Consider the following 71800-nt stretch of genomic DNA (forward strand, 5'->3'; position numbering starts at 1 on the left):
AGTACATGTCTGTAATGGCCACGGGTAACAATATAGGAATGAATTCTTGACCCTTATTGTCCATGTATTCCACCATCACAGACCACAGCCAGCATTCTGCTGCAGCACACAATAATCCAGCATGCGAATTGCCTGTGCTTTCATCGGGAGACGCAGGCCTGAAAAACTCGCAGAGCAATTAATATGCAATCTTACCAATTAGACAGCTAATGCAATAGTTAAGTCGCAATAGTTTGAAGAGAGAGAAAGAAAAATTAAGGGGAAATTATATATAATTGTTATATATAACATAATATTTAGATAATATATATTCTATGTATATGTATTTATTACATACAGTTCCTATTTTCCCATTTAACAAGACACAAATTCCAGATTTCCCAGGTTTAATGCTCAGCCTTATTTCTCATGAATTATAGCATTAATTCAGAGAAATGTTCCTTTTTAAGGAATGTACATGCATACTTCGCACAGATCATTAATATCATAAACCTAAATGAACCCATGAAGAGATTTGACAGACTACCCCTAGATACCATTAAAAAGAATCACCTGGATTATTATTATGCTGTTCGGAAAGCTGGCTACTTCACTAGAGCACTTCAGGACAGGTACCCCTCAGGGGTCAGGGGTATTAGGAATGTGAATCCTAATGAGCTTAACCTTACACACCTTGAAATCTGCTTCCCTGTGTGATAAAAATATGTAGGATAAACAAAATATTTCCAGTATTTATAATCAAACTGGATTCTGCAGGAATAGCTACAGTAATTAGATGTTGTTGGTTCACACACTTTCTTTTGCCTATTTGTTTACCACATGGACCCACATGCTGGTAGACTGACCTGATACTTATAACAAAATCTGGGGGGTGCAACTGTAACCAAAAACCAAGTCATAAAAAGTCTGCTTGGTCACATATATGATTTTTTGGGAAGCTGTTTCATACAGACACCTGATTGCATAAAACTTATATTCAAAGAATTTGATCTGAGAACTGGAACACCAAGAACCTGGCCTGCCGTGGTGTGACAGTGCACCTTTGTGCATCGGCAACAGACGACATAGAGGTGCTTTTAAATCAGTTCGATTCATTTTTTTACTTTGTGATTAATTAGACCTATTAGAAGCCTCTATCAGCCAGTAGAGGGAGGCATTGCATCTACTGCTGCGAAATTTGCAAACCAACAGTATGATACGTGACGATTCTGTTGACTAGAGGAACAAAAGTCATCTACTACAGGCCTAACTATGGAAATACTTTGGAATTCATAGTTCATATTTGTAAAGTATGGCTGGTCATTACCCATCACCTACTGGCACACACACCCAGTGTTCATACATCTTAATGTACAAGCAACACCAAAACAAGACCATCTTCTGGTTGTTTTACTGCTTGACATTTTTCGCACTTTTAACCAATACTTGAGTAATAATTTCTTGTGCTTTTGGCTTCATAAACACAACTCAGCCAAATCAGGCTATATTACATTACTGAAGCACAAGCAGACATATCCTTATTAGCTAGGTGTCAGAAGCACTACTTATTTTCTGCAAAACAATTACAAATTTCCCATCATATGATTCTTTTCCTTGGAAGCTCATAACCCAAAGGTCAGCCTGTAGGAATTCTGCTCCCAAGGACACAATGATTGGATCATTTTATTTTTGGATTATGTTTGACCCACAAAGTACAGTATTAACGTGGTCACTGGATTAAGCTTTCCAACATGACGACGGTATGAAGTTTAAATTTATTTATTTATTTATTAAAAAAAAAAACACTACCAACCACAGCACACTGATAGATTCTTCAGCCAACCGGGAATGTCAGCCTACAGCAACCAGGCAAACGTGAATCTGCCCTCCTTGCCCCATGAGAGTGAAAGGAAAAAGGGCTATAAAGCTGGAAACTGGGCTTCTGCTCTACATAGGAGGCTCCGTAGAAGACCGAGCTCTCAGCTGAACTTGGCCTTGGAGAAGTCCATTTCTGGGTGCTGCGCCATGAACCTGCAGACAGGAGGATGGCGACGTGAGCAAACGGGCTGTATCAGCACAAAGCAGGTCAGCCAATGAAACATGAAGATGGCTGAGTGAAGGTCGGCATGACACCTTCACTAGCATCACAACAAGGCAGGTCATGGAGAAACCAACCTTCATGGTATATACACCACATTTAACAAAAACGAGACAACTTTTGAACAAAGGTCACAAACAGTCATACGCATGTGCACAAACAAGCTCTTAACCCTGACAGAGAAACGTACTTTTTGAGAATATCTTGCTTCTTCTGCTCGTCTGAGGTGGGTAGGCCCATGGACTTCTGGCGCTGATCATACATCATCTTCTCCACCATACTGCGGGTTTCGCCATCCAGGTCCGACAGCTGTCCACAAGGTGACAATACTAAACTTAAACAAGGAATGCTATACTTGGACACTTATTCACTCAGCGCTACAGCCGCTAGCGTGGTTGCTGCAGCTCAGCCTTCACTGCCTGTCTGCTGATCACCTTGGAGTTCTCTGGGCATATCTTCTTTGTATTCAGCTCAGGGTCCGTAGTGATCAGCTTGCTCCACCATTCCATTTTATTGATCTAAAATTGAAAGGGGCCGGATAATAGGAACTTGTTAAACATATATTCAATCATGAAGTATCTGAATGAGTTAGCAGCCAGCTGAAAAGATACTAAATAATTAATTGAATGTTCGTGTCACATACAAGTTTGGCCTGCGTGTCCACGTCATCACAAAATGAATGAGTGTTTAGCCAAGCTGCACGCCACAGGCATCTCCTCTTCCCCTCCTCACCTTCTCCAAATGGATGGTGACCACCTTGCTATCCTCGATGAGCCAGGAGCTCTCTTCTACCTTGATTTCATTGTAGAGCTGCCCATCGATCACCAGCTCCCGCCCCTTCAATCCCACCCGGAGGCTCCGCCGCTGCACATCCACCACCAAGTCCTTCCCCTTCAGCCGGAATGGCACATCAAAGGGCACCAGCACCTGCGGGAACCAGGTTTTTGGTGCCATGGCCACTGTATACAGTCACAAGCTGCTTTACGCTGTCCTTGTTATTGGCTTCAGACAAGTTGAACATTACACATCACTGTCAATGAGAGCTCCTTGTCTTTTCGAAATCCCATTAAAGGGATAAAAATACATCGTTCCACTCTGTACCCCAAGACCAAAAAGCTTCATCAGGACAGCCATGTGCTATGCTAGAGTGCTCTGCGGGAGGGCAACAAGCGCAGGCCAGTGGAATTCAGAGGGTGAAGCAGCCATGTCCCTCTGTAACAAGGAGCAGAGTAGAGGAGCATACTCACGTCCACCTCAGACAGGGTCTGTGTCCACCTGTAGCTGGGCAAATCTGCTCCATTGCCTGCGTTGGGCTTCAGCTTCCCTTTATCTTTCTCATCCTCCTCTCCCTCAGAATCTGACTGGAGGAGCAGAAGACAAGTTTTAGGGTTAGAGGTAGTGAACAGAGCAACCTGCAATCATGGGTGTTAATCAAAATGCCAGAGACAAACAATAAAAGAAATGACCACATTAGCCCAATTCTATGCTCCCTCCACTGGCTTCTAGTTAAGTCTCGGACCAAATACCACTATTAACTTACATACACTGAATGGCCTTTCACCAGAAAACCTTAGAGATGTACACGGTCTCCAACAACCCTCTTCACTTGCTTCGATGTCAAGGAGCAGGATATCTGTTAGTACCCAGGGTAGAAAGAGCTACAGCAGGTTGCAGAGCTTTCTCTTATAGAGCTCCTCAGCTGTGGAATGGTCTTCCATGTGGATGTGCGGGATTCAGGCTCACTCTCAATATTCAGGTCTAGATTAAAACACACTTCTTCAGTCTAGCCTATAGGGACTCTAGTTCTAGCTCTAGCTAACTCCTCACTCCCAGTCAGACCTATAGTGTGAAGTGTAAAGCTGGGTGGGGATCGGTGCCATTGGCTTTGGATGAGCTGAACTGTCAGTGTTGTCACTCTAACTTCACACCTCCTCATGGAATTGCATTGCTGACATTTCAGGGACTCCCTATGCCTACGTTCCCACCTGCCTCTCCCTCCTACTTATGCTGCCATAGCCATATCTGCCGGAGCTTACATACTGCACTCACTTAAATGTTTACACTGCCTCTAGTCTCAGCTATTTTAGTTAATGCTATCCTGGGCTGTGCTGCATGGAGAACGAAAAAAAGCGAGATATCCTGCCTTCCCTGCTGCCTGCGACACCCCTACTACCTGTGATGTCCTACATGCCCTCATGCCAGTGAACAAAACTGGAGCGTGTAAATCAGGATTTTGCTAATTTGACTTCCTCTGCCAGTCCCTGGAGGATGGGCTCTCGCTTTGTGTCTGATTACTCCCAAGGGTTTTCCTTGTCGTTATCACCTCTAGCTTTGGGCATGGATAATGTAAAGACCTTTGAAACAATGTAATGTTGTGAAGATGCGCTACACAAATAAAACTGAAATGGAAAAAAATTCCTGTGACCACATTTAACCTAACAATTATATATCTTAGTTTTTAATTAAAGTCTTAATTAAATTGCTGCCCAACCACCAAAGTAAAAGGCATCACTCAGCTAAAAATGCGTTTGCTTCCCGTGGATCAGACTGTGGATCACGAAAGGCTGTATGAAACAAGGCCGCTTACCCCTTTGTTTTCTTCCTCTACTGGGCTCTCGTTTTGGCTCTTGGGTGTCTTTACCTCCTTTTCGTCCTCTTTTTTCTTCTGTTAAATCCAGAAATTGAATCAATCTTTCCTTATCCAGAAACACACAACTTTTCCAAGGATAAGTCACAAAACACATCCTGAGTTCAACGAGTTACAGGGTCAACAAAGGAGGGGCCTGCGTTTCACTTCTTTAACCAATCACAGTCTTCGTCGTATGATATCAACACATTAAGTAAAGCCAGTGTTTTCTGTTAAGCAGAACCTTAAGGACCTTGCTCAAGGGTCCAAGGACATGTGGTTATTCTCCCAAGACGAGGCTCAAACCAGCAACCTTCTGAATGTTGGCACATAGGCTCAGCCCACACTATTCCCAGGTCAACGAGTGGAAGCCTTGACTTTGAAAATGAGAAAAAATGGTCCAATGCAGTGATGCGATGCAGTGAAGACAGATCGGTTAAAGAATTACAACACAAGCCTCTCCCTTGTTTTCCCAGGGATGTGTTGAACTTGACAAAATCTGCGCATCCAAACCACAAAGCCAACCTGGTCAATCTCCAACTGAAGCCTCTCTGCTTCCTCCTCTGTCAACTCCATGATCTTGGGCTCCTCAGAACTATCTGCCTTCTTCCTCTTCTTCTCCTCTTCCTCTGCCAGTCTGGCAGCCCGCTCTGCCTTCTCAAGCCTCTCTTTTTCCTGCTTGTTGATCTTCTCCCTGTGGGCTTTCATTGCCAGCTGGTTGTGGTGGGCAAAGGCCTCCTTCACTAGCTACAAATATACACACATAAACACACATCATGTTCACAGCTTCTAAGAACATAAGTAAGCCTATTTCTTGTAAACTGTCAAGATTTTTTATTATATAATTTAATAATAAAAAAGCCTTACAGCCACCAATAGATACCTATAATAAACAAACATGCTATCACGAACTTCCTGTCATCACAATGACAGGAACAAGGACAAATGCTGCCGTGTGTTTCCAGTACCAACCTCCTCAGGTGCCCCGGGTTCTCCACCTGTAAAAAAGTCCGTCTTGCGGCGAAGGAAGCTGAAGAAAGTGTTCACCAGCTGCAAGGAGAGCAAAGCAGACTGTAAAGCAGGCTTTTCCCGTCACTGCACGGCCGTGAGCACTCACGATCATTAGCAACTAAGAGGGCTGGATGTTACCACAATACAGCCATGTCCCTGGTAATTCACAGACAAAGTATATTAAAATTATTATTAAAAATACAGACATATTAAGTGAAGATGTAGTACCTTCAATATAGAAAGTTTTGGACGATACGTTACATGATGAAAACATCATGCTCCGATCACGGATTAACTCACAACACCGGCACCGATCTAGAAACTGCAAATTGACCATTTGTGAGGAGGCAACGTAATAAGATGATGCGACGTTACCAGGTGAATAAAAACACCATTGAATTTTTCTTCACCTGTTCTATTATCGTTGACACGAGACATCTTGGCGACAGAGTACTGATTTGTTGCTACATTGCGTTACTGTTTCTGGACAGCCATATCGCACACGCCAAATCTCAACCCAAAACCATCTTCACCATCCCCCATAAACCATTGATTATAATTCACCTCTTGGACTCCGCCTTCGTGCTGCTGTGCCATAACTAACAGCATTCCATCGTACTTTTCTTCATCGTCACCCATAATTAATACTTGGTAATTACGCTTACAAAAACACAATAAAACTTGATAAACAACTGCATGCACGATAAGAAATTACGTGAGGAGTCACGCTCCCGCAGTGCTGCGACAAGTGCTTCCTGGAAACCAGCAACGCTTTCCTCCGAATTATTAACCAATAAGAGGGCACATCATTTAAATGACAAGACAAATTACCAATAGGCTCTCCAGATCGTCGCGGAGGGCTGACCGGAATTCGTTCGTCTGGTTAAAGATCTCGGTAGGAAACATAAGCGCTGAAAGAAAGAGAATATTCTAGAAATTTCGGTATAGAATATGCCCATCTACTTTCTGTAACAGATTGCCCTATACAGAATGGCAGTGGGGTGTAACGCAGAGAACAACCCAGGATGGGGCGCTAACCCATCGCGGGACAGGCAGACTCCCCCACACACACACCTACGGGTAATGTAGTAACTCCAGTTAACCTCAGCATGTTTTTGGAACGTAGGTGTCAGAGACGCAGTGGTTCCTGTGTGTGCATTTGGGTTATTTCTATTTTGACCATTGCACGCATTATTCTTTAATTATTATACTATTGAGTTAACTTGTATTACATGATTTTTTAAAAGTAACATTATCAGAAGGCGATTCAATGAACCAAAGAGAGCCGACCTTTGTCTTGTCTGCTATGAGATCCATTTTCTGTTAATATGCTGTTGTTGCCTATTCTAAAATATGTGGTCCATACACGCTTTTGTCTGCATGGTAAATATGCAGAATTGTGCAGAAGATTTAAGAAAGTGTCTTAAGCTATTTATCTGGGTAGCAAGTGTATATTTGCACAGAAAAAAATTAACATTAGCACATAATCAAGCGTAAACAATAAAAACTAAGAAGAATTTCTTCTGTTCTCCAAAAAGTTGCAGATCTTGTTGGATGGCTAGAAGAACCAATTTCAGTTCCTAAACCTCTCCTCAAGGGGCACCTCGGCCATTCCATTCAGCCATTCTTAATATAACTTAATCAGTATAATGACTTAATGGGGTATTAATTATTCAAATAAAGTGTACCAGTGGTCGAGTGAAAAAACTACATTGGTGTATTGGATGGTTACTACAAATTCTACGATGACATTAGAAGGTTTTGAAATGATTTAAGTTTTATACCAACATGAAGACCGTTTAAACATTTTCTTTGACTCCCTAATACTCTTTGCACAATACTGTATGTAATATAGTTTTGTTGCTAGTCATCCAAGATTACAGTTAGATTAATAAACTAACATTTTAAAGCTTCACTTTGGAGGAACAAGGAGGTAAACTCTTTCATTAATTGTAATATTTATTGATTCACTTCCTGCAACAATTTATCAAAATGAGAATTCAAATTCACGCAACCCACTAAATGCCATAGACCAGAAGACCTTGTAGAACTACCAGTCAAGGTTATGCTGGTTTAGAGAAAACAATTCTTTTGAGTACTTTGGCAACAATTTTATTAAGAATTTCCTGCTAGTATACATTTCCTGTTTTGTGATGGTTATCAAGCAATCATGGCCTTAAACTCAAAACAGAACTGTTAATTTTTATAAGTGCAATTTGTGTAGTCAGTGCAATTTAGTATATTTTGTAATATATTCTTTTATCACTCTTATGCCTCACATTGAGTCGCCTGTACTTCCTCAATTTCGTTGTCAAGTGACAATGACAATAAAGATTTGTATTCTTGTTATGTATACTAAATATATTATTTTATGTACATTCATATTGTATGTTAGCTAAGTGTGCAGTTTCTTCTCATATTTTCTAAACCCACTTTGAGGGAACTGTTAGTTGTTTCTTTAATCAAATGAATTCCTTTGTATTTCAGTATTTAGTTAATTGTGTGTGTATTTATTTTCCAGTTTATACTACAGGAAACAATGTGCCCAAACATAATTTTACTTGGTTATGGTATAAAATTATGTATATGGCACATTGTTTCCTGTAGTTACAACTTATTCCAATTGCGGTTATGCGTGGAATTTGTCTTTAGCTAGTCAGCAGTAAAATGCTGCTTGTCATTTTTTAGTGCCTGCACTGTCCGTTCTAGAGAAATATAATACCCTTTCCCTGCATGTAGTGTTTACACAAAACAATATGACCACCATAAGAAAAAAAAATACACTCTGTCATATATCTGACATGAAAAATTGGCAATGCATTCAAAAATGACAGTGTTAAAACTGTTGTAAAATAAATGAAAGGTTTAAACTTTTGTCTGGCTAAAAGGTTAAAAAAAATGCAGAGTAAGGTCAGAAATATAGATATGATTGTGCATTATAACCCCAGACAAAACATGTGAGGTTATTTCCGTGCAACTTCATCATTGTGCTACAAACTTGTCAAGCTCAAATCCCTCTTCCTGTGCATTTAAGAATCTGCCTGCTTTCTCTTTGGATTATGACCTGCAAAGAATTATTATGGTATTAGTCCCTCTTTTCTAAATGCTACAGAGATTTTGCACTGGGTGCTTGAGCCTCACACACAAGAAAACTAGATTTCACTTCCTTCAGCAGCTAGAACCTGTCCAACAGGTTCCTGCTTCGCTAGCCGGTGGGTGGAGACTCGCATGGTGTTTGCAGGGAGACAGCTAGGGTCAGACCCCCTACTGATTGATTAACAGGACTTCAGCTTAGAAAAAAGGATTTACAAAGGGACAGGCGGTGGTTCTCCCCAGGTACATGTTCGTAAAGTGCTTTTCATACAGAGAACCACAAAAAGGGAACAAACCTGAAAGAAACAGGAAGACACCTGGATGGGATCATATCCAGCCCAGTATAAAGAGCAGACTGTGGTAACTATGAGGTCCTGACTTAACACAAGCCAAGGATGCACCTCCTGTGGGAGAGAGTCTGTCTGGAGCATGCAGCAGTGGCCCCGGGTCCTGCTCATCCAGCACCAGCCAAGCACAGCAGAGCTCCAGTGACCTCATGCTCCCGACACCCCAATATGAGCTAATTGCCTCGATGCTATGCGATCAGGTAGGTGCACCACTGAGGCAAGGACACAAAATTTCATCAGTACAAGGAATGACATGAGTCCATCTTTCAGATTTCACATTTACTAGGGCAGAAGGCAGGACAATATTTTGGCAAATTTCCATCTATTATCGTAAAACACCAAACAGGCTTTAGCTCATATCCTTCTGTGTCTCCAAGTCTTCAGCATTTCCTAGGCCAAGCAGAATCACCCAGAGGACTAAAAGCAGGTGGTTTCTGACACACTTCCATCCCAGTCACTTCCTGCGCACTCCTCATGTAGGGCATGTCCTACTGTCTGTGTACAGATCTCACAGCTTAGCCTCAAGCTATACCATTCATTCTCAGCTTAGGAGTTACAAACGTGTCTGTATTTGTATGCAGGAGTATTACATTTATAACACACATAATTTATGGAAAGCAACTTAAATTTACAGTATATGCTGCATACACACACACACACACACACATATATATATATATATATATATATATATATATATATACACACACATATACATATATACACACACACACACACACACACACACAGAGAATTCGAAAGAAATTGAGGTTGAGCCACCAGGAACAAACTTCTCACATTGCTTGACCACCAAGTATCAGTCACCCTTTTGTGAGGGATAGGGGCAGAAGATCCCCACAAAAATAATACTTGTATCCATTACTAAAAAACTTAAAATTTACCATGAGAAACGTGAGAATCGAGAGACAGCTAACACGAGTGAGGCTGGCTGCTGTAACAAAGATGCACGGTGTACCCAAGCCTAGAAGTAGAGATCTCACAATTCTCTTTTTTTCAAAAATAACTTTTAATATTAAAGATATAATATGCACTTAAATATTAAATAACACTACCATTAATATATGCTATGACTATGTAATCCAAATCATTTTCAGTATTGTTTATATGTTTTTGGCTAGGGCTGGACGACATATCGATTATATATCATGATTATGACCATTCATATACTGTAGTTATTTTGAATATCGTGATCATCATTATATAGCCTAAACACTTCTTTTCTTGCTGACAGATGTAATGCATTATTTTTACACAAACTCCATCAAAATATGAGTCTGTTGTGAGTCTATCATTATACCTGTCACATGCTCCATAATATTTTGTAAAATAATTTAGCCATCGGGTTCAGCAGAACTGAAAATCACCTGTCATATTTTACCATTGCCAATATTTGAATTTTAGAATACAGTAAAACCTTGGATTGCAAGTAACTTGGTTTGCGAGTGTTTTGTATTTATTACTTTATATTTTGTATTAATCAGTTTCATATGAATATTTTTGGGTTGTGGAATGAATCATTTCCATTATTTCTAATGGGAAAATTTGCTTTGATATACGAGTGCTTTGGAATACAAGCACGTCTCCAGAATGAATTATGCTCGCGATCCGAGGTTTTACTGTACTGTGATAATGCTGTTGGCGTTTCCTAGTGTTACACCCTATGAAAAAAAGTTTACTTTTGTACAATTCATCTATTAAAATTAGAGTTAAGTTTGCAGTCCATTCAGTTGGTCACCTATTTCATGTTCCCAATCTGTTTAAGGGAATTTTAAGCGAAAACTGTACACTGAAGTAAAGACATAATGACTTGAATTATAACATGATAATTATCGATATCATTTGACATGAAAAAATTATCCTGAAAAAATATTGCACCAAAATCACCCAGCCCCATTTCTGGCTTACCCGTCGTCCAAAAACATTCCCATTTAATTGTTCATGGCCAACTCACGAATAACCAAAAGCATGAATGTGGACGGGTGACTGTACTTGATTTGTCCTGAAGTGGCATGATTCTCAGTGTCTGTAGTGTTTTTGGGAAAGCTGGTGGTGCACTGTGGCAAAAATCACTTCTGCTGAAAGCAATTCATGACCAAAATGACAACTTTGGATCTGCAAAATCCAATACTTCATTCGTCTCTTAATATCACTTTCTGTTGCAGATACTGAAGAAAATATTTAATTCCTTCCATAAATAGGTCTACAAATGGCACGTTCACGCAATTCTATTAAAGGGATAAACTATGTTATGAACAGAAGTCTATCACCAGACAGGATATGAACCATCTGCTACACCTCTTGGGATGAGCCTAGATGTGTTTCTGAACTTTGACCTTGGCTGGAGATGGGGCATGCCAGAGTGGGGAGGAGAGAAGTCACTAGTTCATACTGGGCAGAGGGGTGTAGCTTCTCTGAAGGCTGGGATTCAGAGGGCTGTCCGCGGCTCCCATTAGTCATAGACAAAGACCCTGAGGGATACCATCATCTCACTTCGATGTGAAAGGCTGCAACAGGGGTGTCCCCGAAGATGCCACCACCGAGTCATGGTGACTGGGGGAGTAGGAAGCGTATGAAGTGGAAGACTGGGCTGGAGAAAGAGAGAAAGGGTTATGGTCTAACTGGTCATACGAAAACCCCACTGCATCACTTCCATCCACAGTCAACCTCTGGTGGAAAGGAAAAAAGGTATTACACACATATATGCCTGATAACATTGCAAAAGATATAATTCTTATTGTGATGCCACGAGGCATCTAAGATTTTAATGTTTGCTCTTTAAGGACATCAACAATGTCTGGATAAATGTAGGCATCCCCAGAAACCTGCCCAGCACATTAGTTCTATTTAGAAGATCATGTTGTGCAGCTTTAAGTACTATTGCTAACAACCACCTGAAGGTCAGCGGTATTAGCCATTAGCTTGCTAAACAGTCTGTTGGACAATCTCCAAGAGGTGCTAGGCTAAGCTCTCAGAGCATCAGTATCTAACGTTGAAATAAGCAATTCTATGCTATGTTAGATGACGTCCTTCAGGCAGTTTCATTTCTGCCTCAATCCTAATTGAGCCATTTATTTTCAAACTCAGATGTTCTTCATCTGACGATAATTAGGTTTAACAAGAGAAATATCATCACATATTCCAGTAATATTTTTTTGGCAAATGTACTATTAATCACGGCTGATTTAATTAAAAGCTCAGTGGGACACCCCAGAATACAAAGCCTGGAACTACCCCCTCATGGTCTTACACCCTTTGAGTTAATAACCTGGACAACAAACACCTTTGACTCAAATCAGTTGTCTGTTAGCTAAAGGTGCAGCTTGTATGTAGAGAGTAACACAGCAGCGATCTGTGAAACTCACCTTTACGGCCACTCATCCTCATGTCTCTGGCAAGTCTGTCTGATGGTGTCTGCTCTGAAATTCTGACATCATGATACGCTACAAGATGCAGAAGAAAGCGTAAGGTCTGAGAATTTCACAAACTGATGGAAGAATTAAAAACCACAAAATTGTTTTTCTTAAAATAGGAGGGCAGCAACAAATATTCCTGCAACATTACATTCTCCGTGTTGACGTTTAGTGAATTGTACTGATGTTGCTTCATTGTGTATAATGTCCCTACTTTTGTACCTCACTAGCATTGGCAATAACTGACACACAAATTTACTGCAATGTTATTAGGGTTTTGTTCCTATGATGTACTCTGAAGAATGCATATAGAGTGTGAGATATCCATGTTGTGATGTAATCGCGATCATCTTCCACATGCACAATAATCACCCAGGTTTTGTATGATGGGTGTAAACATTTATTTGGATGCCAGCCTTTCAGTACTATAGAGACGTTTACTAAAGCCCACAATTTGGTAAGCAGATCAGTAGTACACCTAAACTAATCTGGAAAAGCATATTGTGACGCCCAAAAGCTAATTATCTGTATAAATTCGGGGTATTCTCATGTTTAATAAACACGTCGGACGCCAGACTAATGCTTACGGCCATCAAATAAAGCCCCGGTGATTACATCGCAATCACCATATGATCACGATTATATCACAACAGCCCAACCTATGAGGATTAAAGACAGCACACTCTCCTGTCTGAGGCTCCAGCTTTGTTCTCCTGGACATGGTCACAAAATTTGACAATCAACTGATATCTTCCAAATGCCCCCAGCTAACAGAAAAATCAAGAGACAACCTCAGTGTTATGCAGTTCCAGTGACTTGATCATTCATGTTCCCTCAGATCCTGTATAAACGTTTCTGGAGACCCTGTAGTCCCATTTGCTGATCTAGGCAATGCTCATCTGTTGCTTAGACTGCTACCTCCTAACTGAATTGTTGGTATCTGCCATCAGTTCTCTATCATTCACCTGGAACACTGCCTGGTTGTTTGTGTCTATATCTTAATTGTCCCACTCTACCCTGCCCTCCAAAAGACCACAAGAAACCTCAATATAATCACTTTGGACTTCTTTGGAATATCCAAAAACCATACTTCTTGATTTGGATTCTCTATACAAAAAAATCCTATCATCCTCAGCAGTTCAGAATGGCACACACTTTTATAAAAATTCAACAAATTCTAACTATACTATAGTTTAGACCTGACCGCTTCAGCACTTATACTTCACTTTGTTCTCTTTTGTTAAGTTTAAAATCAGACAATGGGTGGGATTTGGTGGCTTCACCCTCTGGGAAACACCAATGAAAAAAGCTTCAGTGGAACTAGTTCTGGGAGTGTAAGAGAATCATCAGTATTTATCCAGAAGTTGAACTCAAATCACCTTCAATCTACCAGTAAAATCTTATGCATTAAATGAGCAGAAGAAAAACTGCCCAAAACAAAGTATAGTAGACAACATTCAACAAAGGTCTATGTGCACCAAAAGGAACTTCTTACAGAACTTGTTTACACCAAATTGTAAGGAACATTTGATAAAAAAAGAAAAACCGTTTAAGAGCAGCGGTAAAACGTTTGGGGGCAGCTTACTGTCAAAGCTGTGGATGGTCTCCACCATGGTATCATTGCCGCTGTCAGGCAAAGTCTCACTTTGCCTCGCTCCCCGATGGCCGTTCTTGGGCCCCTTCCGCGTGCTTAGCCGGATGATGCCATGGACAATCCGGCACTCGGCATCTTGCTCTTCTAGGTCGTGCTCCTGCTGGATGTTGCTGATCAGCTGGCTGATCTGACTGGTGCGACTGAGGAAGACCGAGTCCGAAGTGCAGCGTGCCAGCTGCTCGATCTGGTGCTGAGTGTACAGCTCCAACAGTTTCTTGGCAATTAGTGAGTCAATGTCCATGCCGTCCTCGCTCCCACCATCAGACGGACTGTCCAGTGAGTAGTCGCTGAGCCGGCTTACAGAAAGATGCTCACCCCGTGTCGGGTTTGATGGCTGCCTCTGTGGAGGGCTGGAGCCACGCGGCTGGATCTCCACCTTCTTTCCACCCAGACGGACGTCAGGATAACGGAAGCTGCTGTTTATCACTGCCTTCGGCTCCTGCAGGACCGGCAGACCTGAGTCCAGATGGTCCTTCGTTGGTTCATTGGCACTGGCCTCAGGAGCCAGGCACGGTGCACGGGCACAGCGCCCGCAAATTTTGGACAGGCCACAGGTCAACAAGCAGCACAACACAGTCCAACACCTTGGCCGGCCTGGTCCAACGCAAGGCAGACACACCTCCCAGCCCGGCAGGGACTCCACAGAGCCCGGAATGAAGTCAATGCTTTCAGGCCTGTGACCATTAGCATTCCCGGGGAGGGACTTCATAGCTAAAAATGCTCCAGTCTCATGATCCCCCGGATCCACACTGCGCTCTTGGAATTGGTTCTGGCCCAATCTGCTGTCCCAATACTGCTTGGGACTATCGTTTCGCGTCCCCTGCCGCTGGCCTGCCTTATCACAGCCATGGGGCGGTTTGAGTGGGTGGAGTTCCTGGGAACCTCCTATGCTGGATCCAGGCATGACTCAGCGAATCTTGGGTCTGAAGAAGGATAAGGATAGGGTTAGGAAGCAGGCCGTGAAGACGAGAAAAGGAAGAGAAGAGAGAAGGATGGGGATGAAGGAGATGCAGCACCACGAAAGGCACGGCATCTGTTATATTTCATCTGTATTCATATTAATTAAGCTCTGAAAACAGGCGTGATAAGGTACATCCAATCTCTCCTGCTCAAAACTTTTTGTATCTGTATAATTGTAGCAAGCTGAAAACACTCTTGGACAGATTAAAAACAGAATGCATGTTTGCTGCATATGTAATTACGAACTAAAAAAGTCATCCTCATATAAACTTTTCCTCAGAGATATGCAAGTATTAATGAGAGCCTTACCAAATTAGATAAACGTCATTATTATTTAATCTTTAATATTTCTGATTTGTTTACGTAATATAATATTTTATTTAAAAAAACACTATTAGCTACACTTTAAAAAATCCGGCCGTTCCTTCTGGAAGATAGAAGATAATACGCAAGACAGCATGATGTATAAATTACATAATAAAGGACTCTCAGCATTTACGCCACTTGGGAAATAGTAGCCTACCTGTACCTGCATGAACCAAAAACACGAACAGCGGCCGCAGACATTAACCTGACTACCGGAAAGTTCAGCGACGCCATGAAGCGGCATATTCTCCCGAGCTGTGCCAATACACTAATCAAGAAATTACACAAAAGCCTTAATTTACTGTCCGTCATTCCTCAAAGGCAAACAGCTGGGTCGTGGCCTGTAGGACACCCGTGTCTGCATAAAAGCGTCAATAGGGAGTACCAAGCAAGTTCCGTACATCTGCTGGTATCGAAACCATAAGCGAAGATTCTTTATTTTAAGAGTGACCAATACTGCGAGAAAAACACTTTCATTAAAATTTCTCATTAATAGGGAAATTGAGAGTTTTTAATACACTCCAGTGAATTTGACTCTTTTACTTTCTGTTGTGTCTCTCGTGTCTGCTGTCTTTGGCATACTGTTTCTCTAAGTTTGAAAGGACAGTCCTACATTTAATGAAAAATCACAATGCAATGTTTTCTTCGAATCCTAAACATACCGAACTGACCGCACAGTATGTAGGACTTCAGTTCGCGGCGGATTTCTCTCCCTTTCCCTGCCGGAAGTTAAGCTCCTATTCCCGCTGCTATTCCTCCTTCGGCAGACTTTCTGCGGTCTCTTTCAGTTTCTGTCGGCGTTCCCGCTTCACCTTCGCCCGCGTCCCGCCGGGGCTTCAGCTCTCCTTCCGAGCGGAAGCCAAGTGGGCACGAAGAGAGCCCGTTTTCTCCGATGTGGCCGCCGACTTCCCCGCAGCCCTACACCTTACCTGCGGATACAGGTACAGGCAAACCTCGCCCGCCCACAGCCGCTCTGACGTCGCACTGCTGTTTACCGGCCGTTTCATCAGCCCTCTTCCCGGGAATCATACTTGCTTAGCAAAGACGCGGAACCACTTGCGCTATCATAAAGAAGCGATTTTGTAGTCGGAGAACATTTCAGAATACATATAGACTTTTAAAATGATGTATCTTTGGCATTAAACTATATGTATTCAAGACCTATTTCCACCGCAGTAATTCTTCTGCATGGCATGAAGTGACAGGTGGTCTGTAGTAGAACTTGTCAGTGAAATGGAGGGAAAGTCCTTGCCAATGTTAACTCAATTGAAACCAATTAAGTAACCAATTGAAGTTTGTTTAAATTTGTTTATACTGGCACGGCAGGACAGGTTCGTTTGGGATTTAAATGACTAATTTCTTCCAGTTGCAGGCTCAGTTGTCAGGAGTGCTTTCTATTTCTCTGTTTCATAATAATTAACACTGTACTTCTACGTAAATCACATAATTTGTTCATATAACGCAACAGATGTTTTGCATCCATTAGGCCCACTAAACAGATTTCACATTTTACAATTATCTTTTCATAGATACTATAGTGGGGGCGGCATGGTGGTTAAGTGGTTAGCACTGTTGCCAGGTTTGAGTCTCCACCTGGGTCACATGTGTGTGGACTTTGCATGTTCTCCCCATATCATCCTCCGGGTACTCCTGTTTCCTCCCACAGTCCAAAGACATGCTGAGGCTAATTGGAGTTGCTAAATTGCCCGTAGTAATGCATGTGTGAGTGAATGGTGTGTGAGTGTGCCCTGCGATGGGCTGGCCCCCCATCCTGGGTTGTTCCCTGCCTTGTGCCCATTGCTTCTGGGATAGGCTCCGGACCCCCTGCGACCCAGTAGGATAAGCGGTTTGGAAAATGGATCGATGGATGTTAATCTTAAATGACACATTTCAGAAATTATCTTAGATAGAATGTAGTGCAATGCAATGTTTTAAATATACATACAAATGCGGGTCAAGTAATGGGGGAGTGGGTTACTCTGATCACCTGTTACCTTTCTTAAAAATATCCCAGTATCACACGGAGAAGAAGTGGAATTTAATTCAGAGGACACAAACCCAGGCTGGTACTCACCTGCTGCTGAATTTCAAAGGGAGACCCTGCACCTGCTTTTGCACACTTCAAGCCCTGCACATACCCATTGACTAAATCCTTTGCTTAGTCATTTTCAGTATACAATCCCTCAAGGACACACCAACTTCTGCTATCCGTTAGTAGCTGGAAAACATGCTACTGAACATGATTTACAAATTCACCTGAGATCTTTAGCTCAATACATATCTCAGATAAGTATGTAATAAATGGTCCTACTAAATAATTTATAATCCTTTAGAAGAATGTGGGCAGCATATCACCTGGAGCAGTAGGAACTGGGCTTCCTCATATTTTCTTCTTTTGGAAAGGTGGGAACCAACACATGATGGGAATCTTTCTTAGATCTGGACACTTTAAGTAAAGATAATTGCAATCATCAGACTGTTGAAAATTCCACTTTCCTGTGATACTTAGATTGTTCTCTGTATAGAAAGAATAAAGAAATAGTCTCATGACAAGCAAAATGAGTGTCCAAGACACCAGGCTGATGATTGTACCTCATTGTACATAAAAAAAATTTCAGGTGGAAAAATGTAACCTATTTCTAGACATAGTTTTCAACTTTTATTTATAAGTGACTTCTATTAGCCATCACACATTAAGCCTTTATTCAATAAAACAATGGCTTGATTAGTTAAAATGCATGACTAGAATTGTGCTGCAAAGCATTACTTATTTTATAATAAATGTTTATTGGTTTTGCAAATGCAGATCACCTCCATACAGCCCATAGATCTCATAATACAGAACCCATAAGACCAAGGTCATAATTATGTTTTACACGTGTCTAATGCTTTTATCCAAAGTAATTTAAAGTTTATATGTGCTCCCTGGGATTTGAACCTACAACCTTCACACGAATAGCTCAGTGCTGTACTTAAGCTGTTTTGTTTTATAGTGTAGAAGAGTGGATCAGTACAGTATTACAGGATATGGATCGACACAGAGTGCACTCATACACAGGACAGTATGACACAGAATGCTTACATCCACAGAGAAACCATCAGCTGGATCATCCACTCTTTCCCTAAGCAACAGCCACACCACCTACATGCACAGTGGCAATGCATGAGTAACTGGAATATGGGCCCAGTGCACAGCCCACTTCCCTCAGCAGTATTACCTTAGACACCAGGACAGCAGAGGTAGATGGGCAAAGTTGCCCTTCTGATTAGACCCAGACCAGTACCGAAATATTCAGCTATGTGATGTTACTTGAAAGCAGAAAAAAGGCAGCAAACTGCACTTCCTGCCGTGAATACATGTAGAAACAGAGGTGATGTTTCATTGGCTTTGCTTCTACATCTGTATTATCTACTTCGAAAGCAAGCGTCCAGTGTTAATGTCAGGCAATGCACACTGACAACTGGAACAGAAATGATGAAGACAGACACCTTCATTAGTTATTAAGACCCAATTTACATCATGATATGTATGCTAAGTGAAAAAATGACTCATCTACTAAATATTCTAAATTGACCATCAGAGATAAACCTTACCTATACAGCTATACATATATTATTAAAAATTCAATGGAAAAAAATTGCATTATACGAGCAATAAAAGGCTTGTTTAGCAAATGTGGGTCATCTGTTTAGAGGTTATACGTGACCTCAGTACTTGCATGAACGTTCCTAGCAGTCTCACGCTTCAATCTCTTCTAAATGGAGAGGATAATATTTCTGAATCTCTCTGAAGCTACGGGGAGCCTCAGAAGCTGTTAGCTGTTTCCAACGAGATGATATGCAGCCTTTGCTGGTGACGCCACTGAGAATGGGCTTGACCCACAATAACATAGAGGAATTCTCTCACATGTAATAGTATAGCAATTGGTTAAACTCCAATGTCCTACAATACCTTGGAACCAAAGCAAATTCACCCAGAAAGCAGAACGTTTTTCTTGTTGGTTTGCAGTACATGCTAATGATGTGCTGTTATTTGTAAAACCCATTCAACCACCACACTAAAAACAAAACCAAACAACAAGGCAACATTTCCATCCATGAGGTTCATGACATGCCAGGCTGGTGTTCACCTTCAAGTCAATGACACACAAAATGAAGGAAGACTTTAGATTTAAATGCTAAGGGAAGATTTCAAACAAGTCATTACAAGACAAATTAATCTCACTCACACTGATAAATAGTGAACAATCAGTTCAGGCAATCAGTTAATGGAGAGCCAGAGAAGACTCATCTACCCTGTCAGCAGATCCTGTGAAGATACATAAGTGTGTGTTCAGAAACCCATCAGATACAAACAGTAAGAACCCAAAATGGAAGATCACATTAAAACAAAGAAAAACGTGCTGTATCCCATCATGCAGCCAATCACATGCGAGTGCTTATTCCATTCTAAAAGTTAATTTGCATTTTTTTGTGTATTAATCCCTGGGATTTTTTTTTGGGAGTGTCTTTGACAGGATGTCAGTTTCCTGTTTCATCCTTATTTGACATTCGGCTCTCTCTGGAACAAACAAGGTCCGATCCAGCCTTCAAAGTCCAACTGGAATCCCATGAATGTTCTGCTGCATGCGGAAGGTTCTAGGTCCACATTCTGTCATTACTGTGGTAAGAACAGGGCTGCCCAGAATAACGTCCTTTTGCATAAGGGAAGTTCTCTGTAGATGACACCTCAGAAAAGCAGGTGGCCACTTTTAGATCAAAGAAAAAATATATGCAATAAATTTGACATTTGCTCCCAAAAAATATTTCTGGTAATTTCTTCTATTGCAAACAAGGCATCATCTTGGATTAGTTTCCTTTCATTGTGGTGTGTGCATGCCCTACTCTATGTACTGTACAGTGAATTCCTCTGTGCCGCCAAAGATGGACCGAGTCCGATTAGTCAGTGAAGACCAACTTTTAGCATGAAGACCTCAGAAGCATGAGATGCAAAGCACTGTGTTGAAGGCCAAGGTGAAACACCCCATTTTTGTGGAGAACGTTCCTGTGCTGGCATGGGGTAGGGCAGTGAGACTAATGTCACATCTCTTCCTGCTACTCTAAGTACACCACATCAAACACTATTAAAATGCACCCTACAAAGAAAAAGAAAGACACTGGCTCCTTCCCTCCTCTTCCTTGTCATCTTCATCGCTGGAGGTTTGTGTTGTGTCTCTCTGACTCCCCCGTTCACCTTGTCCCACAGCTCCTGTGCCCCCCCAACCCCCACCTTCTGGCTGTCTTTCGGTCACCGTGTGTTAAGGGCTAACCCCACTGTGAGGAAGACCCCGGTCAGCAACAGGAACGGCAGCCAAGTCTTCAGAAAGCCCGCACAGCTGAGGAGAGGGATGCAGAGAGAGGGATGCATTATCTCACTGCACAGATTGGGGAAGAGTAACAATCGCTCATTGTACTGATGTGAAGAGCAAGAAACATTAGTTCATTGTGCAGATGCAGTGAGAGCAGCGCGCTAATGCTTTGCACTAATTTGCGCAAAAGACAAATTACCGCTGGCGAGCCCGAGAGCGGCCTGAAGTGCAGTGGGATCACCTGTGTGCCTCACCTGACATGTTTGCCGTGGATCAGGGCCAGCAGGCATAGGTTCACCATGTTCCAAGAGGTGCTGTTGTCATAGCGCATCAGGTTCAGTGCCATGGCAACGTGGGAATGGCAGTTGTCACAACAAATGTTGTGCTGAAAAACGTGCAATTAGAAAACATGAACATTATGTAGAAAAACGCATAAACCTACACAATCAAACAGCAGAAACACATGCTGAAACACAGTCACCAATCATTAACACCATGACTGATATGACGCATCCCGCACAATCAACTCAAATCAAGCATCATATGAAGCGCGTCCCAAGCCTCACCATTCTGTGCTTGTACTCCTCCGAGGCATCGTGCACAGCTGTGTCCCAGGCATTGGAGCCGCTGACATACACTTTGCTCACATCCAATTTCCAGTACCTTCATGATGGCAACATTACAATAATGTTACAACAACATTACAACCAGTACAGTGTCACATCAGTTATCTACATGAAACCCGAAACCAGTCCCCTGGCATGTTGGACAAGCGGTGGCCTTTAAAGCACTTACTTTGTTGGTCGGCCAAAAGCCATGTTATCCTCCTGAAAAAAAAGACAGTGGTCAAGATAAGACACAAGCTGCTCAGAGCTGGGCCCTTATTCAAAGGCAGTAAACACAACGAACTGACATCCAAATGATAAATTAGGATTTAACTCCCCCATGTTGGCACAGGATATGACAGTGGATTTTATATGGCAGTGGGAGGTACAGTGTCTTGGCTCGCTTGTCACAAACTGCATCACCCTCACTGCAATAGGATGCAGAGCATACGGCAGACTGGCTGCAGTAGGACCACAGACATGACCTCTGAGTCCCCCAGAGCTTGCAGCGCAACTTGCAGAAGATCCACTAGGATCTATTTTCTTCCTGGAAGTAGGAATACAGGGTGCAGGACTGTAACTATAACCAAGCCAAAACCGAAGCCTGAGGACCTGGAGGCCCTGGGTCACTCCTCTTTCCGCCCAGCCCAGCAGAAGCAACTGTGGCTGGCCACCAGCTGCCCTGCACGATGCCACGGTCCCCTGCACTGCGACAGGGACACTGTCATTTCCATAGCTACCATTCACGTTACTCCTGTGTGCAAAAAGCTGGGAGTCTGCACTGGCTGCATTGGCAACCTAATGCCACTCAGGGTGGGGGGGGATCTCGACCCAGGTCACCTCTATTGGTGCGCAGATTGCAGTTACATCCACAGGAAGCACTGTTACACCACAGATCGGGTGGGCAGAGCGATAAAAACTAACATAGGACAGTAGTCTGATTAAATGGCGTAGTCGAGCTATAAGTTAGTTGTGCATGTAAACGTAAGGGATTAAAAATACCAACCAGTGTTCAGGCTGGTGTGGAAATACCTGTTGACGGATCTTTTACTTTAAATAAATGTGCATTTATTTAAAACCAGCCTAATTCAGTGTAATATGTTACCAGATCTTCACGCTTACATGTATCCCACTGAGAAATACTGGTAATGTGTGATCAGGTGTCGGTGTCTGAATCAGAGAAAATAATTCTTTGGAGTTGGTGGTGGGTGAATGATTTGTGCGTACATTCAGTTTTAAATGACGTCAGAGGTGATCTGCGCATCACTAGCCACCGCCACCTTGTGTAAGAGCCAGGAATGCCAATGAGCTCTCAGACCGGCAGAGGACATTTGTGCTCTGTGTGCCATGACTACAGCATCAGTAATCGGAGTGACTGGTCACCAAATGCAGGAAGACTGCTGGAATCTTATTCTCATTCAACGGCAATGACAGTGAAACATTCAAAAGCAGAAGTAAATTAAGGTTTTGATGCTTGAGCATGGTGTACTCACAGAGACGAAATACGGGCCAGCAAAATCCCTGATCACACCGGAGGAAGTACAGATACCCATGTGACCGATGAATGGAAGAAACCACCTGGACGAGCGAGAGTGAGAACAAATGTGCCTTCATAATACAGAAGTGTAATCATGCTGTAACACACCGCAATCAAAGCTGAACTTAGCCAACAGGGAGGCTCAACACCTGAATATGCAGCATCATATTTCATTACATCCAGCAACCGTTACACCTTTACTGCTTTTCACACAAGAACAAAGTTAAATATACGTAGACATGCATCCAAAATGAACACAACCTGATGGCAGCCAAATGCAGTGTGATAGGCGATGGTGCAGATGCGGTTTATGTGGTCATTGAATAGTCTTATTCAGTTCTTCCGTAGCCCCTGCTCCAATACTACTAACACTGTTTGTACTGTGTTTTATCACTGTTTTATCACTTCTATGTCACTTTGGACAAAAGTCTCTGCTAAATATGTAAAATGTTAATGTAAGGGTGATGGTTTTAGAACTATTCACCCTCTAATTTTCTGTATCAAGGCATTTCTACTAAGTAGGACATTACTAATGACCTGATTTGTAATGTCCTGGATATAAAAGGTAGTGTTTTACCTGGTACAGAAATATTTAATGTTTGACAAATATAAAAATTTATAACTTTTTACAATGATGACAATGATGTTCAACCCTCTAAGCCAGAAGTTTTTGTGGCCACCCATCAGTTTTCTCGAAGTGGCCATGTCCCGCTGAGTCTTTGGCTGATTTTGTACTGACGAAGTTTTCACAGCATATCCATCCATCCATCCATCCATCCATCCATCCAATCACCGCTTCACAATGCCGTCGTGATGACGCGTGTGTCCACGTGATAGAGAATAATAATTAACATGACTAACACCGTCTATTTACTTTTTCCCAGCGGTATCATGCGGAAAAACGCCACCATTGGAAATGGTAATCCGCTTCAGGACCAAACATCTGTTGGAGTGATGGAAAACAAGCCCGCTAACGTTAAATGGAATCGGAAACAGTGCTGTCACACTATCGAACTGCCTTCTTCCTACGAAAAGCATTACTAGTGCTCCAAGACACCGAGCCACGATGGAATAAAACATCACATTTGAGACAAAACTAACTTACGATAACACTGGGATAGGAGTCCAAACGATGCAGTAGGGGTAACGACTCGTATCGGCATCGATCTTCTCGAACCCCCCGTGATAATTCTTCATAGTGTCTATCTCAGCCACATCCGCCATCACCAAAAGTGAAAAATTAATTTCATCGCTTCCGCGTTCTTCTTCTTCCACTTGTTCGGATCCACTTCAGCACCGTGTAGGCTGGACAGAGGTGCGTTACTGCCACCTAGCGTCTGGGAGCTGGCGACAGGTATAATCACTGAGGATACCCCCGGACAAGCCACTGGAAGATGGATGGATGGACTGATGGATGTATTTACAGCTGGGGCACGATTTCCCTTAAATACCTTAATGCATATTTGCTCTGGATAAATGGTTATGTTAGAATATAAGAACATAAAGTTACAAATGAGAGGAGGCACTTCAACTCATCGAGCTCACTTGGAGGGAATTAAACTAATAATTTAAAGTTGGCAGGATCTTGTCACGTTCAGATTTGAAGGAATCTAGGGTCTTAGCTTGCATTACCCCCTTGGGTAGACTATTCCATACTCCAATTACACGCTGTGAGAAGAAGTTCTTTCTCAGTCCCAAACTAAAGTGTCCCCACTAATTTTTGACTGGGGCCACGGGGTCTTGAATTAGAACTCACTTTGAAGTAACAATTTGGATGAGCAGCACCTAAACTTGTTAGACTGAAATACAACAGGCATTCATGATGTTTTAAGCCTGCCCCATGTGTCATGGTGGCATAAGTGAGGGAATGGCCAGTTCAGCTCAGTGTTAGATAGACAGGCATTGTTCTAGTGGCAGAAATCACCTAATCAGCAGGAAATGTCTGAGCAACGCTCCAGTTACGGTGATCAGGGGCTCATGCTGTGGTACTGAAACTGTCTGAGCTTTAACAGGTCACACTGAAAGGTCTGAGATTTAAATGTCATCAACATTTTTCAAAGTGAGACCATCTTCAGTGTTCTACATGCTTTATATCAAGGCTCTTCAAATCGGCCCCCTCAATTCCAAATCCAGGCCATGTTTTCAGTTCTCCCAGGTAGTTAGTTTAATAATTACTGATGCTGATTGGCTACAGAGGCTTCACACCTGGCGCACAGGTAAAGGGATGCTGGAAAACCAGCAGTGCTTGACTCTCGAGGACCGTGATTTGAATAGCTCCGCTCTATAACAAGACACTTATCATATATAAAAAGAAAAAGAATAAATAAATATTGCTAATTAATGTCTTATAAAAAAGGGTCTGAACAAAAACTCAGGCAGTGGGGGGGGGGGGGGGGGGGTCCTCACATGCTCATCGATCGCTGTCCCATTGTCGCTGAGGTCCACTGACTGTTCCATCTTACTGGAATTGTATTAAGAGACATTAAATACTGTCCTCACAGCCAGCAGCTAAATAGCTTCTGTTACCCTCAAAAGTTCTTATTGAGTGGCAAGTCTTCAACAGACTGCAAGTCCTGCAGGGTCAAGCCTCGGTGGTAAAGGGATGCATTTAAGAGGCATCCTGTCTAATAGGCCCATGTTTTGTCCCATGTCAAGTGTCGCCAAAAGATCACAGTTGTGTAGTGAATCGTAAGGTACCACAGACAAACTAAATCTTTCACACTTTTCATAGTATTATTATTTTTTTTAAGTCAACAAAGATTCTCTCCTTTTCTAAATTTCATGACTGAAAAATTCCAGAAAGTAAGGCGGCAGTAATTCACCGCGCAGAGACACTGACCTCTAGTGGCTATTTAAATTATTCCAGGAGCAGCCAGATAGAAAAGGGAATCTCACACACTTTACAATACTGCTTGAAGGCAGAGTATGTATGACGTCCACACTTATTTTTAAGTAAATTTAAAGACATATTTTATTAGATATATTGAACTTACATATGGTGAAAAAAAAACACTTTGATGGGAGAATTTGAGAAGGACGCAGGATAATCAGAATCAGCTTTATTGGCTGTTTACACATACAAAAAAAACTCGTTTTTTTGTCACTCTCAGTACACTTAAGAGGACAGATATACAACAAAAAAGGGCTACAAAAATACAGTTTGTACAGAAGGGATTTAAGCCAGAGGGCCATAGTGCAAAAGTGCATAGTGCAAAATGCTGGTTACTATGTATACATGAGGTAGAGTGGATGCTTGGTGATAGCAGATTATTGCACAAGTATGTCCTTGATACTTAAGTGTTCATCAGAGTGACGGCCTGTGGAAAGTAAAGGTCCATATGTCTGGCAGTTTTGGCATACAGTGCTCTGTAAGCGCCTGCCAGAGGGGATGAGTGTGACCAGGGTGTGATGGGTCTGCAGGGATTCTGCCCATTTCCTGTCTCTGGCCAAGTCCTGAATGGAGGGCAGGTCTGCACCAATAATTCATCCTGCAGTCCCGACTGTCCGTTATAGTCTCTTCCTGTCCTGTTTGGCGGCCGAACCAAACCAGACAGTGATGGACGTGCAGAGACCAGACTGGATTATTGTGGAGTGGAACTGAAACAGCAGCTCCTGAGGCAGGTTGAACTTCCCCAGCTGGTGCAGGAGATGGATTCTCTGCTGGGCCTCTTTGGCAGCTGTGTCTCCTCGGTTGTGAACGAGGGTTAATGTGTCCTTCAATGAGTTCTGTCGTCGTAGAACGACAATTAAAATCACGTTTAATTCTTTTATTGCCATTGTACGGAGTACAACAACAGTCCAGACAGTGCATTCACACATAACGAGTAATTAAAAATGTAAACTAAAGTGTGCTGAGTAGAAGAAAAATTTACATATGAACAACTTAAGACATAAGACATCATACAGGACATAATTACATAATAAAACACAGGCATAACTAGTGTGCAGTGTTGAAGAAAAATTGACATATGAACCATTTTGGACGTAAGACATCGCAAAGTACATAAGTTAATAACACGATATACCCTGTATGGGCATGAAAGACCATAAATAGCACAAGGTGCAGTAAATGCAACCACCAGTGCAGTTAATACGGATAAAATGAGGTCGGATGTGAACATCCCAGTGTTGTTTTAAAGTGACTGTAGTGGCAAAAATTGACAAATGAATACTATTGGACATAGGACGTCACACAAGACATGACATAATAACCCAACGTGTATGGGCATGAAGCACCATAGATAGTGAACTCTAAACGGTCATGGCAGCAGCCAATAAATATCTACATTTACATTTACGGTATTTGGCAGACGCCCTTAGTCAGAGCGACTTACATAAGTGCTTTGAAACTCTGCGATGAATTTCCGAAGCTAGCTCAATAAGGACCCAAGCTATGAATACCGTCTGTCTGAAAACTCCGTTGAGTAGTGCAGAATTTTTTTTTAAAAAAACACACACCAGAAAAAGAGCCGAGTAAGAATACAGAAGTACTACGTCAGGTATTTCTCAAAAAGGAATGTTTTGAGTCGTCGCTTGAAGACATTCAAGGATTCAGCTGTTCGGACATCTAGGGGGAGTTCATTCCACCAATTATGTGCCAGGACAGAGAAGAGCCGAGATGTGTGTCTTCCTTGTGCCTTGAGGGGAGGTGGGACCAGTCGAGCAGTGATGGAGGATCGGAGTGATCGTGGTGCAGTGCGGGGTGTGATGAGGTCCTTTAGGTAGGATGGTGCCAGACAATTTTTGGTTTTGTATGCGAGCATCAGTGTTTTTAATCTAATGCGGGCAGCTACAGGAAGCCAGTGGAGGGAGCGCAGCAAAGGAGTGGTGTGGGAGAACTTGGGAAGGTTGAAAACAAGACGAGCAGCTGCATTCTGAATCAGTTGGAGGGGACGGATGGCGCTCAGTGGTAAACCCGCTAGAAGCGAGTTGCAGTAGTCAAGGCGTGAGATGACGAGGGACTGGACGAGAATCTGGGTAGCCTGAGTGGAAAGAAATGGACGTATCCTCCTGATGTTAAAGAGGAGAAACCGACAAGAGCGAGAAAGACTGGCGATATGTGAGGAAAAAAGCATTCTATAGAAATGCTGTTGTATTACACAGGTATATAAAAGTATAGACATTTACTTAAAATACTTAAAATGATAAACTACACCTATAGATTTATATTATGCATTCGAGCTGAAAATACTATTTCTGATAATAAGAAAAAAAATCTATTAATAATACACCAACAGATGTAAGGCCCGAAATAACAAGATTTTTATCAACATGTAAGAGCTACAATTGGTTTGGGTTAAGAACTACAAAATTAGACAAAAGCAGAATACAGCAAACTTTCATGACACCACCGCCCGCTCGCCCGCCCCCGGTTTTTTCGCTTTCCGGGTTAGCGAAGTGTGGAGGAATAGGTCCCAGCATGACACAGGCAGACTTCGGTGCGACGCAGGCAAGCGCTAATCTGTTAAAAAGCGTTATCCGTTTCGTTTCCTTGTGCCCATTGCTCGTCTCATGCACGATTCAGAAGTGAGTTCACTGCAGCCTTGAGCAGCAGTTCATGCTGTTGAACGTCCTGCGCCCGCCCCGCTGGATAACAGTGCGGGTCCGCTACATTTCAGCTGTCACTCAGCGGCGGGGCGGGGTGCGAGCCTGGCCCCTGGGTATAGAACACAGAGTACTACCAGCGAAGTGCGACCGGAGAGGAGCGACTTCTTCTGAAGAATACAGCGATACTAAGGTATGGATCAAGTTATTCATAGTACTTCAAACTTAATGGGGCCAAAATATGAATCAACGCTTTACATATCGCATTTGTCATCTTTTGGGCGTGCGATTCTTGGATGGCAGTGACAGATGATAGATGAATGTACAAAAGTGGCTTGATTTCCCCAAGTAACATTTAGAATTTTAGCAAACAACATGACAGTAACCAGTTTTCCCCAGTTAACTCTAATATCGCACTGACCCAGTTTACATAGTTATTTTTATTTAGGCACGATACGACGTGAACTGGATGCACGGTTTAGTTAAATTTCATCGACATTAAATTATGTTTTGTCCTCATCCCCTGACAAGGCAGAATTCTCAAAATCCACATTTACAATAGAAGTACTCTGTTAACGAAGCTCGCATAGATTTTGATGTATATTAGTGTCATTTATGATGCACACTAAAGAAAATTATGTTAAATAATAACACTCTTTTTTTCAGATTTATACAGTACACGTAAAACTTATATTTGTGAAATTGTCAAGAATTTTGAAGCAAATGTTATCTGTAGGCAGAGAGGGAACCTTTACATCGAAGCCTATGTACTAATTATAAATGAGTAGAATATTCTGTGATAGACGTCTTTCCTTGCTCTCCTCTGATGTTGCACTTTGTCTGATGTTGTATCAATGCTCTGCTATCAGAAGCAATGACTCTTGAACTGGGAAACTGCACAGTCAAAGATTTTCCCTTGATAAGGGTGACAAATGCAGTGTCTTTCACTGCTTCAGCTTAAACATGGAAAGTATACCGGTCCGTACAGCTGGGATCCCTAGTTCTGGTCCTGAAGGGCCAGAATCCAGCACAGATTGCAGATTTCTTTGAAATCAGTGACAGGTTCTCAGGCTGGTTGAGTGAAAAATGTTCCTTTCACGCCTTTTCTTCAGGCTCCACCATGTCATACCTTTGAAGACACCCAATCCATAAAATAGTTAGAAAGGTTGCTCAAATTGTACTTCATTTTTTTCTTCACAATAAAGATTGCATCTATGAATTATATTCTATAGAATAGTGTGTATACATTGTGTACTTCTTATATACGACTACTGCATTTTTAATAGGCTGAGCCCACCTGATCGAGCAGTCATGGTGACTGTCGCCATGGAGAGGAGCGGCCGTTTGCCCGTGTCCCTGCAGCAGGTGACCCACAGGCTGGTGACGGTGATACCCTGCCTGCCAGCCACCCTGAGGGACAGTGAGGTGCCCCACTTCTTCAGAGAGCGCCACGTCCTCACAGGCTACCGGCCATTGCACCAGGACTGGCGCTACTATCTCCTGTCCCTCTTCCAACGCCACAACGAGACGGTCAACGTGTGGACACACCTGCTGGGGGCGCTGCTGGTCCTGGTGTGGTTCAGGGAGTTGGCAGAGGTGGTGGACTTTGCTGGCGATGCCCATTCCTGGCCTCTTCTCATCCTCCTCTTGTCCTCTTTCTGCTACATGAGCTTTAGCGCAGTCGCCCACCTCCTGGCTCCCCGCTCCGAGCTCACTCACTACGCCCTCTTCTTTCTAGACTATGTGGGCGTGGCCCTTTACCAGTACGGCAGTGCCGCGGTGCACTTCCACTATGCAGTGCCGGATGATTGGCCCCACTGGCTGCTTGGCCCGTTCATGCCAGTGGCGGCTCTGCTCTGCTGCTTCTCCTGCCTTGGCTGCTGCTTTGGAAAGTACTGCAGTCATAGCTCTCCAAGCTCCATACGCAAGCTGGGCCAGGTGCTGCCGTCCGCCTTGGCCTATGCCTGGGACACCAGTCCAGTGTTCTGGCGCCTGTCGGGTTGCCTACCGGTGTGTGAGCTGGACCCTGCTGCCCTCTTCCACGCCGGGCAGGTGGTCTTCTTCCTGGCCAGCGCCCTCTTCTTCACTCTGCTGCTGCCTGAGCGCTGGCTGGCCGGACGCTGTGACTTCCTGGGACAGGGCCACCAGCTCTTCCACACGCTACTGGTTCTCTGCACCCTGTGCCAGGTGCACGCCTCACACCTGGATTACCGGGGCCGCCGCATGGTGTACCTTCGTCTCCATGGAGATGGGGAGCCCACCTTTCTCGTCTGCCTGTTTGTGGCTGTGGTGCTCGTTTGCACATCCATCGCGATCGGCATGACCAACAAGGTGAGCCACTTGCTAAGGAGCAGAGACGGCAAGCATGAGTAGTGAGGGTGTGACTTGATTGAGCCCCCTAAGGCCCCATGAACTTTCACTGGACTTTTAAAACTTTTAGAACTTTAAAAACTTAGATAAGCACTAGGTATACTGAACACCTCTGAGTCCAAAGAGCACTGTCTCTCAGTGTAAAAAAACCTTCAGTGAAAGCTCTTTCCTGTAGGTGTGTTTATCCTCTGTTAGCTTGAATCAATCTGTATGAGCAGATGGGCTGCTTGAGTGTCTTGTGTCATGCCATGTAGATCATTATTTGATGTAGAAGCTCAGGTGCTTGCTGTAGAATGTCGAGATCGCATGAGGTTCCACTGGACAACACTGAGCTTGAATCAGCAAAACATAATGTTTTTAGAAGCCTACATCATCTGAGTAAAATCTGTGGGGGCTGAACACTCATTGAGCCTGGATGCGCCACTAGTCAGCTGAATGTAAACAACCACATCCTGTGATAACATCACTCAACTTTAACCACTTCTTCCCCAGGATGCATTTAATCAGCCATTTTGCTTTTCACAGACGCTGTCCTTTAATGCATCTGTTTACCCAGCAGCATCTGTTAAAAAGGGGTTTGTAAAAAGCCCCCTAATTGACAACTTTTACCATTTCCAAGCCCCCTTCCCATAGTAGGGGGGCCTCTGTCCCTGTTCATGTGCCTCTTCCTCCTAGGCACCGTTATCTATTGTTCATAAAGTTCATCTCACACACTGACATTGACCAAAAGCTGATGCCATTTTTGGATGGTGCAAGAGTGATAAACAAATATTGTGTGAACTCTCTGACTATTTCTTATCAAGGGAGAGTTGAGCTGTCTACCTCTATTCAACCTTTGCTGTGTGCTCAACTGGACTGGTAATAGAGGCTTTGACAATGATCTTCCAATCTCTTTGTTCAGTACGGCATTAAATTGTGGTCTCTAAACATTGCGTCTCCCTAATGGGTTTCTTATTGGACATTTATTTATTGAATGGATCTTTTATTCCGAGCCCGGCAGCAGTCACACAGAGGAGGAGAACTAGGCACAAAGTCTTAAAATTGTTTATCAGTGTTTTTTAAGACCATAACTTTTTCTGTATAAATCAGAGCTATATAATATGCTTTATCCTGGGAATTGTAATGTAAAGATTTTCTTCCAGTGTTTATATTGTCATGCTTTTAAAACATTTATATGGAGTTTTCCATCCTTAATACAGAAACATACAAAATTAACATAAACAATAGGCAAACAGGAACACCCAGGCCTCTCCCAGCCTTGTGCTACATCAATGGTCCAATCACTCTTATTGTATTTATATGTTCCTGTGTATAAACCAAGAAGAAAAAGTTTAAGATGCAGTGGAATTGGTTTAGATCTTATTTTTCCCATCACAGTTTGTACATCCTCCCAAAATTTTGAATTTTTTCTGAACTCCCTTTCACTTCAGTACATGCAAGACAAACATCTACAATAATTTTATTAAGTCTGTTAAATTTCTCTGGTATGACCTATGTTTGCATTAGCCAATTGTATGGCAGTAATTTAAGATTTGCATATATTGTTTGTTTATTTACCTTAGCACAGGCTATTTTCCGCTGTAATTTCAGACTTTAAATCTTCTCTCTATACCACCAGTTTATACTTTGAATTTTCCATTGATTGAAATATTAATAAATTATAATGGTCTTTTCCTTACATGACCTCAACTTGTGTTTGTGAAGGTTTCCTTAGCATGTGTTTCTGTTTTTTGTATATATTTGTATATTGAAGATACTTGTAAAAAAGTTTATACTTGCTTCTCAGCACTTCAAATGATATTATCATGTCTAAATCAGTGTGATGTAAATCTGTAATATATTTTATACCTTTGGAGGCCCAAACCTTGAAAACAGGATCTGCTCTTCCAGCTGTAAACTGTTGGTTGCCCCATATTGGGCTAGACTGAGACAAAGGAGTGGCTCCTCTTAAATATTTCTGAACATCATATAAAATTTTTATCATGCGCTTAACTATTGGATATTTGGTGTGTCCAAATATAGGTATGCGGGAAAAGGAAAGTTCAGATGCTGAGTTTCCATATATATCCAATGTGGGTGATCTCTCCCAGAGAAATGGATCATGATGGACCTCAGTTGTCATCAGTTAGTCCAATGTTATTCCATACTGTATATTACATACGTTCATTTCTCCTTTCATCGACTCCAACATTGCCATCACTCCATCAGATGTAGCTGTAAAATTAGCCCTCATCTCCGAAACTGAGGACAGCGCTAGGCCTGTAACCCCACCAGCGGGTTTTCCTACGGCCGCAGCTCTGCCGGCGGCTCCATGCTCTACTGCCGTAAGAAGTGGGGCCGGAGCGTGGGTCACCGTAGCAAATAAACTTGGTAACTTTCACCTGTATTCCCAGTTTCTGTCTGTTTCCCAGCTTCCCAGTTTCCTACTTTACACACAAAGATCAATTTGCCAAAGACGTGAGCAATTCCCGGAAGTAAAACTCCATTTACCCAAACTGTAATAACATAAACGAACACGCTAAATTGCCTTAGCAGCACGTAGAAAAGAAAAAAATTAGGCTTTAAACAGTGTTACCCCTTTTTACCAACTAAGGCTGCTGTGAAATACAGCAGCGCTGAGCAGACCTAGCCAACCCGAGAGCGGAGAATGAGGAGGAGGCTTGGATTGCGGGGAAGGACCAGGCTTTTTTATTCACTTCTTACCAGGACTAATGCAAGCACCTAAGAAGCAAACACAGGGAGGTCAGAAACTGAACGGAACAGCTCACACATGGTGGATAATTGACGCAATGCCAAAGACACGTGAGAATCGAACACAGTTTGTGCAAGACAGGAGCAACACAACACCGGCACTTCTCAAACACTAATTAGGTAACCCTCAACTATGTGTCTATTTCTTGTAAATGTCGTAAATAATTTGAAAGTGATTTGATCATCATTAACTACAGACTTCTAAATGTCTTTTTGAGGTTTTGTAACTGACTGGTTAATTTTTTAACTAAAGGCTTGTGTAGTGTTTTGATGTAATAAATGATGGTGAGAAGAAATATATCAACCAGTCCTTTACTAGTCATGTTGCAGAACTCGCGCATACGGGTAACATCCTGTCCAACCTCATGCATAGTACATCCTGTATAGGTGCTTCCGCTATTCAAATAGAGGCACACAACACAACATTTTCCCCTTTTTTTAAGAAGGAGCACCTACCCTAAATATTACTCAAAACATATGAGGTAAACGTCCTGTGGCTTAAAGTAGTAACATTCCGTTAGCTTATTCTTGGTCACATACAACGAAATAAAGCGCTTTCCAGAAATAGTAACACGGGTATGCGGAACTAACCCTACTGACTGCAACATCACCGTGATGTGCATTGATAATTTAACAACGGAAAGTAACCTAGTGAAACACCATATGCATCACGATATGAAAGTGCAGCATTCAAGTGACATAGTCCTTCAGCCAGGTAGGCTGGGGAGCATCTCGCATGGGCCTAGGTTCAGGAGAATGGTTAGCTGGATAAGCGTCCTCCTTTGTAGACGTAGTTGTAGTGTCAGGAAATCCAGTATGGTGGGAGGCATTCCATGTATTGCCAGTACTCAGTCTATATGTACCCTCACCAACCTTCTCCCTTATTGTAAGAGGGTCGCTGAACTTCCTGTGGCCCTTAGGCACATGTAGCGGGTTTCTCACACGCACCCTGTCCCCTTTTTGAAAAGGAGGAGGACGAGCACCACGTTTGGCATTAGTGTACGCCTTCATTTTGTGCTGGTGCTGGCTGAGCCTGCGACGTACGTCCATGCCGGTCTGTGTAGGCGCAGGAGTGGGAGGCAGCAGAGTCAGCTTTGTGGCCGTCCACAAAGTAGCTGGAAAGGGGAAGTCGCAGTTGTGGCGTGAGGAGTAGCACGGTAAACGTGCAAAAAGTCAGTCACCGCTGGCTTCTGTTGTTGAATGGCTATCTGTATCGTTTGCTTAAGCACTCGGTTAAATCTCTCAATTTGCCCATTGGCAGCAGGGTAGTAGAGAGATGAACGGTGATGGTGGATTTGTCTGTCTTCTAAGAAAGCAGAAAAGGCAGCAGAGGTGAACTGGACACCGTTATCCGGCACAATGCTGAGTGGGTTGCCATGACAGCTGAACACAGATGAATGAAATGTAATAACAGTGTCTGTGGTAATGCTCGGAGTAGAGGCAACCTCTGGCCATTTAATATAGTAATCATTTTCAGCACCTGGGCGGTAGATGACGTCATAGTTGTAGGACATGAGACGAGCAGACCATCTTGACACCCTTAGGCCAGCACACCCAACGCCCTTTGTGGTCAGCAGGGTCGTCAACGCCTGGTGGTCGGTCCGTAGGGTAAAGCGACATCCCCAAAGGTATGTACGCCATCGCTCAACAGCCCATACGCATGCTAGAGCTTCCTTTTCTACTGTAGCATATTTACGTTCAGCAGCAGAGAGAGTTCAGCATGCAAACGTCACAGCCCTTTCAATCTTGTCTGGGTCCACTTGTGACAATACGCCACCTAGACCATAGTCAGATGCATCTGCGGACACTATGCTATGCAATGCGGGGTCAAATAAAGCTAGGGCCTGGCTATGAACCAGCATTTTCTTAACGGTCTCGATACTAGCCTGTGCCTCATTTGTCCATTGAATAGCACAGTCAGTCAACCTCAGGCATGCTTGTATGGGTTCCACCACAGTAGCGTGGTTCGGCAGGAACTTGGAGTACCATGAAAGCAGTCCAAGGAAGGAGCGAAGAGTTGAGGCATCAGTAGGTGCAGGTGCATCAGCAATGGCCCATATACGTCCTGGGCCAGGTTGCAGTCCATCAGCTGAAACGATATGTCCAAGGAAAGGCAATTTAGGCTGGCGGAAACGGCACTTCTCTTCATTGAGTTGTAAGCCAGCAGATTTCAACCGATGCAGAACGACTACCAAAGCTTTGTCGTGCACGGGAATGTCACGGTCATGTATAATTATGTCGTCCAGGTACTTCTTTACCCCTGACAGGCCAGCAAGGACAATGCTCATCATTTTCTGAAATGTGGCAGGAGCTGAGGCAAACCCTTATGGTACACGACAAAAGCGGAACAAGCCATCATGGGTGATAAATGCTGTAAGGTCACGGCTGTTTTCATGTAAGGGCAGCTGGTAGGCAGCATTAGCCAGGTCAATTGTGGAGAAGACGGTGGCGCCTTTTAGGTTAGACAACAGTTCACCTATATGGGGCAGCGGAAATGCATCCACAATGACTGCTTTGTTGGGTTTGCGCAGATCAACGCACATGCGAATTTTTCCTGACTTTTTCTGAGTAACAACAATCGGTGACACCCATGCTGAAGCATCAATGCGCTCAATTATACTCGCAGCCTGCAGGTGAGTCAGTTCCCGGGCGTTTGATCGACTTAAAGGAGCCTTTTGTACTGCTCCCGTGTTAACTCAACCACGTCCTGATCTTCCCTTTGAGGTAGAGGTCCTCATTCAGGACATCCCTGCGCCTATTTCTCCCGCAAACTCTCGCCCGCCGAGCATAACTACCCGGTGGGAGATCGTGAGTTGCTGGCCAAACGTCTGGCTCTGGAGGAGTGGCGACACTGGCTGGAGGGAGCCCGACATCCCTTCCTGGTTTTGACCGACCACCGGAACCTGGAGTATCTCCAATCCGCTAAGCGGCTTTCTGCTCGTCAGGTCCGCTGGGCACAGTGGTTCTCCCGATTCGAGTTTAAGGTGCAATATGAACCCGGGAGCAAGAACGTTCAAGCGGATGCCCTCTCACGGCAATATGACCCACCAGCAACTTCGGATGAAATAACCCTGATACTCGACCCCAAGTGTTTCGCTTCTGCCATTACCTGGACCCTGGAGGAGACCATCCGACAAGAGAACGAGGGGAGACATCCACCCTTGGGGTGTCCACCCGGGTCACTTTATGTGCCCAGAAGACATCGAGAGGCGTTACTAAGGTGGGTGCACGCTCACCACAGCAGCGGACACCTGGGGGTAGGTACGACCCAACGCCTGGTGTCTCGGCGGTACTGGTGGCCGGGCTGGAGGAAGGACACACAGGACTACGTGGATTCCTGCCCAGAGTGTGCCAAAATCAAGGCTTCCCACCAAGCTCCCGCCGGTCTTCTCCAGCCTCCCCCAGTCCCATCTCGTCCCTGGTCCCACATCGCGATGGATTTCATCATGGATCTGCCCCGATCTAAAGGTAAAACCACTGTTTTAACCATCGTGGATAGGTTTTCCAAGATGTGTCATCTAGTAGCACTCCCCAAACTTCCCTCAGCGAGCGATCTAGCAGAGATACTCATCTCAACCCTGTTCCGCTATTACAGAATTCCGGAGGACATCGTCTCCGACCGAGGGCCCCAGTTCAGCTCTCGGGTTTCTAAAGAGATTTGCTAAAGTTACGCATCAACCTCAACTTGTCTTCTGCTTATCACCCCCAATCCAACGGGCTAGCCGAACGAACCAACCAGGAGGTGGCCAAGGCTCTCCAGATGCTATGTCGAGGAGACCCAGCCAGTTGGGCTGCTCACCTGGTTTGGGCAGAATATGCAATCAATGCCCGGGTGAGTTCCTCGTCTAACGTTTCTCCCATCCAGTGCGTTCTTGGATACCAATCGCCCCTCTTCCCGTGGGATTCCCCGGGAGGACCCGTGCCCCTAGTTGAGGAGTGGAATCGGAGAAGCCGGGGAGCTTGGCAACGGGTACAACAGTCCCTCCGAAGTCAGACAGAAAGACAGAGAGCCCAGACAGACCGCCGACGGCGTGCAGGAACAACTTACCGAGCAGGACAACTGGTCTGGCTGTCTACGAAGAATTTACGCATTCCGGGGTGCCGTAAGTTTACCGCCCGGTACATCGGTCCATTCCGCATTCTGCGCCGGGTGGGGCCAGTGGCCATCCGACTCCAATTGCCCCGTGTGTATCGTATCTGTCCTACCTTTCATGTGTCTCTGATCAAGCCTGCTAAACGTAGCCCCCTACGGACGGATTTGATCCCGAGCATGGAGACCCCGGTACCTGTACCCAAAGAGACGTTCTCCAATCAGATCCGAGCCATCCTACAATCCCGTCGCCGCCGGGGACAATTGCTGTACCTGGTGGATTGGGCAGGTTGTCCTCCGGAGGAACGCAGCTGGATTGCGGCCAGCTCACAGTTGGATCCGGTTCTCCGAACCGCATTTCATGCGCTGTACCCTGGCTCCCTGGCCGCGGGGCAGACCCTGTAAACGGCACCGGCCTCCAGGAGGCGGCCGTCAAGGGGGGGGTACTGTCAAGCCCATGCAGGCGAAGCCCGCCGGGTGCTCCGCGTCACGCTTGATGAACGAGCAGTCTTAAGCACAGATCACCGGCAGAACGGTGCGAAGTATTGAGCCATGTTAATGAGCCTTACCAAGCATTATTTTGTCCTGCGTCAACCCGTTCTTTCCTACCTGTTCCGTCCACCTTGTGTGCTTACCTTACCTGCTCCTTTTCCTCTCCCCAGACCCGCTCCCGAACCTGACCTTCCTCGCCCGCTGAGATCGGCATCTCCTGTTCCCCTTCCCCTTTGTGTTCGTGTCCCGTGTACTTTCGTCAGACGGACCTTCTGGCTTTGGACCTCTGCTCTTGGACCTCGACTACCCTTCTCGGTTAATCCCATCTGTACCTTTGCAATAGTGCTACCATTAAAGGCTTTGGTTGCACACATTTCTGGATCCCCGCTCCTGTTATTTGGCCGTTATCACACAAGGGGTCAAAAGTAAATGGGGATAAACAAAGACTAATTACAAAACCGGGGCAGGTAAGCAGGACATACATCTAACTTCGCAGAATTCCAACAATCAAACATACAAACAATTACAATGAACGAACCACTGGGGAACTGAACTGAGGAAGGGACTTAAATACTGAAATTAAACTGGGTAACAAGACTAACACAGGGCAGGTGAGGCTAATTAACAAAGACTGGGAAAACAGGTCACAGATAACACTAATAATTAAATCAAGGGACTGGGAGGGAAAAAGTGAGACACTGACAGAAAAAAGGAAACAGAATCTAACATGCGGGAAATAACAAAAATCAATAAAACACAATTAAGCCTCAAAACCAGAAACAATAACCTGAATACAAAATCATAGGACTAAACTGATACAAAAGAAACCCTAGGAACAAAAACAGAGGAAGGGGAATTTGAACACAAGACAGAGGGGTTCACAGGCAACCACATGCTCAATAAGTTGAGCCATACAGCTGACAGGGAGCAGGTGAAAATACAAAGAGTGACACCTGCTGGCCAAACGCGGAAGGGACACAGAATGGAACAACAGGAGCGGACCCTGACAGGTATAACATTATAATAACGTGCTACCGAAATGTATTATTTTGATGGAATTATTTTCTTTCAAAATGCTTGATGTGATATGATCCATATTAATAACATTCCAACAAAACACTGATCCCAAACACACAGCCAAGGAACCTCTCAATTGGTTGAAGAGAAAGAAAATAAAGCTGCTAGAATGTCCCAATCACTCGACTTGAATCCAATTGAAAATCTATGGAAAGAACTGAAGATCAGAGTTCATAGGAGAGGCCTCCAGAACCTTCAAGATAGGAAAACAGTTTGTGTGGAAGAAAAGGCCAAAATTATGTGACTAGCAATACATGTGACTAGCTTCTCCATACAGGAGGTATCTTGAAGATGTCATAACCAACAAAGGCTTTTCTGCTAAGTATTAAATAAATTTCAGTAAGCATGTTCAATACCTATTGACTGTGTCATTTCACTTTATTACACATAACTTAATTTATGGACTTATTTGTTTGATTTCTTTGTATGTGTGAATTACTTGGGTTGTTACCAACATCTGGGGTAAATTTCATGTCAATAGCCCCATTAGAAATATATTTATTGAGAAAAATGCTGATGCGTTCAGTGCTGATTTTCCCAGCTGTATCTCACATAACATTTATGTATCACCATATATTTACAGCATATACAGCACTCTCCGCAATTATTGGCATCCCTTGTAAAGATTTATAAAAATTAAAAAAATTAAAAGTAATAATAGTGCTGTCACGATCGACCGGTGAGACGAGTGATCGCTCAGGCAGGAGAGCGAGCAAGGAACAGGCAGGCAGGCAGGCTTCGGGGTAAACGGGGATTTAATTAGGGCAAGGGCAGGACGGAACACTGGCATCGACAAACATCAATGACGGACCAGGAACCAGCGCAAGACACGGACTTAAATACACAAGACTGCGCAAACATAATCAGACACAGCTGGGTACGATCAAGGAAGCACACGTGGATAATCAGGGGGGCGTGGCACACACGAGGATCGTACGAGCTGGGCGTGACATAACCCCCCCCCAAAGGTGCGATCTTCGGGCGCGCCTCAGGGGAGGCGACGGACGAGACGAGGGAGACGGGACCTGGAACAGAAGAACAAACCATTAACAGGGCACAGGGAACAGGACAGACAGACAAAATTGACAGAGGGGCAGAAACCAAGACAGGACCTGACACAGGATGGGAAAAGTGGACAAGCAGATCAGGAAGGGAGACACAGAGGGAACAGGCGGGATAAAAGGACCAGGAGTGACTGGAGGGAATACAGGGGGACGAGGAGCTGAGACGGGAGGAATGATGGGACGAGGAGCAAACATTGGAGGGACAAAGACAGGGGGAACAAAGACAGGAGGCCAGGGAGAGAAGGAGGGGGAATAAAGGGGAGCCCGAGGGAGCCCCAGCGGATGACGGGGAGCCGTCGGAGGGGCCGCAGGCGGCCGGAGCAGGAGGGGACCTCAGAGGGGTTGAGGAGACAGGGCGAGGGACAGACAGAGGGGATGAGGAGGGAACTGGAGGGAGCTGAAGGGGACCCTGGCGAGGGCAAGGAGAGGGGGGGAGTCGCAGCAGGCGGTGACGTCCTCTGACACGCAGGAGCGGGAGGACCCGCAGGCGACGGAGGAGCCGCCTCAGGGGAGCCCGCAGGCGACCGACAAGGAGTCGGTGGCAGGACCGAGGCAGGGCGATGAGGCTTCCGCGGGGGACCCGCAGGCGACCGCTGACCTGGCGGCCCAGGACCTGCCGGCGCTCTCCGAGCCCCAGCACAGGCGAGCGAGGGTGAGCCAGGGGGCAGGGCGGGAGGGACCCTAACCCCACGCCTGTGTCCTCTCCCCTTCTGGGACACGGACATGCGGGGTCGAACTCGCTGGGGTGAGGGCGGAGGAGTCATTAGGAGAGTCCCCGAGGGGTCCCACTCAAGCTCCTCTACCTCCAAGGGAGGAGTGGTGGTGGTGTTGTCTGGGACCTCCTCGGGGACTGGGGCAGAAGGGACTAGAGCGGGGTCAGGAACGGGAGTCACTGGGGGTACAGTCACTTGTGGAGGCGGAGGGAGCGCCTCGGGCGCGGGAGCTGCAGGCAGAGGGGGCGCCTCGGGTGCGGGAGCTGCAGGCAGAGGGAGCGCCTGCTAGGGAGCTGTAGGCAGCAGCGGAGGCGGCTGCTCGGGCTGTGCAGGTGCAGTAGGCACAGGAGGAGGCTGCTCGGGCTGCGCAGGTGCAGCAGGCACAGGAGGCGGCCGCTCGGGCGCTGGAGCACCGTTAGGCGCTGAACCAGCTGGTGGAGGTTGGAGCGCACCTCTACCAGACGAGGCCGGCCCTCCTGTGGGGACATCGCCAGCAGGAGGTTGCTGCTGTCAGTGGCTAAGTTCAGCGCGACGGGGTCCTCCCGGACATCGGGCTGGTTTAGCCAGTAATATACCTCTTGCAGCAGACCGAGACGTTAGCTCTCGGTCTGCTGCTGTGCCTTGTTGAGTAGGTCCGTCATTCTGTCACGATTGGCCGGTGAGACGAGTGATCGTTCAGGCAGGAGAGCGAGCAAGGAACAGGCAGGCAGGCAGACTTCGGGGTAAACGCGGATCTAATTAGGGCAAGAGCAGGAAGGAACACTGGCATCGACAAACATCAATGACGGACTTCAGGTGCAGGCGGAGCCGGAGGCAGAGAGGCCTCAAGCTGAGCCATGGGCAGAGGCAGTACCAGGACCTTGGGAGGAGCAGGGGGCAGCGCCAGGACCTCGGGCGGAGCAGGAGGTGGGGGAGTTGCCGGGACCTGGGGTGGAGCAGATACCTCAGGGATGGACAAAGCCGAGACGGGCAGAGCGGGCGCAGCCGGGACCTCAGGCAGAGCAGCAGCCGCAGCAGGGAGCTCGGGTGGTGAAGCAGCTGCAGCAGGGAGCTCGGGTGGTGAAGCAGCTGCAGCAGTGAACTCGGACAGTGCAGGAGGCAGGGCTGCAGCAGGTGCCTCAGGCAGCAGTATAGGAACCGCCTACTCAGGACCAGCAGTCCTGGGTGCTGGAGCAGCTGGAGCCTTGCTGGGCAGCATGGCAGCTGCCAGGACAAGCAGTTCAGGATCCGGCGGGACAGGCACATCAGGTGGTACAGGCAGGGCAGGAACATCTAGCATGGGCAGGTCAGCAAAATCAGGTACGGGCCGGTGAGACCCCGCGGGGGGCTGAACGTCGATGGCCGTGACAGACACCGCTAAAGACAGACCCAGGGGTTGCCTCATGGCAGCAGGCGATGCCCTTTTAAAGCTCTGTGGGACCCGTGGGATGCCATCCTAAACCGACCTAGCCCCTTTAAAATCCAGGCGTGCTTCCCGGAAGGGGTTTGCTGCTAACAGTGGCAGCTCAGTGGCCAAAATGAGGGCTTGGGGCACCTGAGTCCACGAAGCAGCTGTGGCGATGTCCAGGGGGAACACTGCGGGGTATCGGATCGAGAGGGCGTCCTCCCGATATTCAGCGGGAGATGAAGTGCCGATGGAGACGGACCCCAGAAAGATGGTGGACTCTCCTTCTGGTCTTCTTTCTCCCCGCTTCTTCTTTTTCCCCTAGTTCGTTTGGGGCGGCGAAGCTGGAAGCATCTCAGCAACTACAGGTAGGCAGTCGATACCCTCCCTGGCAGAGGAGCCGCCTCTCTATCATTATGTCCGTGAATTGCCGGAGATTTTCACGGACCGCACGAAATGTGTCCGTGCTCCCAGGTGGCGACATCTCGGTAAGGAGGGTCTCACTCTGGCTTGCTAATTCCAACGCTGCATGGTCCTCACAGACCTCGGCCTGGTTGAGCCAGTATATTGATTGACTGATTGGTGAAACCCTTTATTGCTGTTGCAATACACCTTGTCACTAGTCACAAGTACCAGTGAAAAAACTGGCTATCAACCCGACCATACATATACACAAACATCACAGTAAAGGGGGTAGACAGGTCAGGAAGACAGGGGCAAACAGAGAGAAGAAAAAGAAACAGAATAACATGAGGAAAGAGGAGGAGAATAAAAAAACAGCCCCCCGACTGTACTCCAGTAGGGAGGACTTTGTAGGAACCGAAAAAAACACCTCAGCAACATGGTCACCACACCTTATAACATAAAAAGGCATGACTTGCAACAGGTGAGGGAAATGGGGAGGTGGAGGGAGTCCAGCATAGACAAACAGCCATACAGTCCTGCAGCCACGATACGATGTGTGACATTAACAACACATTAAAAGAATTAGTTAAAAAATAAATGCGGTGTTTGGTTACCTATTTTACATTCTTGCTATTATATTAATGAGACGCATGTTCGAATCGCACATAATTTATACATTAATTGGGTGAAAGTGCTTTCTATTTACATAAGCAAGTTCGTTCTCTGAAGGTTCTTTTATAGCAAATGTGAGTGCAGTTGATGGCTCCGATTACATTGGGAAAACCAGACATCGCTGCAAATTACACTTTATTGTTTGCCTGTTCGACCACAGTGTAAGAAATTTTTATATATCTGGGTGACAAGCGGATTATGCCGTCCCATACAGGAGGCATGGCGCGGCTTGGTGTTGAGTAAATCACCTGACTATGATCCCTGAATACGCGCTGTCTTCCAATTATTCCATAAACTACGTCTTCCAATAACGCAAGAGCTGCCATGGCAGTTGTAATAGTTCGGTCATTTTCTGCACCGTTTTATTGTTACAAATTGAATAAAAATCAGGTTCCGTACATTTGTAAACAACATACAATTAATGTCGGTGTATTGGATAAAGTCAGCGTCATGATTGTGAGTTAAAAAAGGGAAACCACAGTAGCAATGATTTACCACTGGGAGCCGTCCGTGTACAAAACCGAGCAGAAACGTGCGTACGCCATGTGGGGAGCTGCCGTGAGAATGTGCGTAGCGGTACAGCAAGTTTCGTTTTTATACATCTCGACGTAAGCGTGGAAACGGATGTACGCAACATTTTCGTACGTACGCACCATTTATACATGAGGCCTCTGGTCACCATTGGTTTTGAGGTATGAGTGAGGAAATGAGAGGAGCTGTTGTGAGGATGACCTAAGTGACCGGGGAGCTGAATGCGGAAGTAACATGTCTGAAATGTATTGTGGGGGTAATCCATTGAGTGCTTTAAAAACAAATAGCAAAAATTTTAAATCTACTCTGTATTTCACAGGTAGTAAACACAAATAAGCTGGAACAGGAGTCACATGTTGTCTTTTCTTTGTTCCAGTTAAGAGTCTAGCAGCTGCATTTTGGATCATTTGAAGTCTAGAAAGTGTGAAGCAGGACAACCCCATATGCAGGGAATTACAGTAGTGATTACAGATTTTAACACATATTTGTTCCAGATACTTAGACATTATGGCCTTTAAACGTGTATGTCATGGGATTTAAACATGCACTGCTCAAAAAAATTAAAGGAACACTTTGAAAACACATCAGATATCAATGGAGGAAAAAATCATGCTGGATATCTATACTGATGTAGACTGGGTAATGTGTTAGGAACGAAAGGATGCCACGTCGTTTAATGGAAATGAAATTACCAACCTACAGAGGACTGAATTCAAAGACACCCCGAAAATCAAAGTGAAAAATGATGCGGCAGGCTAGTCCATTTTGCCAAAATTTCATTACTCAGAATCATACTCAGTAGTTTGTATACCCCCACGTAGTTGTATGCATGCCTGACAATGTCGGGGCATGGTCCTAATGAGACCACAGATCTTGTCCTGGGGGATCTCCTCTCAGATCTGGACCTGAGCTTCTGGACAGTCTGAGGTTCAACCTGGTGGCATCGGATGGACGAAACATAATGTTCCAGAGGTGTTCTATTGGATTTAGGTCAGACGAGTGTGGGGGACAGTCAATGGTATCAATTCCTTCATCCTCCAGGAACTGCCTACATGCTCTTGCTACATGAGGCCGGGCATTGTCGTGCACCAGGAGGAACCCAGGACTCACTGCACCAGCATAGGCTCTGACAGTGGGTTCAAGGATTTCATCCTGATACCTAATGGCAGTCAAGGTGCCATTGTCTAGCCTGTAGAGGTCTGTGTCTCCATGGATATGCCTCCCCAAACCATCACTGACCCACCACCAAGCTGGTCCTCCTGAACAATGCTGCAGGCAGCATAACGTTCTCCATGGCTTTTCCAAACCCTTTCACGTCTGTCACATGTGCTCAGGGTGAACCTGCCTCATCTGTGAAAAGCACAGGGTGCAAGTGGCAGACCTGCAAATTCTGGTATTCTATGGCAAATGCCAATCAAGCTCCATGGTGCTGGGCAGTGAGCACAGGGCCCACTAGAGGACGTTGGGCCCTCATGCCACCCTCATGAAGTCTGTGTCTGACCAAACAATCTGAAACATTCACACCAGTGGCCAGCTGGAGGTCATTTTGTAGGGCTCCAGCAGTGTTCATCCTGTTCCTCCTTGCACAAAGGAGCAGATACCGGTCCTGCTGATGGGTTAAGGACCTTCTACGGCCCTGTCCAGCTCTCCTTGAGTATCTGCCTGTCTCCTGGAATCTCCTCCATGCCCTTGAGACTTTTCTGGGAGCAGCACACAGCAAACCTTCTGGCAATGGCACATATTGATACACCATCCTGGAGGAGTTGGACTACCTGTGCAACCTCTATAGGGTACAGGTATCGCCTCATGCTACCAGTAGTGACACAGACCGTCGCCAAATGCAAAACTAGCAAAAAAACCATCAGAAAATATGAGGAGGGAAAAATGCCAGTGGCCTCCACCTGTTAAACCATTTCTGGTTTGGGGGTCGTCTCATTGTTGCCCCTCTAGTTCACTTGTTGATAATTTCATTAACACCAAAGCTGCTGAAACTGATTAACAACCCCCTCCGCTATTTAACTGACCAGATCAATATCCCAGAATAGACTATTTAATATTTAATAGACTTGATGCTATACTCAGATTAAAAAGTGTTCCTTAATTTTTTTTGAGCAGTGTACAGTATATTTGTATACTCATATATTCACAGCCGCATTTTACATACATTAGTCTTCGATCCCAACAATTCCCTCTGACAGTGCCGCATAATACATGTGTACATCATGGATGTTTTACAAGGTCAAAAGGTTGAGATGATTAACTTTAGGCCTCAAACGAACATGAGGGGGGTGTCACGGCTGAGTCATACAAGCTAGAGGTCTGAAATTTGGCAGACATAAACTATATATATATATATATATATATATATATATATATATATATATATATATATATATATATATATATATCTCAACAAGTGTGCCAAGTTTCATGAGTGCAGATGTAGCATTACGTTTTAATTGACTCATTAATTAATTAAGGTCTCCAATGTTAAGTGAATGGAGGCACCCCACCTGTCATTTGACAGCCCATAACTCCATGTAGGAGTGACTTAGGAAGACGGTTCAAAGTGTTTCTGAAACTAGACTGCTCTTTAATCCCATTTATACATGTTCATTAAAATTATGCCTCCTAAATTTGAAACTAGCATGTTTTTTTTTCATGAGTGGTTGCACTTTTTCTGCCACAGCCAAAGATCTTGAACAGGATGATTGACTCTAGGCCTCAAACGAACGTGAGGAGGCATCACAGCTGAGCTGTACGAGCTAGGGGTCTGAAATTTGGCATGCATAAACTAGTTATACGTATGGACAAGTAGCCCATAACTCCATGTAGAAATGATCTAGGAAGATGGTTCAAAGCATTTCTGAAACTAGACCGTCTGCTCATTAATCCCATCTACACATGTCCTTAAAATTATGACTCCTTAATTCATACTTCATTTGAGAGGAGCATATTTTTATTGTGATTTGCTCTGCCTCAGATAAAAAACACAGTGTGACTTTTAACCCACCACAACACAGTGCAGAATGGCTGCAGCTCAGCGGGACTTCCATATGAAATCAGCTCATAAGTCCAACTGGGTTTGAGCACAGTGGAGCCAGATGCATGGGGAAATAACATACTGGACTTTCAGGAACACAGCCTTCACCAAAGGGCCGCAAAGTACATATAGTATGACACTTATTGACTCGTATGTTAAATGTGGTGTTCTGTCTTATTGCAAACTACATATATGACATCTGACAGTTGTCTCCAGAAGGGACGTCACTTATCCCACCTTCAATGGGAGCCAGGTATCTGGAATTAGGGGTGAAGCAGTCATTGAGAGCTGCTCCAAAACAGAAGTTTTGACAGGTGGTTGTTGTCCATGGTGCTGACTGAAGCTGGCAGCCACCTGTCTTTGGGCAGGAGCGGTTATGGTTTCCAGGTTCCAGATGCAGCATTGTGACATTAATATGTACATGCTTACCATACATTATATATTTAATAAACAAAACTCACAGCACGGCATTTCCCATTTGTTGTTTTAAATTTGGTTTGTATGCGCAGATGCATAAATCAAGACAAAAGTATGCGGTTTAATTTAGATTTTATGTCAGTAGTGAAATTTCCAGGAGAAATCGTAACTGGTGTTCAGATTGAATTGAAGGATGCTTATATACCAAATTTTGGAACCAGAAAGGCACTTTCACAACAAAATTTTGGAACTTGGTCCCTGTTTAGAAATATATGCATAGATATGGAAAAAATATATAATAAAATGCAAAAAATATAGTTAAAAAAAAAAGTATTTTATTGGCGTCAAGATAACAAGTCTGGCAGCCACAGTCTGACAAAAGCACCCATATTCAGATCAATATGGTATTAGGGTGTTATAACACTTAAAGCAATTTAAGAATCCTGACAATGCTCTGGACAACATTTGACACAGTCTTCTTAAGATGGTCAGGGAGATTGTGCACATGTCTTCTGTCTCCTGGTTGGAATCCAACAAAAGAACCAAGTGTGCAAATTCGAGTTTTAAATACTCCTCATCATTGTCCAGCAGCATGGCACTCTCACTCCTGAAAGCAGCCACATGATGCTCTTTAGGGATAGTAACATCCATCCATCCATCTATTTCCAATCCGCTTATCCTACTGGGTCGCGGGGGGTCCAGAGCCTATCCCAGAATCCATGGGCACGAGGCAAGGAACAACCCAGGATGGGGGGCCAGCCCATCGCAGGGCGCACCCAAAGTCAACAGCACTTAACACAATTTAATAATCCAGACAATGCTCTGGACAACATCTGGCGTAGTCTTCTTAAAATTGTCATGCAGCTTGGGCACATGTCTTCTGTCTCCTGGTCGGAATCCGACAGAAGAACCAAGCGTGCACGATCAAATTTTAAATACTCCTCATCGTTGTCCAGCAGCATGGCACTCTCACTCCTGAAAGCCACAGGATGCTCGTTAGGGATAGTAACATGCTTGCGCAAACTAAAAATTAAACCTAATCAACAGCCATATTATAAAAGAGCTCAGCTTCTGGCACCCAATCCTCAACTGCATTACATGTTATAAGTACAGAACAGAGCGAAGAACTTACTCATCCAGTAGGATGTCAGTAAACCCATCTACTGTGAAGGGTCCTAATGGGAAAAATTATATCAAATAATCTGACCTTTGTCATCAGCCATCATAAAAGCATTTTAAACAGACACCTGCATTTTCTAAAATATGAACATTATTTAAAACAATCACAATCCATAAAGTGAAGAAAACTTACCTTCATCAACATCCATATTTATAATGCAGGAGCTCGATAGTGGCATGTCCATTTCTGACGATTCAAATCTGCAAAGTGAGTCCCTGCAAATTGCAGCAAACCCTTTTATAGTAAGCCACCAGGTACGTAAAACACGTCACAATTTATTTAAATGATCACAATGACGTGAAAATAGGTCCCGCATACGCTGCAAAGGATAGGTTGATGTTTGAAACAAAATATACAAATATATGGACTTCATTATGACGATCGCGATAAAACAGGCTTTTTGTACAAATTATGGAAATAGTGTGGCCCGGTAGCCCTGATATGTACCAAGATACTTCATAGATACTTGTTTTAAATTCGTACCGCATTATCTTCCATGATGTTAACGCATGCCGTATTTTGTAGCCTAAATTGGAGAATTATGTGAGCATAGATTTTAATAGTCCTTCAGTGGTTGCCAGACTTGTGTTTTTGGAGCCATTTCTTAAATGGATTTTAGATCGATCATGCGATCAGGATTAAATAGTGTTTGTATCCACCAGTTGAGTACATGGGATTACATGCATACTAACGAAATTCCAGCCAACCATATGGTATTCTTATAAGGAAGCACAACCCACGCAAAGCAAGGCTGCTTGAGTTAGTGGAGCAGGCATACAACTGTTTGGTAATATCGTGAAAGAAATAAGCTCCTTCAGCGGAAGCTTCAGTTGTCGATGAAGAAGGAGACAGTTTAGCAGCCACAATAGCTTTATTTTGGAGACATTGTGGATAAACGCGGTAAAAGACTTCGATATTCTTTTTTTTCTTTTTTCAGTTTAAAGTCCGACACGCAACGGTTTGTTTTTTTGTATGAATTATTAATAAAACATTTGTGCTTGCAGTCCATTCATAAAGTGACTTTTTTAAAAAATCTTAATGTGTGTAACGGGAACGTTAAAGTAATTTATATTAAGGAAAACTGGCTGGAAGTAAAAAAAAAAAAAAAAGAACAAGCTGAATTAACAGGGAATTTTGTGCATATAATAAAAAATACGTAAATGTAAATAATAACCGAAGGGGATGCCTTCCCCCGGTCGGTAAAATTTACCGGCATGATAAATGATGGATGGGTGAATGTTAGTTAAACTGCTCGGGATATTATAGGGGCCGGTGAGCGTTGTAGTCATAATCTAGGACTATTCTTTCTGGGATCGTTTGTATAGTTCTCCACTTGAGAACTGCCTTTTGGGCACGATATGCCCAGCTAGGAGATACGGTATTCTTTTCTGAGTCTGCAAAACAGGTGGAGACCACACCGTCCGCGATGCTGCTGCTGTCTTTCTACACTGAGTTTGCCTTTGATAATGGTCATCAGTAATAGATAATTTGACTTCATTTCATAATAAATAAAATTCATATTTAGTTTAGACATGGCATGCGCGTGCATTTTGCGTGTTCTCCCCATGTCATTGTGGGGTTTTCTCTGTGTGTGTGCCCTGCAATGGGTTGGCGCCCCATCCGTGGTTGTTCCTGCCTTGTGCTCAGAGTCTCCGGGGTAGGCTCTCCAGAGGCAATCCAGAACAGGTCAAGTAGTGCCCATTGCAGCAGGTCTCTTTATACTCCACCCCTGCAGCCGCCGGCAGATCGCGCTGCACGTCACGTCAGCTGCAGACCGAAGGCCCAAGAAGGCCCAAGTCGAACGCGCTCAATAACATCATGATATACTCACGATATCAAACTGTTTAAACAAATAGTACCACGACACATAGGAATTTAAACAAAGACCCGAAAACTATACACATCTTAAGTCGCTCTTGTACTTATGAATACAATTAGTTTGAATACTTGAATCTGCAGGTCCCTGTGTTATTCGGCTGCATGTACTTTCACGCTCGTTAATGTTCTGTGGCGGCAAAACCAGGAAAAACAGTAATCGGATCTGCTTAGGAGAGCAGAGCCGTAGTGCAAACTTACAGAGTAAAAGATGAAAATAAAACAAACCAATACACATATATCAGATATAAATCTAAATATTAAAGTATAGACAAAGTACATTTTACCGTCTACGTATAGTGCTGATGGCTGGCTGAAGCGCTAACAGGGGCTAGCTAACTGGGCTAACTCGCTAACTGCGACCGTTTACACGAACAAGACACTTAACCATTAAAAACTGCATTTACACTTCGTTCAAACACGACTAGGACACTGCTACTGCTAAACGGTCGTGTTTGGTTTACACAAACCCCTCTTAGGAATAAGTTTAACCTTATTTTACCTACCTTGTAATAAAATAGCATTTAGGTTTAATAGTGTTTACTGCTTGAGAATGTCTCTGAAGGTGTAATTGAGACACACCTGTGCAACTGGGGACTCACTGGACCTTATTTTCACTTGGTTGCTACTTTCACAGACCATGGTACGTACATCACACGGCACATGTGGACCATGCCTTCATCCAGGTCAGTGTTATCTTTTAGATATATTGCATAATTAAAAAACATCACTCTGTAATGAGTTATTTATTTCAGATAAATAAATAAATAAAATTATTGCATGGAGCATCTGTGCTCTAATTAGGGTGGAGGTAGCCACTGAAATCCCAGCTTCCGAAGGTCGGGTCCTGATGGAGGTCCAGAATCTCAATGACATCCATGTCCAAGTCCTTCATCATAGCCTGAAGTGATGTCCATTCAGACTGTGGGATGTCATTGAGGGACTCTAGGTCACATAAGTTGCTGTCCTTTTGGGAGGGAGCAGCATTACACTGCTGCTGCTCACCACTCAGCACCACATCTTCATCCTTCTGTGTGGTATCTCTCCTCTTTTGCTGGGCCTCGCTCTGGGCTCCTGCTTCATCACTGTATTTTCGTTTGGTTCCCCGTGCAGGGGGTCTTTTAGATACCATGTTGCTTGTGGTGTCCTGGGACCAGTACTCTGCAGTCCCGTTCGTGACCTCCATCAGCCTCCTGTATTTAGAGAAGAAGCTGTTGGGATTTCTTCTGTGGCACCTCTTCCGTTTCTTGGGAGGGTTCTCTGCCACCGGGGTGCTGCTAGGTGGCAGTGATTGAAGGGCAGCTTCGTTGTCTTGTAGAGGCAAACACAATTTTATCTTTAAATTTCAATCCAAAGTGTTGAAAAATATCACGTAACAAAGTCTATATAAGAAAATGCATGTGAAAATTAATATATACTTACCATTGCCTTGATACAATAATGTGGAATGGAAGAATTGAAATGTATTCTGAGAATCCATAATTCTGGACAAAGACACCTGTACCCTTCAAAGTGAAAATTAGTATGATGGGATTTTACTGCAAGCTGTTTTTTTTATAATGATTCCGTATCTATGACATCATGATGGAATCCTGGAACGAGTTCAAGAACTAGTTGTGCGTCACATTAACTACCGTGTTGACCCTAATATAAGATTTTTTTCCACTCAAAATATATCTGAAAAAGTGGTGTCGTCTTATATTCGGGGTCTAGACAAAAAACTATGATATTTTGTAGGATTGTTTTGACATTCCGTGACATAGATTTGCCATAATATTTCTTACGTAAGCGTGAGAATCTGAAGGCACGAGTGTCATGCCAGATACGTGTGAGTTAGCAATACGTGTGTTTAGTGTGTATCACTGAGTGCCATTCAAATATGTGGTTTTTGCTAGAGTGGTTGTTAAAGACAGAAACATTCATTTAAAAAGTGATGTTACATCATTTATTAATATGGCTCAACATTTCTCTGCAAATTTTTTTTTAATGTCTACATGTGGGTCTGCTCATCGAAAACATTCTTCTCCCTCAAGGCTTGTGGAGTTTGTAACGTTCATTATGTATTTTGGAATGTTGGCTGTTTAATACGCATTTTTGAACCTGATTGCTTGTGGTTGCTGGTGAACGTATATGTTCTTGTCAAATAGAATTATTTTTCTTTATAAAGGTAAGGTTTGGTCTTGTGTGCGTGTGTATGTTTGTGGGGGGGGGGGGGTCGTTTTATAATCGCGGTTGTCTTATATTCGGGTCAATACGGTATTAATCTAACTGTTAGGGTGTTATAACGCTATCTGTAATAATTATCTGACTAGAATTTGCACTCACCAAATCACAAGAATTCTTTGTTACCTTTGAAAAAATGCAGTTATATGTGAGTATTCATTAGAAATTCAGAAACTCAAGTTTGCTTTGTAACTGTGTGCTTGTATTGTACGTTTTAACTTGCTTGCATATTGCTCAGGGCAAAAGTATCTGGGTAAATAGTTAATTGGAAATTTATAAAGTCTTAAATGATAATTGGTTCAAGTTCAGAAATTTAAAGTAATTTTGAGTCTGCAGTATCTTTCTAAATTGTACAGCATTAGTTTATTTTAAATGACCATGCGTACATGACCGACACTGGTCAAAGATAACAAACGATGTTGGTGAAGCACAAGTGAGATTTGCCAGTGTTTCCCCAAACCCTTATTTATTCCAGATTTAATTAACAAACTTAAGGTAGATCTTTGTTGGCTTCACTCCAGCCTCCACGTGAGAAAAGCAGAGGCTGCCACTAATAGGAGCTTCGATCCCACTAGAGCCGTCACGATCACTCGATTACTAAAAACCATGGACTGAAATTTTCCTTCTCGATTACTTGGCAATATGGTGGAAGGAAGAGCCGAATAGTGTATGAGGGTCCAAAAAAGGTAATGGGAGACAGTTTCTTCCTCTATGCAGCTGCTAAGTGTTACAACCCAGACTCTAGGGAAGCCACAGAAAAGAGGAATACATACATTAACAAGAAATTTCAGTTTCTATTTCTTATTTATTTGCCCCAAATTAACAATCAATATATGCAAGGTCAGCAGGGATAATTAAATACAACCAGAAATGAGGATTAACTGTGTAAAGTAATGTCTGGTATACAGCAATGAAGACGTATACAAACACTTAAATCAAACTGACCAAACACAAAGGGAGAACCAAGTTCTATCAAATGCTGATTTAAGACTTGGAGTCTCAGGTAAGCTCAGGTGGACACATTCAGTGCCTCACCTTCAATCACTTTAAAGACACAAGTAAAACAAGATGAACCACATAACATAAGATGTTGGCACTTGTGGTTAGTTGGTAGTGGGAGTAAGATTTTGTTAATATTATACAGATGATAGTAGCAGCACCTTTATATTAGTTTGTGTCCGGATCGGACTTTGTCCTTTTCTGACCAGAAGGTGCAGTTGGCCATCTTGTCTGTTCCTGTGCTTTTCTGTGTTTAGTACCTTCACAATCCCTAATGTTTTCCGCTGCTCCCTGGCAGCTGCATGGCTGAATGGGATGAGCATGCAGCTGAGTAACTGTGCATCTTTAGCCATTGTGGGTTCATGGCTAGTCAGGCACCACCCTCAACTTCCCCTAGACATGTTATTCTGTTGCAGCCTATTAATTATGTTCTTGTGTTTATGTATTTCTGTATTAGTCCTTGCGTACATATATTTGTTTCTGGTTATCCTTGTTTGTACCTAGTGTTGCAGTAGTATCCTGTAACCCCAGTTCCTAATATCTCCTGCTGTTTGAGTCCCTAGTGATTGTTAATTGTCTTCCAAATCCTAGTCCGTTGTATTTGGTGCACATTGTAAGTTTTATGAATGAATGTTACATAGTTAACCTTGTTGTTTGCATATGTTTCTCCAGTGGTTCTTTGTGTTTAGTTTGGTCCTGGTTAAGTTCTGGTTTTAACTGCCAGCCTGTGTTCACACCCGATGTGATCTGTGCCTGAAAGTCTTTAACTTATTCTTTTCATCTCTTGCTGTCTTTGTGTTTTTTATGTTAAATGCACTGAAGGTTAATGTGCATGTTGTATGACACTTATTGACTCATATGTTATATGTGGTGTTCTGTCTTATTGCAAAATACATATATAACATATGACAGTTGTCTCCAGATGGGACTTCACTTATCCCACCTTCAATGGGAGCCAGGTATCTGGAATTAGGGGTGAAGCAGTCAATGAGAGCTGCTCCAAAACAGAAGTTTTGACAGGTGGTTGTTGTCCAAGGTGCTGACTGAAGCTGGCAGCCACCTGTCTTTGGGCAGGAGCGGTTATGGTTTCCAGGTTCCAGATGCAGCATTGTGACATTAATATGTACATGCTTACCATACATTATATATTTTATGAACAAAACTCACAGCATGGCATTGCCCATTTGTTGTTTTAAATTTGGTTTGTATGCACAAACTGGTGTTCAGATTGAATTGAAAGATGCTTTTATACCAAATTTTGGAACCAGAAAGGCACTTTCACAACAAAGTTCTGGAACTTGGTCCCTGTTTAGAAATATATGCATAGATATGGAAAAAATATATAATAAAATACAAAAAACATAGTTAAAAAAAAAGTATTTTATTGTCGTCAAGATGACAAGTCTGGCAGCCACAGTCTGACAAAAGCACCCATATTCGGATCAATACGGTATCAGGGTGTTGCGGAGCTTGTGGACATGTCTTCTGTCTCCTGGTTGGAATCTGACAGAGGAACCAAGCGTGCACATTCGATTTTTAAATATTGCTCATCATTGTTCAGCAGCATGGCACTCTCACTCCTGAAAGCCACAGGATGCTCTTTAGGGATAGTAACATCCATCCATCCATCTTTCAATCCGCTTATCCTACTGGGTTGCGGGGGGTCCGGAGCCTTTCCCAGAATCCATGGGCACGAAGCAGGGAACAACTCAGGATGGGGGGCCAGCCCATCGCAGGGCACACCCAAAGTCAACAGCACTTAAAACAATTTAATAATCCAGACAATGCTCTGGACAACATCTGGCGTAGTCTTCTTAAAATTGTCATGCAGCTTGGGCACATGTCTTCTGTCTCCTGGTCGGAATCCGACAGAAGAACCAAGCGTGCACGATTGAATTTTAAATACTCCTCATCGTTGTCCAGCAGCATGGCACTCTCACTCCTGAAAGCCACAGGTTAGCTCGTTAGGGATAGTAACATGCTTGAGCAAACTAAAAATGAAACCTAATCAACAGCCATATTGTAAAAGAGCTCAGCTTCTGGCACCCAATCCTCAACTGCATTACATGTTATAAGTACAGAACAGAGCAAAGAACTTACTCATCCAGTGGGATGTCAGTGAACCCGTCTAATGTGAAGGGTCCTAATGGGAAAAATTATATCAAATAATCTGACCTTTGTCATCAGCCATCATAAAAGCATTTTAAACAGACACCTGCATATTCTAAAATATGAACATTATTTAAAACAATCACAATCCATAAAGTGAAGAAAACTTGCCTTCATCAACATCCATATTTATAATGCAGCAGCTCGATAGTGGCATGTCCATTTCTGACGATTCAAATTTGCAAAGTGAGTCCCTGCAAATTGCAGCAAACCCTTTTATAGTAAGCCACCAGGTACGTAAAACACGTCACAATTTATTTTAATGATCACAATGACGTGAAAATAGGTCCCGCATACGCTGCAAAGGATAGGTTGATGTTTGAAACAAAATATACAGATATATGGACTTCATTATGACGATCGCGATAAAACAGGCTTTTTGTACAAATTATGGAAATAGTGTGGCCCGGTAGCCCTGATATGTACCAAGATACTTCATAGATACTTGTTTTAAATTCGTACCGCATTATCTTTCATGATGTTAACGCATGCCGTATTTTGTAGCCTAAATTAGAGAATTATGTGAACATAGATTTTAATAGTCCTTCAGTGGTTGTCAGACTTTTGTATTTGGAGCCATTTCTTAAATGGATTTTAGATCGATCATGCGATCAGGATTAAATAGTGTTTGTATCCGCCAGTTGAGTACATGGGATTACATGCATACTAACGAAATTCCAGCCAACCATATAGTATTCTGATATGGAAGCACAACCCACGCAAAGCAAGGCTGCTTGAGTTAGTGGAGCAGGCAAACTACTGTTTGGTAATATCGTGAAAGAAACAAGCTCCTTCAGCGGAAGCTTCAGTTGTCGGTGAAGCCGCAATAGCTTAATTTTGAAGACATTGTGGATAAACACGGTAAAAGACTTCGATAGTTTTTTTCCTTTTGCAGTTTAAAGTCCGACATGCAACGGTTTATTTTTTGTATGAATTATTAATAAAATATTTGTGCTTGCAGTCCATTCATGAAGTGACTTTTTAAAAAATTCTTATGTGTGTAACGGCAACGTTAAGGTAATTTATTTAAGGTAATTTAAAGTGGCTTAAATTCCAGCCAACCATATGGTATTCTTATAAGGAAGCATAACCTACGCAAAGCAAAGTGACTTTTCAAAAATTGTTAATGTGTGTAACAGCAACGTTAAGGTAATTTATCTTAAGGAAAAACTGTGGCTGGAAGTAAGAAAAAAGAGAAAAGAACAATGTGAATTATCAGGGATTTTTGTGCATATAATAAAATTACGTAAATATAAAAAATAACCGAAGACAATGCCCTCGGTCGGTATAATTTACCGGCACGGTAAATGATGAATGGGTTAATGTTAGTTACACTGCTCGGGATTTTATAGACCTTATTTTCACTTGGTTGCTACTTTCACAGTCCATGGTACATACATCATACGTCACACATGGACCATGCCTTCATCCAGGTCAGTGTTATCTTTTAGATATATTGTATAATTAAAAAAAACATCACTCTGTAATGTGTTATTATTATTTATTTCACATAGATAGATAAACAAACAAATAAATAAATAAATAAAATTATCACATGGCGCATCTGTGCTCTAATTAGGGTGGAGGTAGCCACTCAGATCCCAGCTCCCGAAGGTTGGGTCCTGATGGAGGTCCAGAACCAATCCTTCAATCACGTCATTGTTCAAGTCCTTCATCATAGCCTGAAGTGACTTCCATTCAGACTGGGGGATGTCATTCAGGAAGTCCAAGCAACCTAAGTTCCAGTCCTTTTGGGAGGGAGCAGCATTACACTGCTGCTGCTCGCTAATCGGCACCACATCTTCAACGTTCTGTCTGGTGTCTCTCCCTTTTTGCTGGGCCTCGCTCTGGACTCCTGCTTCATCACTGAACTTTCGTTTGGTTCCCCGTGCATTAGGTCTTTTAGGTTCCATGTTGTTTGTGGTGTCCTGGGACCAGTACTCAGCAGTCCCGTTCATGACCTCCATCAGCCTCCTGTGTTTAGAGAAGAAGCTGTTGGGATTCCTTCTGTGGCACCTCTTCCGTTTCTTGGGAGGGTTCTCTGCCACCGGGGTGCTGCTAGGTGGCAGTGATTGAAGGGCAGCTCCGTTGTCTTGTAGAGGCAAACACAATTTTATCTTTAAATTTCAATCCAAAGTGTTGAAAAATATCATATAACAAAGTCTATATAAGAAAATGCATGTGAAAATTAATACATACTTACCATTGCCTTGGTACAATAATGGGCAATGAAAGAATTGAAATGTATTCTGAGAATCCATAATACTGGCCAAAGACATCTGTACCCTTCAAAGTCAAAACTGGTATGATGAGATTTAACTGCAAGCTGCCTTTTTATAGTGGTTCCTTATCTATATCACCATGGCATCATGGAACGCGTTCTAGAACTAGTTGTGCGGCACGTTAACTACCGTGTTGACCCTAATATAAGATTTTTTTCCCTCAAAATATATCTGAAAAGTGGTGTCTTATATTCGGGATCTAGAAAAAAAACTAAATACGGTATTTTTATCGAGTGTTTTGACATACCGTAACATAGAGATTTGCCATAATATTTCTTACGTGAGCGTGAGAATCTGAAGGCATGAGTGTCACGCCAGATACGTGCGAATTGGCAACCCTGGCAATACGTGTGTTTAGCGTGTATCACTGAGTATCATGCAAATTTGTGGTTTCCTTAGAGTGGTTGTCAAAGACATAAAACATTCATTTTAAAAGAGACGTCATATTATTTATTAATTTGGCTCAACATTTCTCTGCAAAACATTTTTACTGTCTACAAGTGGGTCTGTTCATCGAAAACATTCTCCGCCCTCAGGACTTGTGGAGATTTTAATGTTCATTATCTATTTTGGAATTTTGGCTGTTTAATACGCTTATTTGAACCTGATTGCTTGTGGTTGCTGGTGAACGTATATGTTCTTGTGAAACAAAATTACTTTTCTTTATTAAGGTAAGGTTTAGTATTGTGTGCGTGTTTTTGTGGGGGGGATTGGTTTATAACCTCGGTCGTTTTATATTCGGGTCAATACGGTATTAATCTAACTGTTAGGGTGTCATAACGCTATCTGTAATAATTATCTGACTAGAATTTGCACTCACCAAATCACAAGAATACTTTGTTACCTTTGAAAAAATACAGTTATATCTGAGCATTCATTACAATTTCAGCCTAGCTGAACTCAAGTTTGTTTGGCAGTTGCATGCTTGTATTGTACTTTTTTACTTGCTTTTATGTTACTCAGGGCAAAAGTATCTGGGTAAATAATTAATTGGAAATTCATAAAGTCTTAAATCATCACTGTTTCGAGTTCAGAAATTTAAAATAATCTTGAGTCTGCAGTCTCTTTCTAAATTGTGCAGGATTAGTTTATTTTAAATGACCATACGTACATGACCGACACTGGTCAAAGATAACAAACGATGTTGGTGAAGCACAAGTGAGATTTGCCAGTGTTTCCCCAAACCCTTATTTATTCCAGATTTAATTAACAAACTCAAAGTAGATCTTTGTTGGCTTCACTCCAGCCTTTACGTGAGAAAAGCAGAGGCTGCCACTAATAGGAGCTTCGATCCCACTAGAGCCGTCACGATCACTCGATTACTAAAAACCATGGACTGAAATTTTCCTTCGCGATTACTTGGCAATATGGTGAAAGGAAGAGCCGAATAGTGTATGAGGGTCCAAAAAAGGTCATGGGAGACAGTTTCTTCCTCTATGCAGCTGCTAAGCGTTACAACCCAGACTCTAGGGAGGCTTTGCACACTTGCTAAACACCTCTGGGAACTCCTTCAAGACTGTTGGAAAACCATTTCAGGTGACTACCTCTTGAAGCTCATCGAGAGAATTCCAAGAGTGTGCAAAGCAGTAATCAGAGCAAAGGGTGGCTATTTTGAAGAAACTAGAATATAAAACATGTTTTCAGTTATGTCATCTTTTTTTGTTAAGTACATAACTCCATCTACCAATCTACCAATGTAAATGGTCATGAAAATAAAGACAACACATTGAATGAGAAGGTGTGTCCAATCTTTTGGCCTGTACCATATATATATATATATATATATATATATATATATATACCTGCCTTTGCCCCCAACTCATTGTAAGTTTTATGAGTGAATGTTACATAGGTAACCGTGTTGTTTGCATGTTTACCCAGTGGTTCTTTGTGTTTAGTTTGACCCTGGTTAAGTTCTGGTTTTAACTGCCAGCCTGTGTTCAAACCTGATGTGATCTGTGCCTGAAAATCCTTAATTTATTCCTTTGATCTCCTGCTGTCTTCTTTGTGTTTTTTATACTTAATGCACTGAAGTTTAATGTGCATGTTGTATGACACTTATTGACTCATATGTTATATGTGGTATTCTGTCTTATTGCAAACTACATATATAACATATGACAGTTGTCTCCAGAAGGGACGTCACTTATCCCACCTTCAATGGGAACCAGGTATCTGGAATTAGGGGTGAAGCCGTCATTGGGAGCTGCTCCAAAACAGAAGTTTTGACAGGTGGTTGTTGTCCGTGGGGCTGACTGAAGCTGGCAGCCACCTGCGTTTGGGCAGGAGCGGTTATGGTTTCCAGGTTCCAGATGCAGCATTGTGACATTAATATGTACATGCTTACCATACATTGTATATTCAATGAACAAAACTCACAGCATGACATTTCCCATTTGTTGTTTTAAATTTGGTTTGTATGCGCAGATGCATAAATCAAGACAAAAGTATGCAGTTTTATTTAGATTTTATATCAGTAGTGAAATTTCAAGGAGAAATCCTAACTAGTGTTCAGACTGAATTGAAAGACGCTTTTATACCAAATTTTGGAACCAGAAAGGCACTTTCATACTGAACTTCTGGAACTTGGTCCCCGTTTAGAAATATATGCATAGATATGGAGATACAAAAAATATATAATAAAATACAAACACATAATTAAAAAAAAAAAGTATTTTATTGCCGCCAAGATGACAAGTCTGGCAGCCAGTCTGACAAAAGCATCCAAAGTCACCAGCACTTAAAGCAATTTAAAAATCCAGACAATGCTCTGGACAACATCTGACACAGTCTTCTTGAGATGGCCATGGAGCTTGTGGACAAGCCTTCTGTCTCCTGGTCACAATCCGACAAAAGAACCAAGCGTCTATGTTCGAGTCTTAAATACTGCTCATCATCGTCCAGCAGCATGGCACTCTCACTCCTGAAAGCCACAGGACGCTCTTTAGGGATAGTAACATCCATCCATCCATCTTCCAATCCGCTTATCCCACTGGGTATATGGGGGTCCGGAGCCTATCCCGAGAACTGCCTTTTGGGCACGATATGCCCAGCTAGGAGATACGGTATTCTTTTCTGAGTCTGCAAAACAGGTGGAGACCACACCGTCCGCGATGCTGCTGCTGTCTTTCTACACTGAGTTTGCCTTTGATAATGGTCATCAGTAATAGATAATTTGACTTCATTTCATAATAAATAAAATTCATATTTAGTTTAGACATGGCATGCGCGTGCATTTTGCGTGTTCTCCCCATGTCATTGTGGGGTTTTCTCTGTGTGTGTGCCCTGCAATGGGTTGGCGCCCCATCCGTGGTTGTTCCTGCCTTGTGCTCAGAGTCTCCGGGGTAGGCTCTCCAGAGGCAATCCAGAACAGGTCAAGTAGTGCCCATTGCAGCAGGTCTCTTTATACTCCACCCCTGCAGCCGCCGGCAGATCGCGCTGCACGTCACGTCAGCTGCAGACCGAAGGCCCAAGAAGGCCCAAGTCGAACGCGCTCAATAACATCATGATATACTCACGATATCAAACTGTTTAAACAAATAGTACCACGACACATAGGAATTTAAACAAAGACCCGAAAACTATACACATCTTAAGTCGCTCTTGTACTTATGAATACAATTAGTTTGAATACTTGAATCTGCAGGTCCCTGTGTTATGCGGTTGCATGTACTTTCACGCTCGTTAATGTTCTGTGGCGGCAAAACCAGGAAAAACAGTAATCGGATCTGCTTAGGAGAGCAGAGCCGTAGTGCAAACTTACAGAGTAAAAGATGAAAATAAAACAAACCAATACACAACCATGTATATCAGATATAAATCTAAATATTAAAGTATAGACAAAGTACATTTTACCGTCTACGTATAGTGCTGATGGCTGGCTGAAGCGCTAACAGGGGCTAGCTAACTGGGCTAACTCGCTAACTGCGACCGTTTACACGAACAAGACACTTAACCATTAAAAACTGCATTTACACTTCGTTCAAACACGACTAGGACACTGCTACTGCTAAACGGTCGTGTTTGGTTTACACAAACCCCTCTTAGGAATAAGTTTAACCTTATTTTACCTACCTTGTAATAAAATAGCATTTAGGTTTAATAGTGTTTACTGCTTGAGAATGTCTCTGAAGGTGTAATTGAGACACACCTGTGCAACTGGGGACTCACTGGACCTTATTTTCACTTGGTTGCTACTTTCACAGACCATGGTACGTACATCACACGGCACATGTGGACCATGCCTTCATCCAGGTCAGTGTTATCTTTTAGATATATTGCATAATTAAAAAACATCACTCTGTAATGAGTTATTTATTTCAGATAAATAAATAAATAAAATTATTGCATGGAGCATCTGTGCTCTAATTAGGGTGGAGGTAGCCACTCAAATCCCAGCTTCCGAAGGTCGGGTCCTGATGGAGGTCCAGAATCTCAATGACATCCATGTCCAAGTCCTTCATCATAGCCTGAAGTGATGTCCATTCAGACTGTGGGATGTCATTGAGGGACTCTAGGTCACATAAGTTGCTGTCCTTTTGGGAGGGAGCAGCATTACACTGCTGCTGCTCACCACTCAGCACCACATCTTCATCCTTCTGTGTGGTATCTCTCCTCTTTTGCTGGGCCTCGCTCTGGGCTCCTGCTTCATCACTGTATTTTCGTTTGGTTCCCCGTGCAGGGGGTCTTTTAGATACCATGTTGCTTGTGGTGTCCTGGGACCAGTACTCTGCAGTCCCGTTCGTGACCTCCATCAGCCTCCTGTATTTAGAGAAGAAGCTGTTGGGATTTCTTCTGTGGCACCTCTTCCGTTTCTTGGGAGGGTTCTCTGCCACCGGGGTGCTGCTAGGTGGCAGTGATTGAAGGGCAGCTTCGTTGTCTTGTAGAGGCAAACACAATTTTATCTTTAAATTTCAATCCAAAGTGTTGAAAAATATCACGTAACAAAGTCTATATAAGAAAATGCATGTGAAAATTAATATATACTTACCATTGCCTTGATACAATAATGTGGAATGGAAGAATTGAAATGTATTCTGAGAATCCATAATTCTGGACAAAGACACCTGTACCCTTCAAAGTGAAAATTAGTATGATGGGATTTTACTGCAAGCTGTTTTTTTTATAATGATTCCGTATCTATGACATCATGATGGAATCCTGGAACGAGTTCAAGAACTAGTTGTGCGTCACATTAACTACCGTGTTGACCCTAATATAAGATTTTTTTCCACTCAAAATATATCTGAAAAAGTGGTGTCGTCTTATATTCGGGGTCTAGACAAAAAACTATGATATTTTGTAGGATTGTTTTGACATTCCGTGACATAGATTTGCCATAATATTTCTTACGTAAGCGTGAGAATCTGAAGGCACGAGTGTCATGCCAGATACGTGTGAGTTAGCAATACGTGTGTTTAGTGTGTATCACTGAGTGCCATTCAAATATGTGGTTTTTGCTAGAGTGGTTGTTAAAGACAGAAACATTCATTTAAAAAGTGATGTTACATCATTTATTAATATGGCTCAACATTTCTCTGCAATTTTTTTTTTAATGTCTACATGTGGGTCTGCTCATCGAAAACATTCTTCTCCCTCAAGGCTTGTGGAGTTTGTAACGTTCATTATGTATTTTGGAATGTTGGCTGTTTAATACGCATTTTTGAACCTGATTGCTTGTGGTTGCTGGTGAACGTATATGTTCTTGTCAAATAGAATTATTTTTCTTTATAAAGGTAAGGTTTGGTCTTGTGTGCGTGTGTATGTTTGTGGGGGGGGGGGGTCGTTTTATAATCGCGGTTGTCTTATATTCGGGTCAATACGGTATTAATCTAACTGTTAGGGTGTTATAACGCTATCTGTAATAATTATCTGACTAGAATTTGCACTCACCAAATCACAAGAATTCTTTGTTACCTTTGAAAAAATGCAGTTATATGTGAGTATTCATTAGAAATTCAGAAACTCAAGTTTGCTTTGTAACTGTGTGCTTGTATTGTACGTTTTAACTTGCTTGCATATTGCTCAGGGCAAAAGTATCTGGGTAAATAGTTAATTGGAAATTTATAAAGTCTTAAATGATAATTGGTTCAAGTTCAGAAATTTAAAGTAATTTTGAGTCTGCAGTATCTTTCTAAATTGTACAGCATTAGTTTATTTTAAATGACCATGCGTACATGACCGACACTGGTCAAAGATAACAAACGATGTTGGTGAAGCACAAGTGAGATTTGCCAGTGTTTCCCCAAACCCTTATTTATTCCAGATTTAATTAACAAACTTAAGGTAGATCTTTGTTGGCTTCACTCCAGCCTCCACGTGAGAAAAGCAGAGGCTGCCACTAATAGGAGCTTCGATCCCACTAGAGCCGTCACGATCACTCGATTACTAAAAACCATGGACTGAAATTTTCCTTCTCGATTACTTGGCAATATGGTGGAAGGAAGAGCCGAATAGTGTATGAGGGTCCAAAAAAGGTAATGGGAGACAGTTTCTTCCTCTATGCAGCTGCTAAGTGTTACAACCCAGACTCTAGGGAAGCCACAGAAAAGAGGAATACATACATTAACAAGAAATTTCAGTTTCTATTTCTTATTTATTTGCCCCAAATTAACAATCAATATATGCAAGGTCAGCAGGGATAATTAAATACAACCAGAAATGAGGATTAACTGTGTAAAGTAATGTCTGGTATACAGCAATGAAGACGTATACAAACACTTAAATCAAACTGACCAAACACAAAGGGAGAACCAAGTTCTATCAAATGCTGATTTAAGACTTGGAGTCTCAGGTAAGCTCAGGTGGACACATTCAGTGCCTCACCTTCAATCACTTTAAAGACACAAGTAAAACAAGATGAACCACATAACATAAGATGTTGGCACTTGTGGTTAGTTGGTAGTGGGAGTAAGATTTTGTTAATATTATACAGATGATAGTAGCAGCACCTTTATATTAGTTTGTGTCCGGATCGGACTTTGTCCTTTTCTGACCAGAAGGTGCAGTTGGCCATCTTGTCTGTTCCTGTGCTTTTCTGTGTTTAGTACCTTCACAATCCCTAATGTTTTCCGCTGCTCCCTGGCAGCTGCATGGCTGAATGGGATGAGCATGCAGCTGAGTAACTGTGCATCTTTAGCCATTGTGGGTTCATGGCTAGTCAGGCACCACCCTCAACTTCCCCTAGACATGTTATTCTGTTGCAGCCTATTAATTATGTTCTTGTGTTTATGTATTTCTGTATTAGTCCTTGCGTACATATATTTGTTTCTGGTTATCCTTGTTTGTACCTAGTGTTGCAGTAGTATCCTGTAACCCCAGTTCCTAATATCTCCTGCTGTTTGAGTCCCTAGTGATTGTTAATTGTCTTCCAAATCCTAGTCCCTTGTATTTGGTGCACATTGTAAGTTTTATGAATGAATGTTACATAGTTAACCTTGTTGTTTGCATATGTTTCTCCAGTGGTTCTTTGTGTTTAGTTTGGTCCTGGTTAAGTTCTGGTTTTAACTGCCAGCCTGTGTTCACACCCGATGTGATCTGTGCCTGAAAGTCTTTAACTTATTCTTTTCATCTCTTGCTGTCTTTGTGTTTTTTATGTTAAATGCACTGAAGGTTAATGTGCATGTTGTATGACACTTATTGACTCATATGTTATATGTGGTGTTCTGTCTTATTGCAAAATACATATATAACATATGACAGTTGTCTCCAGATGGGACTTCACTTATCCCACCTTCAATGGGAGCCAGGTATCTGGAATTAGGGGTGAAGCAGTCAATGAGAGCTGCTCCAAAACAGAAGTTTTGACAGGTGGTTGTTGTCCAAGGTGCTGACTGAAGCTGGCAGCCACCTGTCTTTGGGCAGGAGCGGTTATGGTTTCCAGGTTCCAGATGCAGCATTGTGACATTAATATGTACATGCTTACCATACATTATATATTTTATGAACAAAACTCACAGCATGGCATTGCCCATTTGTTGTTTTAAATTTGGTTTGTATGCACAAACTGGTGTTCAGATTGAATTGAAAGATGCTTTTATACCAAATTTTGGAACCAGAAAGGCACTTTCACAACAAAGTTCTGGAACTTGGTCCCTGTTTAGAAATATATGCATAGATATGGAAAAAATATATAATAAAATACAAAAAACATAGTTAAAAAAAAAGTATTTTATTGTCGTCAAGATGACAAGTCTGGCAGCCACAGTCTGACAAAAGCACCCATATTCGGATCAATACGGTATCAGGGTGTTGCGGAGCTTGTGGACATGTCTTCTGTCTCCTGGTTGGAATCTGACAGAGGAACCAAGCGTGCACATTCGATTTTTAAATATTGCTCATCATTGTTCAGCAGCATGGCACTCTCACTCCTGAAAGCCACAGGATGCTCTTTAGGGATAGTAACATCCATCCATCCATCTTTCAATCCGCTTATCCTACTGGGTTGCGGGGGGTCCGGAGCCTTTCCCAGAATCCATGGGCACGAAGCAGGGAACAACTCAGGATGGGGGGCCAGCCCATCGCAGGGCGCACCCAAAGTCAACAGCACTTAAAACAATTTAATAATCCAGACAATGCTCTGGACAACATCTGGCGTAGTCTTCTTAAAATTGTCATGCAGCTTGGGCACATGTCTTCTGTCTCCTGGTCGGAATCCGACAGAAGAACCAAGCGTGCACGATTGAATTTTAAATACTCCTCATCGTTGTCCAGCAGCATGGCACTCTCACTCCTGAAAGCCACAGGACGCTCGTTAGGGATAGTAACATGCTTGAGCAAACTAAAAATGAAACCTAATCAACAGCCATATTGTAAAAGAGCTCAGCTTCTGGCACCCAATCCTCAACTGCATTACATGTTATAAGTACAGAACAGAGCAAAGAACTTACTCATCCAGTGGGATGTCAGTGAACCCGTCTAATGTGAAGGGTCCTAATGGGAAAAATTATATCAAATAATCTGACCTTTGTCATCAGCCATCATAAAAGCATTTTAAACAGACACCTGCATATTCTAAAATATGAACATTATTTAAAACAATCACAATCCATAAAGTGAAGAAAACTTGCCTTCATCAACATCCATATTTATAATGCAGCAGCTCGATAGTGGCATGTCCATTTCTGACGATTCAAATTTGCAAAGTGAGTCCCTGCAAATTGCAGCAAACCCTTTTATAGTAAGCCACCAGGTACGTAAAACACGTCACAATTTATTTTAATGATCACAATGACGTGAAAATAGGTCCCGCATACGCTGCAAAGGATAGGTTGATGTTTGAAACAAAATATACAGATATATGGACTTCATTATGACGATCGCGATAAAACAGGCTTTTTGTACAAATTATGGAAATAGTGTGGCCCGGTAGCCCTGATATGTACCAAGATACTTCATAGATACTTGTTTTAAATTCGTACCGCATTATCTTTCATGATGTTAACGCATGCCGTATTTTGTAGCCTAAATTAGAGAATTATGTGAACATAGATTTTAATAGTCCTTCAGTGGTTGTCAGACTTTTGTATTTGGAGCCATTTCTTAAATGGATTTTAGATCGATCATGCGATCAGGATTAAATAGTGTTTGTATCCGCCAGTTGAGTACATGGGATTACATGCATACTAACGAAATTCCAGCCAACCATATAGTATTCTGATATGGAAGCACAACCCACGCAAAGCAAGGCTGCTTGAGTTAGTGGAGCAGGCAAACTACTGTTTGGTAATATCGTGAAAGAAACAAGCTCCTTCAGCGGAAGCTTCAGTTGTCGGTGAAGCCGCAATAGCTTAATTTTGAAGACATTGTGGATAAACACGGTAAAAGACTTCGATAGTTTTTTTCCTTTTGCAGTTTAAAGTCCGACATGCAACGGTTTATTTTTTGTATGAATTATTAATAAAATATTTGTGCTTGCAGTCCATTCATGAAGTGACTTTTTAAAAAATTCTTATGTGTGTAACGGCAACGTTAAGGTAATTTATTTAAGGTAATTTAAAGTGGCTTAAATTCCAGCCAACCATATGGTATTCTTATAAGGAAGCATAACCTACGCAAAGCAAAGTGACTTTTCAAAAATTGTTAATGTGTGTAACAGCAACGTTAAGGTAATTTATCTTAAGGAAAAACTGTGGCTGGAAGTAAGAAAAAAGAGAAAAGAACAATGTGAATTATCAGGGATTTTTGTGCATATAATAAAATTACGTAAATATAAAAAATAACCGAAGACAATGCCCTCGGTCGGTATAATTTACCGGCACGGTAAATGATGAATGGGTTAATGTTAGTTACACTGCTCGGGATTTTATAGACCTTATTTTCACTTGGTTGCTACTTTCACAGTCCATGGTACATACATCATACGTCACACATGGACCATGCCTTCATCCAGGTCAGTGTTATCTTTTAGATATATTGTATAATTAAAAAAAACATCACTCTGTAATGTGTTATTATTATTTATTTCACATAGATAGATAAACAAACAAATAAATAAATAAATAAAATTATCACATGGCGCATCTGTGCTCTAATTAGGGTGGAGGTAGCCACTCAGATCCCAGCTCCCGAAGGTTGGGTCCTGATGGAGGTCCAGAACCAATCCTTCAATCACGTCATTGTTCAAGTCCTTCATCATAGCCTGAAGTGACTTCCATTCAGACTGGGGGATGTCATTCAGGAAGTCCAAGCAACCTAAGTTCCAGTCCTTTTGGGAGGGAGCAGCATTACACTGCTGCTGCTCGCTAATCGGCACCACATCTTCAACGTTCTGTCTGGTGTCTCTCCCTTTTTGCTGGGCCTCGCTCTGGACTCCTGCTTCATCACTGAACTTTCGTTTGGTTCCCCGTGCATTAGGTCTTTTAGGTTCCATGTTGTTTGTGGTGTCCTGGGACCAGTACTCAGCAGTCCCGTTCGTGACCTCCATCAGCCTCCTGTGTTTAGAGAAGAAGCTGTTGGGATTCCTTCTGTGGCACCTCTTCCGTTTCTTGGGAGGGTTCTCTGCCACCGGGGTGCTGCTAGGTGGCAGTGATTGAAGGGCAGCTCCGTTGTCTTGTAGAGGCAAACACAATTTTATCTTTAAATTTCAATCCAAAGTGTTGAAAAATATCATATAACAAAGTCTATATAAGAAAATGCATGTGAAAATTAATACATACTTACCATTGCCTTGGTACAATAATGGGCAATGAAAGAATTGAAATGTATTCTGAGAATCCATAATACTGGCCAAAGACATCTGTACCCTTCAAAGTCAAAACTGGTATGATGAGATTTAACTGCAAGCTGCCTTTTTATAGTGATTCCTTATCTATATCACCATGGCATCATGGAACGCGTTCTAGAACTAGTTGTGCGGCACGTTAACTACCGTGTTGACCCTAATATAAGATTTTTTTCCCTCAAAATATATCTGAAAAGTGGTGTCTTATATTCGGGATCTAGAAAAAAAACTAAATACGGTATTTTTATCGAGTGTTTTGACATACCGTAACATAGAGATTTGCCATAATATTTCTTACGTGAGCGTGAGAATCTGAAGGCATGAGTGTCACGCCAGATACGTGCGAATTGGCAACCCTGGCAATACGTGTGTTTAGCGTGTATCACTGAGTATCATGCAAATTTGTGGTTTCCTTAGAGTGGTTGTCAAAGACATAAAACATTCATTTTAAAAGAGACGTCATATTATTTATTAATTTGGCTCAACATTTCTCTGCAAAACATTTTTACTGTCTACAAGTGGGTCTGTTCATCGAAAACATTCTCCGCCCTCAGGACTTGTGGAGATTTTAATGTTCATTATCTATTTTGGAATTTTGGCTGTTTAATACGCTTATTTGAACCTGATTGCTTGTGGTTGCTGGTGAACGTATATGTTCTTGTGAAACAAAATTACTTTTCTTTATTAAGGTAAGGTTTAGTATTGTGTGCGTGTTTTTGTGGGGGGGATTGGTTTATAACCTCGGTCGTTTTATATTCGGGTCAATACGGTATTAATCTAACTGTTAGGGTGTCATAACGCTATCTGTAATAATTATCTGACTAGAATTTGCACTCACCAAATCACAAGAATACTTTGTTACCTTTGAAAAAATACAGTTATATCTGAGCATTCATTACAATTTCAGCCTAGCTGAACTCAAGTTTGTTTGGCAGTTGCATGCTTGTATTGTACTTTTTTACTTGCTTTTATGTTACTCAGGGCAAAAGTATCTGGGTAAATAATTAATTGGAAATTCATAAAGTCTTAAATCATCACTGTTTCGAGTTCAGAAATTTAAAATAATCTTGAGTCTGCAGTCTCTTTCTAAATTGTGCAGGATTAGTTTATTTTAAATGACCATACGTACATGACCGACACTGGTCAAAGATAACAAACGATGTTGGTGAAGCACAAGTGAGATTTGCCAGTGTTTCCCCAAACCCTTATTTATTCCAGATTTAATTAACAAACTCAAAGTAGATCTTTGTTGGCTTCACTCCAGCCTTTACGTGAGAAAAGCAGAGGCTGCCACTAATAGGAGCTTCGATCCCACTAGAGCCGTCACGATCACTCGATTACTAAAAACCATGGACTGAAATTTTCCTTCGCGATTACTTGGCAATATGGTGAAAGGAAGAGCCGAATAGTGTATGAGGGTCCAAAAAAGGTCATGGGAGACAGTTTCTTCCTCTATGCAGCTGCTAAGCGTTACAACCCAGACTCTAGGGAGGCTTTGCACACTTGCTAAACACCTCTGGGAACTCCTTCAAGACTGTTGGAAAACCATTTCAGGTGACTACCTCTTGAAGCTCATCGAGAGAATTCCAAGAGTGTGCAAAGCAGTAATCAGAGCAAAGGGTGGCTATTTTGAAGAAACTAGAATATAAAACATGTTTTCAGTTATGTCATCTTTTTTTGTTAAGTACATAACTCCATCTACCAATCTACCAATGTAAATGGTCATGAAAATAAAGACAACACATTGAATGAGAAGGTGTGTCCAATCTTTTGGCCTGTACCATATATATATATATATATATATATATATATATATATATATATATATATATATATATATATATATATATATATATATATATATATATATATATATATATATACCTGCCTTTGCCCCCAACTCATTGTAAGTTTTATGAGTGAATGTTACATAGGTAACCGTGTTGTTTGCATGTTTACCCAGTGGTTCTTTGTGTTTAGTTTGACCCTGGTTAAGTTCTGGTTTTAACTGCCAGCCTGTGTTCAAACCTGATGTGATCTGTGCCTGAAAATCCTTAATTTATTCCTTTGATCTCCTGCTGTCTTCTTTGTGTTTTTTATACTTAATGCACTGAAGTTTAATGTGCATGTTGTATGACACTTATTGACTCATATGTTATATGTGGTGTTCTGTCTTATTGCAAACTACATATATGACATCTGACAGTTGTCTCCAGAAGGGACGTCACTTATCCCACCTTCAG

The 71800-nt window shown here is 42.8% G+C and overlaps 4 protein-coding genes across 7 annotated transcripts; 1 reads left to right on the top strand and 3 right to left on the bottom strand.

Annotated features, from left to right (window-relative positions):
• Positions 1-1735: 1735 nt before the first annotated feature.
• nudc (nudC nuclear distribution protein) lies at positions 1736-6482 on the bottom strand. The gene is made up of 9 exons (XM_048994171.1): positions 6279-6482; positions 5676-5753; positions 5229-5450; positions 4665-4742; positions 3325-3438; positions 2810-3004; positions 2512-2595; positions 2268-2386; positions 1736-2010 (listed from the first exon to the last, which is right to left on the bottom strand). The coding sequence occupies exons 1-9, from the start codon at positions 6351-6353 to the stop codon at positions 1959-1961; spliced, it is 1017 nt and encodes a 338-aa protein (XP_048850128.1). The 5' UTR covers positions 6354-6482; the 3' UTR covers positions 1736-1958.
• A 2934-nt stretch (positions 6483-9416) lies between these two features.
• On the bottom strand, positions 9417-16763 carry LOC125719100 (keratinocyte differentiation factor 1-like). Of its 3 annotated transcripts, none has more exons than XM_048993600.1 (4): positions 16378-16763; positions 14171-15162; positions 12538-12615; positions 9417-11762 (listed from the first exon to the last, which is right to left on the bottom strand). In XM_048993600.1, exons 2-4 carry the CDS (start codon positions 15141-15143, stop codon positions 11662-11664), a joined length of 1152 nt encoding a protein of 383 aa, XP_048849557.1. In that variant the 5' UTR covers positions 15144-15162; positions 16378-16763; the 3' UTR covers positions 9417-11661. The 3 variants fall into 3 exon arrangements, with proteins under 3 accessions (XP_048849557.1, XP_048849556.1, XP_048849554.1); XM_048993599.1 differs by having other exon boundaries at positions 16237-16763; XM_048993597.1 differs by having other exon boundaries at positions 16228-16761.
• A 1569-nt stretch (positions 16764-18332) lies between these two features.
• On the bottom strand, positions 18333-24333 carry tmem222b (transmembrane protein 222b). The gene is made up of 6 exons (XM_048993601.1): positions 24161-24333; positions 23012-23096; positions 21709-21740; positions 21480-21576; positions 21168-21298; positions 18333-20940 (listed from the first exon to the last, which is right to left on the bottom strand). The coding sequence occupies exons 1-6, from the start codon at positions 24277-24279 to the stop codon at positions 20853-20855; spliced, it is 552 nt and encodes a 183-aa protein (XP_048849558.1). The 5' UTR covers positions 24280-24333; the 3' UTR covers positions 18333-20852.
• A 3266-nt stretch (positions 24334-27599) lies between these two features.
• Positions 27600-32647, top strand: paqr7a (progestin and adipoQ receptor family member VII, a). 2 transcript variants are annotated; one of them, XM_048994142.1, is made up of 3 exons: positions 27600-27776; positions 28674-28792; positions 29886-32647. In XM_048994142.1, exon 3 carries the CDS (start codon positions 29911-29913, stop codon positions 30970-30972), a length of 1062 nt encoding a protein of 353 aa, XP_048850099.1. In that variant the 5' UTR covers positions 27600-27776; positions 28674-28792; positions 29886-29910; the 3' UTR covers positions 30973-32647. The 2 variants fall into 2 exon arrangements, with proteins under 2 accessions (XP_048850099.1, XP_048850098.1); XM_048994141.1 differs by having other exon boundaries at positions 27600-28792.
• The last annotated feature ends 39153 nt before the right edge of the window (positions 32648-71800 follow it).

Source organism: Brienomyrus brachyistius, chromosome 23 (assembly GCF_023856365.1).
Source record: "Brienomyrus brachyistius isolate T26 chromosome 23, BBRACH_0.4, whole genome shotgun sequence".
NCBI classification, from domain to species: domain Eukaryota; kingdom Metazoa; phylum Chordata; class Actinopteri; order Osteoglossiformes; family Mormyridae; genus Brienomyrus; species Brienomyrus brachyistius.

Coding starts and splice junctions, on each gene's coding strand:
- tmem222b (XM_048993601.1), bottom strand. CDS start 24,279: ATGGCGGATGTGGCTGAGATAGACACTATGAAGAATTATCACGGGGGG. Junction 21,577..21,708: donor GCTTTTGGCCGACCAACAAA/GTAAGTGCTTTA, acceptor GCCATCATGAAG/GTACTGGAAATTGGATGTGA. Junction 20,941..21,167: donor ATCCACGGCAAACATGTCAG/GTGAGGCACACA, acceptor CCCTCTCCTCAG/CTGTGCGGGCTTTCTGAAGA.
- LOC125719100 (XM_048993600.1), bottom strand. CDS start 15,143: ATGCCTGGATCCAGCATAGGAGGTTCCCAGGAACTCCACCCACTCAAA. Junction 12,616..14,170: donor GACCATCCACAGCTTTGACA/GTAAGCTGCCCC, acceptor TGCATCTTGTAG/CGTATCATGATGTCAGAATT. Junction 11,763..12,537: donor GAGGATGAGTGGCCGTAAAG/GTGAGTTTCACA, acceptor CTCTTTCTCCAG/CCCAGTCTTCCACTTCATAC.
- nudc (XM_048994171.1), bottom strand. CDS start 6,353: ATGGGTGACGATGAAGAAAAGTACGATGGAATGCTGTTAGTTATGGCA. Junction 5,754..6,278: donor ACGAAGGCGGAGTCCAAGAG/GTGAATTATAAT, acceptor CTCTCCTTGCAG/CTGGTGAACACTTTCTTCAG. Junction 3,439..4,664: donor TAGAGGAAGAAAACAAAGGG/GTAAGCGGCCTT, acceptor CTGCTCCTCCAG/TCAGATTCTGAGGGAGAGGA.
- paqr7a (XM_048994141.1), top strand. CDS start 29,911: ATGGTGACTGTCGCCATGGAGAGGAGCGGCCGTTTGCCCGTGTCCCTG.